Here is a 72,089-nt window from a genome sequence, read left to right as displayed (position 1 = left end):
TTGATTTATGTTAGCACTTCCTGCTGATTGTAGCCATCATGTTAAACTGTATTTTGATAGCCCAGAGATTTCTCACAAGCTTTCATGCTCAAACAATTCTGAGCATTTGAGGCATGCAGTTTTTATAGTTATAACTGTTACCAGATAGCTAAACCAGCTCCATTAACTCCTCTGTGCTGGCTAAGCAGTATTTTTGATGTTTGACACATCTGTCATATTCATTTCCAATGTGCGCCTCATAAACCTTATGAGTCTGTCTACTTCCCAAACGAATGAATGTTCCAAAAACATTTTGTGCTTTAGCTTCCCTCTATTATATTTTATGGGGAGGAACGGGATTGTAAACCATAACTTTGTCCAAATGGTTATGCTAATGCTAGCGTTAAATGTGCTGTTGAATAGCGTAAACGAAAAAAATGGATATCAGAAAGAGGCATGCCCCGATTTTTGGCAGACGCATTCACCCCTCCAGATGGCACAGTTTGGCATCTCCTGTTATAATGATGGGACGGCCTGGATTAAAGAGACAGTGCCAATTTACTATCCAGTGTGCTGTTGTCAGATTGATGTATACTGCATATATCTATCTGTCTGTCCATCCGTCTATCTATCTATCTATCTATCTATCTATCTATCTATCTATCTATCTATCTATCTATCTATCTATCTATCTATCTATCTATCTATCTATCTATCTATCTGTCTGTCTCTCTATCTATCTACCTACCTACCTGTCTGTCCATCCGTCAATCTATCTATCTATCTATCTATCTATCTATCTATCTATCTATCTATCTATCTATCTATCTATCTATCTATCTATCTATCTATCTATCTATCTATCTATCTATCTATCTATCTATCTATCTATCTATCTATCTATCTATCTATCTGTCTGTCTGTCTGTCTGTCTCTCTATCTATCTACCTACCTACCTGTCTGTCCATCCGTCTATCTATCTATCTATCTATCTATCTATCTATCTATCTATCTATCTATCTATCTATCTATCTATCTATCTATCTATCTATCTATCTATCTATCTATCTATCTATCTATCTATCTATCTATCTATCTATCAGTCCATCCATCCATCCATCTATCCATCCATCCGTCTATCCATCTATCCATCCATCGGTCCATCCATCCATATACATATTTGTATGTTTGGATTCTTTCTGGTTAATAATTGTGATGTGTTCAATACATATTTTACCCACTGTGTGCATATATATATATATATATATATATATATATATATATATATATATATATATATATATATATATATATATATATATATATATATATATATATATATATATATATATATATATATATATTAAACACATCACAGTTATTAACCCAAAGAATCCAAACATACAAATATGTATATGGATGGATGGACCGATGGATGGATAGATGGATAGATGGATAGACGGACGGATGGATGGACGGATGGATGGACTGATAGACAAATAGATGGATATATATATATATTATTTACAGTACCACTTTAATTTCCTTAAATCCCAAGCCAATCTATTACTTACTGGCAATGTGTGAAAAAATAATTGTGAAGCGATAATGAGGGTCAGGCCAGTTGTCTACAGCTCATCTAGCTCTGAATAAATATTGCCCAGGCCCACAGTATCTGTGCAAATTTGGTGAAACCAAAATCTAACAAGAATGTCCATCCAAAACCATTCTTAGGCTCAGGCCAGGGTTTGCATCCAATCACAACCAGAGCTGCTTTCTCCAAATGAGGATCACTGGAAACACAAGTGAATTCTCCCAGGAGTTCCCAATCTGTCACCATTTCTCCAGGGTGACCATCCGTAATTATCCAGTATAAAAAAAGAAAAACAACAATTCCTAAAACATATATATATATAAATACAATATAAATAAATAAATATTGCATCAATGGTCACTGGAGCAGAAAGGGGAAATGTTACAAGGCAATTTTATTTTTTTTTCACTGAAGCAGCTAAGTACTTAATACATTCTAATTACTTTCAGCACATTCTGAATTAAATATCATCTGAAACAGTCCAAACAGAACAGTCCTAAATCTACAATAAAAGGGCTTAAAACAAAAAAGTTTTAGGATCACATCAAAACTGAAATAAGCAATGGTTAGAAACTAATCAATCCAGTCTCTTTTGAATGGATCGTTGAATCATCAAATGCTTCATTCAGTCATTCAGGAGTGAAACACCAAGGGTTGCTCACAAAAGTTCTGCCATACATATGTTTGGACAAAAAAAAAGTATAAAATCAGTATCACTTTTCAGATAAATGTTGGTTGCATATTACTCCATAATAATGATTTATATAATTATGATATCATCATACATGATAAATATTACACACTCAACCATACACTGAAAAAAAAATCTGTAAAAAAAAACTGTAAAAAAATCACTGTGTTGTTGCCAGAATTTAACCGATATAAATATGGTAGGAATGTAAAAGAGATTTCTTAATGTTAAATTACCCTATTCCATACATTTGTTTGTCATAAACCAATGTTACAAGTACACAACATCATAAGACGTTAATATTAGGTTAGATTTAGGTCATGACGTCAGCCAGGTGACCAAAATTCAATGTCTAGCCAGCTTCCGAGGACAACGTTAATTTGACGTCCAATAATTATGTCAAATTACATTGATATTTAGTTGATTTTAGGTTGTGTTGGAAAGTGACCAGAATCCAACGTCTGATAGATGTCATAGTGGTAACGTCCACACAACGTCAAGGTGTAACATTATTAGACGCAGATATTTGGTTTGATTTTAGGTTTGATGTTGGACATTGACATTGCCTGACGTTGGGTTTTGACATCAACCTGATTTTCATTTCCAAAACAAAATCCAAAGTCCCCACGACAATGGGGTACAACGTCAATATAACGTCATGTTGACATCCTGTGCCTGCAGGGATAAAACTCTAATGTGGATAACTCAGACTAAAAACTGTGTCATGCAGGGAATTCTAGGAAGCTGAATTTACAGTTATTTACTGTATATATTAAGGAAACCTGTTAAACAGGTTACAGATTTTTACATTAGCATTTTTAACGTTGAAATCACAGACATTTTTAATCAAATACATTTCAACATTTGCATTACAAAACTAGCTTCAAATGGCTTTTCTGAAATGTTCAACTTTTAAAGTTTAACTGGTAAACTGGTCAAGATTTTTAACTTCAATGCAAAAAATATACAGTCAAAATTATTAGCCCCCCTGAATTATTAGACCCCCTGTTTATTTTTCCCATAATTTCTGTTTAACGGAGAGAAGATTTTTTTCAACACATTTTTAAACATAATAGTTAATAACTCATTTCTAATAACTGATTTATTTTATCTTTGCCATGATGACATTAAATAATATTTGACTAGATATTTTTCAAGACACTTCTACACAGCCTAAAGTGACATTTAAAGGCTTAACTAGGTTAATTAGGTTAATTAGGCAGGTTAGGGTATTAGGCAAGTTATTGTATAACGATGGTTTGTTCTGTAGACTATAGAAAAAAATATATAGCTTAAAGGGGCTAATTATATTAATAATAATATTGACCATAAACTGTTTTTTTTATTTAAAACTGCTTTTTTTCTAGCCAAAATAAAACAAATAACACTTTTTTTCTGAAGAAAAAATATTATCAGACATGCTGTGAAAATGTCCTTGCTCTGTTAAACATCATTTGAGGAATATTTAAAAAAGAAAAAAAATTCAAAGAGAGGCTAATAATTCTGACTTCAACTTTATATATGACAAAAACTAAACGTCAAATGTTGTTTTTATGTTGTTTTAATCCCCGAAACATTCCCGGAAATTCATCGGTCTCTGAAATCCAATTTAATGTTGTGAGTAGATGTTGGTGTGGCCAGTTGTGTGAGGGAGGAATTAAATTTCACACAGCGGACACAGGTGTTTGGAAACCGCATTGAATTATTCAGTAAAAAAAGAAGCATTGTTTATTCAGTACGCTTCTGTTCACCTTAAACAATTTTTATTAAATTCCCCCCAAAAAACACACAACCTGCAATAGATCAAAACAACAATGAAGCTAATATTGTTTTTCATGGCAATGCTGTTGAAGCATAATATCAGTTTACCGCTCTCGGCAAAGTATTCATTTCACGCTTATAACCTCGGTCTGTAGTCTTTTAATTGATTGGGCTTGATTAAACGGCTTGTTTCGATTGCAAGTTGCAAGCTGCTAGACAGTAAGCATCATTTCATAGCACACTCAATGAGTTCATGGAAAGGCCAACGGAAAAAGAATGAGACCCGGGTTTTGGTTGAAGAAAAGCTGTTTATCTTTTCCTTATTGTGAAATAATGCTCTCAGGAGAAATAGAGGCCTGCGAGCAAAAAAAAATAGCTTGTTCAAACAAATGATTAGTTTCTGCTGTTCATACATAGCTTTACATACAAAGTTTTCTTGCAAATAAGAGGGATTATTGGTGACATGCAGTATAGCATATTGATAGTTGCCTCTTTTTGAAATGATCATGAATGTAAGAAGGTACACCAACTGGATGATTCTGGTCAACAAGACTCTTCTTGGTCTGGCGCCTTTATGTTCCTTTCTTCATAGGTCCCTACGTTCAAATGAAATTTATCATTTGTCTGTTCCCCGGGTTCGAACTGAAATAGGAAAGCAAGCTTTAAGTCATCCTGGAACACTCTTCAGTCTGAACTGAAAGTGTCTGCAGCTCATCCCAATTCTATTCTTTATAACAAACAACAACAGTCCATTTCTCAATGTAAGTGTTTTAACTTATTGTAATGTGGTTTGGCTGAATAACCTAACAGTATTTTATTATTTTTATATTATTATAGGTTTTTTTTTTTTTTTTTTCATAAGTCGTGTGCTGCAGGCCTCTTGGCCAGGCCACCTTGGCCAGGTCAAATCTCGATTTAAATGGGTTTTTTACCTAGTTAAATATATTTAAAAAACATATAAATATATATATATATACACATACATATATATATATACACATATATATATATACATACATATATATATACATACATATATATACATACATATATATATACATATATATATATACATATATATATATACATATATATATACATATATATATATATATATATATACACATATATACATATATACACATATATACATATATATACATATATATATATATATATATATATACACACATATATACATATATATACACATATACATATATATATAAATATATACACATATACATATATATATAAATATATACACATATATATATACACATATATATATATATATATATATATATATATATATATATATATATATATACATACATACATACATACACATATATATATATATATATATACATATACAGTACATATATATACATATATATATATATACATATAAATCTAAGAAAATGTTTAAAAGTGAAAGATTGAAGCAGTGTACTGATGCTGTGACACGTTACCTGATAAATTCAAAAGACAGATGTCATGAGTCAGGTCTGATCTTATTAATTACCTCACTCTCAAGCTGCAGTCACACTAGAGTTTCTGCCTGCGAAATTCTGTCGTGCAGCGCTGCGAAAAGGGGCGGGATTAAACAAGGTGATTAGACATTAAAAAAGCAAGCGATTGCTCCATGTTTTAAATTTCTGTCCAGAGAGGTCATGTTTTGATCCTCGATTGGTCTCACGCAGTCAAGTGATGTGATTTCGCAGGTCAGAGTTCACCAAGCTTGAACTTTGCACCGCAGCGAACTGCGAAACTTAACGCATGACCCTGTGTTTCCGGTCTGACGCATTTGCGTGCGTATGAATGGAAGTCTATGGGAGGAAAAGCCCATTGTGACCACAGCTTTAGTATTGTTTTTGTCTCTCAGCTGTAGACCCTTTCCATTAACAAGCATTGCCTTAGCACCTGCCTCCAATTGTAGCTTATCAGCGTCTCTATTTATACCTATGTGTTCTCTGTTTCAGTGTCAGATTATTATACCATACAAGTTGTACATCACGTAGCTCTTACCTCCACTCTGCCCAACAATCTCCAACTCTCTAGTGCCTGTCAGTATCCTGTCCCCAGCCGGGGTTGTCCGCAATGGCCAGCTCTCCTCCTCTACTCCTTCACTGACCAGCCTTGCGGGTCCCCCTGTTCTCATCAGAACTTTAGTAAGTCTTACCAGTGCTGCCCACCGCCGAGGCTCAACGTGCGGCAGCCTGCCTGTGTTGAACTTTTGTCCCTAATAAACTGTCCTTATTTTGCCTGCACCTCTGGTATTCTCTCAGGTTCATTACAGAAGAGTCATTAAATCGAAATAAATTAATTAAATATCACATTTAACAACTATAGTGAGACGCGATCCAGCAGTACATCCCTAATAAACTGTCTGACGTGCACTGCTCTCTGGGGTTTTGTGTTCAAAGCAACTGCTGATTGCTGGAGCTCAGACGTGTGCATATGCTGCAGCATGACAGTGGTGTGGTGTGTGTGTGGTCACGTGATGTGCGTTTTCAGCGGTATAGTGTGGAAGGAGGGCTTTTCAGAAATGCTAGATGAAACGTCAGTGTGGACGTGGATCGTTTTCATTTTAAAATGCCATTTTTAGACGTATTAGTGTAAACTAAGGCCTAAGTGTGTATTTTTCGCGAGCGAGTTCCTGCTGCGATGGGGGTGTGCCGGAGGATCGCGATGCCAGCTCAGCATTGTGATGCCTATTGACCATTAGCGATGGATGATGGCATTGTCCATCGACCCAACCCTAGTTAGGACAACATGAAGGAATTGAGAACATTGATTGAACATAAAACAATTAAGTTGTCCCAAAAAACTGAAACTTCAAAGATTTGTGTTGTTTCAACTCATTTTAAATAAGTAGTTTGAACAAGTAGTGTACACTTCAAAAAATTATATGACAAATAGGTGTCAAAATTAATTGTTTCTTCGGTGCACCGTGATGCAGACGTGGACAATTCAGTATCGGTTCAGTATTAATCATAACCGGTTATTATGCACTGACGTCATTTATCTCATATGCACTATGTCGCTGTAGCTTACTATGGCGAGGAAGGCGAGCGCGAGTATTTACAACGCTCTAACTACTTAAAAACACAGAAACTGCACCATTTCACTGCGTGTGTGTTTGCTGGACAGTGTTTCACTGACACTCAGCAGAAGCCCCTATTTCATTGAGAAAATGAATGTACTCCATTTCTCTCTCTCTCTCTCACTGTGGCCCGTTTGACCTGCTGGCGTAACTTTTTCTCTTTTCTCGGCTGTTACAGCGATACTTCTACCAAGAGAACTTGGTGGACAAGGATCAGAAAGCGAGCGGGATATTTATATTTGTTTATATTATTTATATTATTTGCTGTTATTTGTAGTTTATATATCTGACTGTTTGTATTAAAGGACAAAATTGTATTACAAATAGTATATAAATATATTCATACATTTTAATACAAGAATTCTTGCGCTGTGAAGTAAAATATAAAAGAGTGTATGGAAAGCATCGTCAATGCACAGTGATGTGCATTGAATTGATATATCGAATTGAACCGAATCGATGGCATGATAATTGTAACCGAACCGAACCGTGAGACCAGTGTAGGTTCACAGCTGTAATGACAAATGTAATGACAACAAAAGTTTTGTTATGTTATTTAAACTTATTTTAATAAGTTAGTCATGATTTTTATGTTATACAAAGTTGAACTTCATATTTTGAGCCAGTTTATCATTTAAGAGGAAAATTTTAAAAGCATTAAGGCAGCACAATATTTTCTTTACAGCACAGCACAACACTGCAGACATTTTGCATTCAGTGCATATTGTGCAAAACCATTTAGTATGGCATTTCAACAATAAGTATACAAAGTGTATTGTGGGTTTGAAGGATCGTGTATCAAAGATACCTTTGTTACTATCGTTCACCAGTCCTTCCTGTTTTGGGTGGAACTGTGCTGTTTGTTCTCTGTGAACTTTTGAAGCAAAGGGAACAGGTCATTTTAATAAACTGTCTGTCTGTTTATAGAAAAACCAGCTTCCTTTATTTGATCTCATGAAGAGGAGATTTGCACCGGACTCGACTTCCCCATGATGCAGTTCTGCTCTTCTTATCAAACCACCATTAAACAGAAATAAAACACACTTCCCAGGTCAGTGACACTAAATTATGAGCTACAAGATGTCAAGAGTCAAAATTATTTTTATTTATTTTTTTTTTTTAAATATTTGCCAAATGATGTTTAACAGAGTGAGGAATTTTTTTTACAGTATGTCTGATAATATTTTTTCTTCTGGAGAGTCTCTTATTTGTTTTATTTTGGCTAGAATAAAAGCAGTTTTTCATTTTTTTTTAACATTTTAAGCTCAATATTATTAGCCAGTAACCTAGTTATGCCTTTAAATGTCACTTGAGGCTGAATACTAGTGTCTTGAAAAAAGGTCTAGTAAATATTTACTGTCATCAAGGCAAAGATAAAAGAAATCAGTTATTAGAACTTAGTTATTAAAACTATTATGTTGTAAATGAAAAAAATCTTCTCTCCATTAAACATAAATTAGTACATAAAAAATATAAAAAAAATATACAGGGTGGCTAATAATTCTGACTTCATCTATGTGTTTGTTCATCGTGTAAATTCTTCATGCATGCTTGCGCTCCACGTTCCCTGCATTAGTATGCATGCACATGATTGCTTTGCACTTTACGTGGGTGTATTTAATTGCATCTAGCGCCTATCAGAACAAACAAACCAATCTGATTGCATTTTCAGGGGTTACCGAAAACCATTTTTTAAAAACTTGAGATCTTTGAGGACATTGTCTTGGCTGTATTTCATTCTCATCAACACATCTGCCCAGTATCCTTCATTTTATACATGACATATTGTTTTCTTATTATTTTTTTGTATTCTCTGAATGCATTTCTTTTAAACGTCAAAGAACGATATTGTCATGTCACGGTGGCTCAGTGGTTAGCACTATTAAATTAATTTTCAGTATTTTTTGATTTTGGCTGGGATAGCAAAAAAAATTTATGAATTTAACTAAATTAAATTTAAATAAGGCCAATGCAGTGACGCAGGTAGGTAGTAGGTAGTGCTGTCACCTCACAGCAAGAAGGTCGCTGGTTCGAGCCTCGGCTGGGTCAGTTGCATGTTCTCCCTGCGTTCGTGTGGGTTTCCTCCGGATGCTTCGGTTTCCCCCACAGTCCAAAGACATGCTGTACAGCTGAATTGGGTAGGCTTAATTGTCCGTAGTGTATGAGTGTGAATGAGTGTGTATGGTTGTTTCCCAGAGATGGGTTGCGGCTGGAAGGGCATCCGCTGCATAAAATATATGCTGGATAAGTTGGCGGTTCATTCCGCTGTGGTGACCCCGGAATAATAAAGAGACACATGTACCGCATGTCTTTGGACTGTGGGGGAAACTCCACACAGAAACGCCAACTGACCCAGCCGACGAATGAATAAATTTAAATAAAATGCAATTATTATTTCTTTATATTTATTTATTTATAGGGCAGCATGGTGGCGCAGTGGGTAGCATGTTCGCCTCACAGCAAAGGTCGCTGGTTTGAGCCTCGGCTGGGTCAAAAAAACATAAATAAATAAATAAAATTATAATTTATTTATTTGTTTATTTTATTATATTAATTGGTTAGGTTAATATTATTAGCCCCTAATTACTTTTAATTATCTACAGAACAAACAATTGACCAATGACTTATTAAATTCTTAAGCATTTAGGCCCTGCCAGTTTAAGTTGAATACTAGTGACTTACAAAATAAGATTAGATAAAAAGTCTAAATAAATTAGTTATTAGAAATTAGTTATTATTAGTGTTGTTGCAATACTATTAATTCATCTTACGAGTCTAAACAAGCTGAAGTATCAGGATACCATGTAGTATTGTGATACTGTAATTCATAACTCAAATTATTAAAGAAAATGGTCAGAAATACTACACTTTACATGTTATAATAGGTCTTAAATTTAATTCATAAATCCCTTATTATTGAGAAAAGTGTTATTTGCACATCACTTCACCTAAAATGTATTCATTTTTTTTTTTATTTTGTAGATAACTGGCCAACAAAAAATACATTAAAATAAAGATACAAACTATACCAAATGAAACTTGTTACAAAACAATTTTTCCAACAAAATTAGGCTATATAAAGTGGTCAAAAATTGTTTCAATTGTTTCCTGTTGCTATTTTTGGTTTTTCATCTATTGTTTTTTTTTTCAGTCTAACCAGGTGACAACCCAAAGTAATTCCAAATGTCACTTTGAGTCGTTTTTTAAAGAGATTGTCGCGGTTGTTGTAGCTACTAAATCATACTAAGAGGAACAGAAATTAACAGATCTTTTTGAAGATGTTTGAAACATCAGAAAACATTAGAAAACTTGCAACCTTAAAGGGCTCCACAGACTATTTAAATAAAATGCTCTACTGTTGTACAAACATTTGAGCATTTTAGTGACTTTTCCACATCCAACATTATCTATTGTAGATAGACCATTAATGACGATACTACCGTTTACAAAGTACAGTGGCACCGGCAGTATTTTGGAGCTATAGTATCACAGTACTACCATAGTACCGGTAAACCATGCAACCCTATTATTTTTTTAAATGTGTTTTTTAATATTTTTAAAAATATATAAAATCTACATTTAAATGTAATTTTAATATTTAATTTTTGAATAAAATACAGACATGATTTCAGACATGTTTATATTAATTTTTAGACAACACACTAGCACTTTCTTTTAATTTCCTTTCTGAAAACACTTTTTCCTTAATTTCTGACAATTGTAGCAATAGAACAGAGATTAACATTTAGCTCCAACAGATAAATAAATCCAGGGAAACTGACAATTTCAAGCAGTTTTAAGTTGATGTCAAAGTTTTAAAATGTTTACTATTTTAATTATTGTTAACATTATCATTCAAGGGTTTGGTGTTATGTTCATAAAATATTATTTTATTTAATAAAAAAAGAGAGAAAAGAAAAGAAAAATGTGAAATATTTACAACTTAAATAACTATTTCAACCAATTCCACTTTAATTTTAAATGTCATTTTTCCCTCCTGTAATGGCATTTTCATATATTCATTTTATTCTATTTACAGCATTACTTATTACATCTTCAGTGTCACATAATCCTTCAGACTTTCAAATATCCTGATTTGATCCTTGAGAAGCAGTCTTATGATGTTCTCTCTATATTTGTCATTACATAAAATACTGACTATACTTTTTTGTGTTTAAAGGTCCTCTGTGGATTCTCGTGGGCAGCTGTGGCGGTTTTCTGTTCCTTTAATCACTAACTCACGAACAAAGCATCTTTTAAGCTAAACAGCCTTCAACGATGTCTACAAACAGACAAAACAAAGCCCTCTCTGTTCATGACTGATTAAAGAGACTGGTTAGGTGTATTCAGGTCGTATGTAGGCCCACTTTCTTGACCTCATAAAAGTAATTACAGCACCAACATCATTACTTTAATAGCTAAATATATCATTCTTGATTACTACCTTCTTCACTGGGAACAAAAGTCAACCAGTACAACCAGTCAGGAATACAAGTTTGAACTAGAAAACAAAACATAAGTGCAAAGGTTTAGTTTAGACCTCATAGGGGGGGCATGGGATATAATAATTAATAATTAAAAACTATTAATGTAAAAATGTAATGTCATGCATAACAGATTAAAAGATCTCAATTGCGACAAGTGCAACAGTATAATAGAGACCATAGAATAACAAGTACATGTAAACAGTATGAGCATGAGGCTTTTTGGGCCATGTTTTGGTTTAGTTTGACTGAACATTAGTAAATCATGAGCTTGGACTCCATTACAGATTTACAGATTTAGATTACAGATCCAAACAGATGTTTTGCTGTGGGAAATATTAACAGGATCTGCTCTTCCAATTTAGGGTAGAGTAAGGTAAACGTATGACTTAGGAGATTTTTTGAATATTAAAACTGATGTGATTTGGTGGCACAGTGGCTTAGTGGTTAGTACTGTCACCTCACAGCAAGAAGGTCGCTGGTTCAAGCAAGTTGCCATTTCTGTGTGGAGTTTGCGTGTTCTCCCCGTGTTGGCATGGATTTCCCTTCGGGTGGTCCGGTTTCCCCCACAGTCCAAAGACATGCTCTATAGGTGAATTGAATAAGCTAAACTGGCTGTAGTGTATGTGTGTGTATTAATGTGAGTGTGTATGGATGTTACTGAGTTGCTGCTGGAAGGGCATCCGCTGCATAAAACATTTGATGAATAAGTTGGCTGTTCATTCCGCTGTTGCAACACCTGATGAATAAAGGGACTAAGCCGAAAGAAAATGAATGAATAGTATGGGAATTGGGACATTGCATGGAAATAGAATAGCATTAAGTGTTTAACATTTAAATTTTTATGAAATCCTTTGTATTATTGTCAATACTTTAGAAGTACCAATTCATACAATTAACTAGGCTTATTATGTCTGCCTGTTATTATGATATTGGCTGTTTATTTGTATTTATATAAAGTCCATATTCTGCATGATCTAATCCTACCCAATACCTAAACCCAACTACTGAAATATCTATTAATAAGCAGCAAATTAAGAGTTTATGAAGGCAAAAGTCATAGGTAATAGTGAGAATTGGTAGGTTTAGCTTAAAATAAAGTGTGACTTAAAATTGTATCTATTTTTCGAAATGATCTATAATCAAATGTCTTCACAGTTGTTGCGTAAAATAATAGAAATATAGCATGTTTTCAGACATGTTTAAATTTATTTTTAGACGACACAATATAGCAGTGTTTTCATTTTAGTAGAGTTGAGAAAATTGTTATTGTTGAATGATTTTTCAATGTTTACAAAAATACTATTCAAAAGAGTTAATAAGGCTGATTTATACTTCTGCGTCAAGCACACGCATATGCTAAGGCGCAGCCTATGTGTGGCCTTCGGTGTTGTTGACGCACACCTCTCAAACTCTCAAACTTGCACCTCGCAAGCTCTGTGATTGGTCGGCTTGGTAGCGTTGACGAGAGTGGGCGGGACCGAGAGCCGCGCGAGCCCGATGGAGCGATTGTTTACAAGTGTGGAGTCCCATGAAGGAGCTCCGGATGGAAAGTTTTGTTTTGTGTTTACCCAAAACAATCTCACGGCAATTCGTAACTTTTTGATTCAGTGGCTAATTTGTACAAATTCGTACAATCTAATTCGTACAATTTAGTACGATTTGCTCATCCCCCAATAACGGTTGGGTTTAGGGGTGGGGTTAGGTGCCACGCCTCCTTTTTAAAATCGTACAATTTCGTACGACTGAACTCGTACGAATTCGTACGAATTAGCCACTAAACTGACAAAACGTAAAATACTTACGTTTTCTCGTGAGATCAGGCTGGTTTACCTTATGGTTAAAGTTGTTGCATGTCCGCCGGTTCCTGCCTTAAAATGAGCGAGTTTGAACTACTTGTACATTAGGAAGCGTTCAGAAAAAACAAAACACCAGCGAAGAAACTCAACACAGAGGAACATAAACACCTCATTGCTAACTAGCATTTTGGAAGTGTTAATGCAGAGCAACAGAAACCGCTCGCAGTAGGTATAAATGCATAAATGCACAGCTTTTACCGTTTCCCGCATGTGCCGTGGGTCACGCCGATCACTTGACGCAGAAGTATAAATCAGGCTTTAATAAAGCAGAATTTGAAGGAATAACCATTATTTTCTATGATCATTTATTTTTATATTTAATATTCCGACACGTTTTTATTTCTAAATTTCTCTGTCTAAATTTAACATTAGCCTACAAGTTTGAAATGACGTGACTGTAAACAGCATGGGCATCGTTAGGCCTATATTTACTATATACTACAGCCCCCCCTATATTTCTGCTCAGCCCCACTAAAACTTTTTCAATTAGCTCATAAACTGTAGACCAAATTATCATCTCGGTCCCCTTCAAATTCAATATAAGGATGGCAGCAGAATTCGGCTCCTCCCCGACTTTCGTTTTTCATTTGATCAGCAAACCACAGCTGTGCAGAGCGAGAGAACAGGGTGTGTGTTTATCGATAAATTGTTATAAAACATGTTTATTTGCCATTCTTTGCTATGGATACACTTGTACCCCAATGTCAGATAGGAGCAATCAGGTTTCCAATCTACCGTTTCCTCAGTGCTCACCTCATAATCACTGCTGTTTCCTCCAGGGAAAATGTAACTCTTTACGAACATTTTACTATTTTTTTTTCAAAAGGAACTACCATTATAAAACACATTACAGTGCTTGTGGCATTCTCTATTCCACAGTCAAGCACAAAAAAAAGTATTAAACACAGTGACAGAACCACTTATTCAATTCAATTCAATTCACCTTTATTTGTATAGCGCTTATACAATGTAGATTGTGTCAAAGCAGCTTCACATAAAAGGTCACAGTAAATAGGAACAGTGTAGTTCAGTTTGTAGTGTTTAAATTCAGTTCAGTTCAGTTTAGCTCAGTTCAGTGTGGTTTAATAATCACTACTGAGAGTCCAAACACTGAAGAGCAAATCCAACGATGCGCAGCTCTACAGATCCCGAACCATGCAAGCCAGTGGCAACAGCGGAGAGGGAAAAAAAACTTCACTAAAGGCGGAAGTGAAGAAAAAAAACCTTGAGAGAAACCAGGCTCAGTTGGGCACGACCATTTTAATTTCTCCGCTGGCCAAACGTCTTGTGCAGAGCTGCAGTCTCAGTGGCAAAGGCCGGAAGCTGGCCTCAGCGAAGACTCGTCTGTCTCTGGAGCGTCACAGGAATCAGTCTCATGTTCTCCACTCCTCCATGACCACCACAGTAGCTGCTCAGGATACGACCTGGTCCAGGATATGGAAACCTTGGGATCATCTCGTCGTCTCGACTTAGTGAATGTACTCATTTTAACTGTCAGAGTCACTGACAGAGATAGAAACATCATGTGATGTCTGGTATTAAAAACATTTCCTATTTTAATATTATGATTCTGTTTGTGAAATATGTGACTTAGCCTGTTGGTTAAAAATATAGATTTTTTTTATATATATGCTGTTTAATTAGAAAAGTGGCAGTTTTATTTATTAAGTACATGAAAACAAAAATTGATTTAATACTTAAACATATAAAGTGGCTTTTACTACAGTAAACAGGTTTGTTGAGACTATTTGGCTCATTCAGAACTCAAATGACTATGCACGTCTATACAATACAGTGGAATACAGCTAGTTTAGTATACAACCCTACCAATAATAGTCAAACATTTTAAGTGTATTATTAATATTACATTATTAGTTATAAATATATATATATATATTTATTTATTTTATTTATTTATATATATATATTTTTAATGTATTTATAATTGTTTTTCTCATATGGAGCTGAGCCCCCCTAAAATGAAAATCCTAAAATCGCCCCTGGTGAACAGAATTTTTTATTACTTTAAATAACCCTACTAGTGGCGCGGAAACGATTTTTAACCTGTGTTGCTGTAAAATAAAAAATTTTAAAATAAATAAATTAAGCCACAATCTAAAAAATAACAGATTTTATGTTTGCTTTTCTCAATGTTTACAAAAAAACTATTCAAACCAGTCAATAAAGCAGAATTCGGTAGAATAACCCTTATTTTAAATGACAACTTCATTTATTCATTTATTTTCCTTCGGCTTAGTCACTCTTTCATCAGGGGTCACCACAGCGGAATGAACTGCCAACTTATCCAGCATATGTTTTACACAGCAAATGCCATTCCAGCTGCAACCCATCACTGGGGAAACACCCATGCACACTCATTCACACACATACACTACAGCCAATTTAGCTTATTCAGTTCACCTATAGTGCATGTGTTTGGACTGTGGGGGAAACCAGAGCACCCGAAGGAAACACACGTCAACATGGGGAGAATATGCAAACTGAAACACCAACTGACCCAGCTGGGACTCGAACCAGCAACCTTCTTGCTGTGAGCCAGCGTGTCGCCTCAATGACAACTTACTTTTATATTGAATATTCGGATTAATTTTATTTAAAAATTTCTATATAGCCTACAGGTTTGAAGTGACGGGACTGAACATAATTGTTATTGCTTTTAATAACCCTACTGGTTGCCTGGAAACAGTTGTATAATCTGCCTTGCTGAAAAATTTTAATAAAATGAGCCACGACGTAAAATCTTCACACATTGGCAGGCGCTAAGTCAGAAGCGCTAGCATTAGCGCAGACATACACCTGTGTCTAATGGATCAAATTAGCAGATTGTCACAAATCTTTCCCCACCTCGCTAGCATACATCTCGCACGCTCTGCAATTTCCGCTACATTTGGGAAGCCGCTTAATTAAAGATCATTATGACATGCTAACGCTAGGAACAAATCCTGTGATGAAAAACTACGACAATTCCGGAGTGAGCACGATGCTCCTAATTTCCCGCTTAATTGCTGCAAATGTCAAACAGCGATTTGGGCAATTATGAGGTACATTTCGAACAAAAGCAAACAGGGTGGAGGTAATACCGCTAATAACAGGAATTGGCTTGGTGAGGTTGTGATGAACCTAAATTGAGGGGATTGTGGAGCTGAGGGAACAGCTGGCTGGCGTGAAAGCTCGCTGCTTTAATATGACTGTATGGCACTGTTCATTTATCACAATGAAAAACACTGTTGGAGAGTGCACACCGCGTTCAGTGAGGATGCGCTATGCTAATACATGCTTCAGCTTTTTGGAGCCAGCTGGACGCTTAACACTGTCTTGCTAGCTTAATCCATTTACCAGTCCTCACAGAGATGCACTAATGTTGACTTTTCTTCTAATGGCTCTTTTGAACTGTTCGGATGGCTAATTTAGTTCCAGAAAGAAAGTGTAAATTATTAAATTGAGATTTTTCGTGTACAAGCAAATCATTCTCTTATTTCCAGTTTTTGATCATTTAAAATGCAGATGTGAAAATGTTCCATGAAACAGCCATATTGACAGTCAGATTAGTGGTCTGTCAGTGCGATTGTTCATCTTCTCGCGCTTATGATGGGTCAGGCATAATCAAGGCAATTATAGGACGGATCAGTGATCACCGTCAAAACAATTAAGCTTCGATAAAAGAATCAAATCTGTGAAGAACAAAAAGATCCGCTTGAGCTCTGAATCACACTGTATTGAAGATTGTGCTGATCATTTATTTATCTATCTATATGCTCTTCAGTCCATCCATCCATCCATCTATCTATCCTTCAGTCTATCTATCTATCTATCTATCTATCTATCTATCTATCTATCTATCTATCTATCTATCTGTCTATCTGTCTATCTATCTCTCTGTCTGTCTGTCTGTCTGTCTGTCTGTCTATCTATCTATCTATCTATCTATCTATCTATCTATCTATCTATCTATCTATCTATCTATCTATCTATCTATCTATCTATCTATCTATCTGTCTATCTATCTCTCTGTCTGTCTGTCTGTCTGTCTGTCTGTCTATCTATCTATCTATCTATCTATCTATCTATCTATCTATTCTTCTGCACATCCATCAGCCCATCCATCAGTCCATCCATCCATCCATCCATCCATCCATCATCCATCCATCTATCCATATTTCCTTCAGCTTATCTATCATTTTATTTATCAAAATATCTGTCCACCCATCCATCCATTTATCAATCTATCTATCCATCTATCTATTCGTCAGTCCATCCATCCATCCATCCGTCCGTCCGTCCATCTATCCATCCATCCATCCATCCATCCATCCATCCATCCATCCATCCATCCATCCATCCATCCATCCATCCATCCATCTATCTATCTATCTATCTATCTATCTATCTATCTATCTATCTATCCTTACATCCATCCATCCATCCATTCATCTATCCATATATCCTTCAGCCCATCTATCAATCCATTTATCCATCTATCTGTCCACCCATCCATCCCTCCATCTATCAAATTATCCATCCCTCTATCCATTCTTCCGTCCATCCATCCATCCTTTCATTCATCCATCCATTTTTCAGGCCATCCATCCATCCATCCATCCATCTATCTATCTATCTATCTATCTATCTATCTATCTATCTATCTATCTATCTATCTATCTATCTATCTATCTATCTATCTATCTATCTATCTATCTATCTATCTATCTATCTATGCTTCCATCCATCCATCCATCCACCTATCCATCCATCCATATATCCTTCAGCCAATCTATCAATCCATTTATCCATCTATCCGTCCACCCATCCATCCCTCCATCTATCAATTTATCCATCCATCTATCCATTCCTCCGTCCATCCATTCATACATCCTTCCTCCATCCATCCATCTTTCAGTCCATCCATCCATTTATCCATCCATCTATCTATCTAGCAGACATTGGCACCCTTAGTACAGTAGGTACAAAAATTGTTTTTTTGACATGTTGAAAGATGTTGGTTGTTGGTACCCACTGACTTCCATATGGGGGGAAATGCTATGGAAGTCGAAAATGCATTCCTTAAAATATCTTCCTTTGTGTTCAGCAGAGGAAAGAACCTCAAACAGGTTTGGGACAAGTTACAGATGAGTAAATGATGACAAGATTTTCGGTTTTGGGTGAACTAACCCTTTAATGTTCATAATGCTATCTGACAGCAATACTTGTCATGTTATTTAGTGGCTAATTTGAATGAATTTGTACGATCTCATTCATACATTTTAGTGCGATTTGCTCACCCCCCAATGATGGTTGGGTTTAGGGGTGGTGTTTGGTGCCATGCCTCCTTTTAAAACTTCATTTCATATGACTGAACATATGTCAAAACAGAAAATAGCTATAGATCATTTGACAAAACAAAACAAAAAATTAGTTACATTTCCTTGTGAGATCGGGCTGTGTCACCCTCTGCTGGTGATCAGGTTTTAGCAGAGCCCTGAGTCTCATCATATTACTCCGTTCACGTCCTGTTTTTCTTAGGGCTGCCTATGAACCCTGCAACACTTTCTCTGAGAGGAGTTTAACAGTCTTCAGCCATTCTCTGTCTGACCTCAGAGTCATAGGTGGTCAAAGAAAAACAACAATAACAAAAGCAAACAGAAACACTGGCTGAGCAGAATATTCTTTCGTTACACTCTATGTTTTCCAATTCATGAATTAAACAATAGTTACTGGGTTATTTTTTACAAGGAATTTTAGTGTTTTTGCTTATACACTGTAAAAAGCGATTAGTTGCTTTACTTAAAGGCATAGTTCACCCCAAAAAATAATTCTGCCATTATTTACTCACCCTTTACTTGTTTAAAACATATTTGAGTTTCTTACTTCTGTTGACCACTTAAGAAAATAATTTGAAGAATGATGTTTTTACTCATTGACTTCCATGGTCTTTTTTTTTAATGAAAGTTAATGGGTACCATAACCCAACATTTAAAAAAATATCTTCTTTTCTGCTCAACTGAGAAAAGAAACTCAACGTTTAAAAGCACATGATGCAGAGTAAATGGTGAGGTAATTTTATTTTTAGTTGAGTTGACATAAAAACGACAAGTTGACTTTACACTGTTAAAAAATCCTGGGTTCCACAAAAACCCCAACACAAATCTATTAAGTTAGCTTAATTGTTTTTACAAATGTAAGTTGACTGAACATAAGCCAATTACAACATAGCCTCATTCTGAAAATGTAGCCCTATATATACATTACTGGAGATCGTGAAGTATGTAGCCAGAAGTACGTAAGGCTGCACTTCATTTTTTAAATGAACACTAAGGGGCGGTATGACGCCGTTCCTTTATGCGCTTCCCCGCTGACCGCTTACCTCTGTATGGATGGCTTTCCCGCTGTTTCAAGTTTGTCCCGTTAGCTCGCCATTACGTCAGCGGACTTGAGATGGAGAGAGGAGATGATCATGACGGTGAAGAACGGTTCCAGAAAGCAGGTAAGACAAAAAGAGAACCTAAAAAATAAAATAAACAAGTAAATAACAGGGTGAGAACGTGGTAAAACATGGTAGAAATCAGACGTGGGCTTGTTTTTCTGAATTCCTTTTTAAATTTGTCGATTGGGTTTAGGAAAGTGGGTGGGCAGGTCAATCTGTGCATTTGAAAACACTATTGGTTGGGTTTAGGGAAGGACGAGTCGATCAGTTATTCAGTCAGTCGACAGCGGCCTCTGGTGGATTTACATGAGAACAGTAGGCGCGAATTGATATCTGAAAAAGCGTACACAGTGACCTCTCATAGATTCGTGAAAACAAAAACTCTGGGTCGTGGGGGCAGCAGACTTAGTAGAGAACCCCAGATTTCCCTCTCCCCAGACACTTCCTCTAGCTCCTCCGGGAGGATCCCGAGACGTTCCCAGGCCAGCCGAGAGACATAGTTCCTCCAGCGTTTCCTGGGTCTTCCCCGAGGCCTCCTCCCGGTGGGACATGCTTGGAACACCTCCCTAGGTAGGCATCCAGGAGGCATCCGAAACAGATGCCTGAGCCACCTCAGCTGACTTCTCTCAATGTGGAGGAGCAGCGAAACTCTACTCCGAGCTCCTAACGGGCATTTTTTACAGAGTAATTTTATTTAAATAACAAAGCATTTATAATTCAAATTATTATTATTATTTTAAAATAATGAAGTTCAAGCTGCAAGTATAAATAAATGAAAATATCTTACAGTGTGGGCGACATATAGGTGAATTGAATAAACTAAATTGGTCATAGTGTATGTGTGTGATTGACTGTGTATGGATGTTTCCCAATATTGAGTTGCAGCTGGAAGGGCATGCGTTGTGTAAAACATGGATAAGTTGGTGGTTCATTCCGCTGTGGTGACCCCTGATAAATAAAGGGACTAAGCCGAAGGAAAATGAATGAATGAATCTTACAGAATTCTCTCAATGAATTTTAAAGAAGTTTTATTGATGATGCTTAAACCCCAAAAAACGTGTTCACACACACAAATCCCTCAGCCTTCAGACACATCAAAAGAAAAGTTGTATTGACAGAGATTATGAGACCGACGTGCTCCTTTTTTGTTTCAACAGTCGGATCGCATCCCTGATCTAGGAGCCGCTGGCGTGACATGAACTCTAGCCTCAGTCTTTGAAGTGCTGCTTCAGAAATGACCCCAAATGTGCTGAGCGTTCAAAGCAATGGTATGGAAGATTTCACTTGACTTCTATAGTGAAAGGAAGAAACGTAGCATGAGGGTCTCGAGAGAAACCGGAAGGAAAGAGGGAAAGAAAAGCTTCAAAGAACCAGAGAGTTTTTATGAAAGGATAGAAGAAAATCGTAAGGCTGGCTTTTAGTGAATGTTGTTCAATTGACTCTAGATAAAAGAAGCTGAGAGCGGCTTTAACGTGCAGTTTATTTTTCAATTGTTGTGTTCAGATTAGTTTCACTGCTGCCAATTATGACGCATATTGAAAGCGTTTTGAGGTACATTAGGAAAACAAATTCATTCAGCTGGGATGAGCTTTGAGAGGAATTGATACAATTGCATGGATGTTGTGCGAAAGAAAATTAAGCCCAAGGACTGTTGCTTTACCATGTAGTGCATCTAGACATTTTGTAAAGATAATCATCAATATAAATGCATTAACTGTTGGCACTACTTTTTGAACAAAGAAGTACAAATAACATGTTGAATTTAAATGATTTGCAATCTTCAATGTTTTATTGCATAGATTTAAGCTAAAAAAAATCAAGTAAACCTTGAAATGGTCAAATAAAACAAATATTATGTGCATTTGAGATAAATAATAATAAATAAATAAAATAATAAAACAATAAATGTATTTTAGCTGCGTGATGGCTCAGTGGTTAGCACTGTCGCCTCACAGCAAAAAGGCCACTGGTTTGAGTCCCGGCTGGGTCAGTTGGCATTACTGTGTTGGGTTTGCATGATTTCCCAGTGTTTGCATGGTTTCCTAAGTGCTCCGGTTTCCCCGACAGTCCAAAGACATGCGCTGTAGGTGAATTGAATATGCTAAATTGTCCATAGTGTATGAGTGTGTGTGGATGTTTCCCAGTTATGGGTTGCTGCTGGAAGAGCATCCGCTGCGTAAAACATATGCTGGATAAGTTGGCAGTTCATTCCACTGTGGCGACCCCAAATTAATAAAGGGACTAAGCTGAAAAAAAATGAATGGAAGAATGGGTGTAAAAAAAAACATGCTGGATAAGTTGTCGGTTCATTCCGCTGTGGCAACACTTGATAAATAAAGGGACTAAGCTGAAGGAAAATGAATGATTGAATAAATGTATTTTATTTTATTACATTAAAATTTATTTCACAAAGCCTGTTTTAGCCTAAAATTTAGAAAAAGCTAAATATTTGAACAAATTATATTCCAAATTTAATGTTGATATCTTAAAAGAAAATAAGATTTGTTTTGGGTGCAGTACCAAACATGACCACCAAATTGATATCATTTCATTTCAATTGCTGACCATATAAAGGCGCCCCTATTTCTATATCGGAACCATATTTTTCATACAATATTTGTAAAGTAAACTTTAAATTCTGAGCAGTATTTGCAGTTTGGGGGTATTTGATTTGAATTTAACCTTATAAAATCTTTTTTTTAAACTGCAATGAGTCACCAGGATATTATAGTTGGTGCTGCATCACAAACTTAGAATCTTTCATTTTTTTAATAATATTTCATACATGCTCAGACTATTGTTTTCGCAAAACATCAATTAAAGTAGAGGTCTTTATTGTCCACACATGTGGAAATTCGTCTTTGGCCTCGCGAAATGTTATTAAACATCACCTAACATCACAAAACACAAACACAGAGCACCAACACAAAGCTTCCAGCATTGATTACCAAAACACAACCCTGGCTATAAAACCACAAACAGATTCACAGGGTCACAGAATAACATATAAACTACATTATGTCATATGTTCAATATAACAGCAGACGGTATAATAGATTTCTTGAAAATACTTGTTTTTGCTCTGGGTACTCTATATCGTCTAAGCTGTTCAAATTCATAATAAAGAGGGTGAGTGGAGTCCTGAACTACACTGAAAAAAGTGTTGCATGCAAAACTGTTGCAAACAATTTATTTGTGTTGAATTTAAACAAACAAATTCAATTGAGCAATGTTCAACTTAATTTGTTTGTTTAAATTCAGCCCAAATAAATTGTTTACAACCACTTAACGTAAAAAAAATTGAGTAAATCCAAGGAATCATCTTTGAATAATTTTTTTCTGTGTATCTGTCAGGGCTTTTCCATCTAGTCTGGATAGAATGATGAAGTTTCTAAACATTTTGTGTGTGTGTGTGTGGTGTGTGTGTGTGTGTGTGTGTGTGTGTGTGTGTGTGTGTGTGTGTGTGTGTGTGTGTGTGTGTGTGTGTGATTTTACATGTGGATTGCTGTAGCAAAGTAATGCGTTAAGACTTTGAGTATATTTTCACTAATTAATAAGTAACTGTTTTGGAAAGACATTTCCACTGATATATAGTTTGTCATGATATGAGTAGGATTTAATAGCAATATTAAGTAAACATGAGCGTTTACAGTTAAGGACTTTAACAGTTAAGTGGTTAAGATTTCTTTATTTTTTTTTTATTTAAGGCACCACAACAGCTATTACAATCAATACTGATATAATAAAAATATTTTATTTTAATAACTTGTATTTTTACATTACATTTATGATCATTTTTATAATATTTTTTCATTTATTTGCATATTTTCACAATTTTTCCTCCTTTTTTTTCCATATTCCTCTTTAATTTTTCATTTTGCCCCATTCAGTTTATTATATACATTGGCGATATCTTTACTCTGGAATTAAATATCTGATTTTGTTTTTCAGTTTTCCATCATTTTTGTGCTAAAGAAGTTACATTATGATTATCACTCTCACATTTAATAGAATAAATTAATAAAACTATTTTTTTTTCTAAATCCCTTAAATTGAGCTGCACTTGCATGACTTGTATGATGGTGAAAGTACCCAAATGGCAACAGAGGAAGCGATTTTCCTTAAAGGGACTTTAAATATAATCAAAGTATGTGTGCAAATCTCATTACACTCAAAGAGAAGGCAAAATAACTTCCTTTTAGGTTTGTTCTGCCTCGCGAAACAGTAGAAAGCAAGATAAAAGCAGCCTGGATGGGTTCATTCGGATCTATTATATGAAATAATCTCTTTATCATAAGCAAGAATAATTCTGGGCAGAAATAACCTTTCCTTCCGTCTCTGTTTGAAGTGTTTTTCCAAACCGCAGCAAAGACAAAGTAGCTCATTTTCTCAGGCAGAGAAAGTCAGTCTTGCCCTCTGTATCCCGTTCCCCAACAACAGATCAATTAGAATTGAGTTGCAGTAAGCGGGATGTATTGATCTATGATCATAATTTCCATAAATGCCATGAGTCCAGAGGCACAATTGATCCAGGCCAGACTCAAGCCATTTTGTCTATATATGAGCATTATTTGCATTAGAATGAGAGTCACCACGACTGTAGGCTGGCCAAACAGTCTGGCATTAAGATTGTGGGAACTTTTTAGTGCTTTAAAAATGTTTATGTATATATTCATTGAATGTATATATTCATAGAAATTGCGCTACATTTCATTAGTGCAAAACCTGTTGGAAGAATACCAAGAAACTGTTAATTCTGACTTTGGTTACAGCAGACAGAGGATCATTAGTGGTGTTTTTCCCCTCCTGCTGTTTTTACTGCACAACTCCCATTGAAAATGATCAATAACTCTTCAAATGCAATGATGTATTTTCAGCTTACATTATTGTAAGAGAATGCACTGAAATGTCAAGATCTTTTGGAAGTGAATGTTGTTGAAATGTCACCAGGGTGTTCAATAAAATTATAACTTTTCTTTTATTCTGCTGTTAGAGCTCATGAGCAATTTTGCCATATGGAAGAAAATATTTTTTTAAATCTAAAAAATAATATATATAATAATAATAAATGTTATAATATAATAATAATAATATAATAAATATGATAAAATTAATTCATATAATACATTTTATTTTAAAAAAATATGTATTTATTTATTTATTACTGTCAAAAACACCTCATATATATATATATATATATATATATATATATATATATATATATATATATATATATATATATATATATATATATATATATATAGGGCTGCACGGTGGGTAGCACGTTCGCCTCATAGCAAGAAGGTCACTGGTTCGAGTCCCAGCTGGGTCAGTTGGCATTTCTGTGTGGAGTTAGGGTGTTCTCCCCGTGTTGGCGTAAGCTTCCTCCGTGTGCTCTGGTTTTCCAAAGACATGCGGCACAGGTGAATTGGGTAAGCCAAATTGTCCATAGTGTGTGGGTGTGTATGGGTGTTCCCCAGTGATAAGTTGCAGCTGGAAGGGCATCCGCTGCATAAAACAGATGCTGGATAAGTTGATGGTTCATCCCGCTGTGGCGACCCCAGATTAATAAAGGGACTTTATTCATTGCAAACTGCATGAAACTGGTGGAAGTGAAAGGGTTTTCAGAGATGAATGTTTTAGATGGAAAATCAGCCATGACCACACACACACACACACACACACACACACACACACACACACACACACACATTATAAAAACATTATTATAAACACTCTTCACTCTTGTTGTGCTGATTAATATTAATCGCGACCCTGTTTCCACATCTACAAAGGAAATCAATAAATGTACAGTTTCGCACAGCGCTGGTGTGTGAAAACACAAACCCAAAAGGTCAGCAGCCAGTCACTCCACGGCCGGGAAGCTAAAATCTCACTTCAGAGGCTTCAGAGCAAACAGAACATTATTGTCAGAGATCCGTCTTTTTACAGCTCTGGAGGGAACTGTGGGATTGAACCTGAAAGGCATCTGTTTGACTTTAGCTACACAGTGCCACCTACAGATATAAAAATCTTTACACACACACACACATGTTTATTGTTAATTGTGGGGATATTTCATAGGTTTCCATTGTTTTTAAACAATAAAGACTGTATTTTTATTGCCCTACCCCAACCCTACCCCTTGCTGATTTACTTTCTGAAAAAATCTCATTCTGTATGAGTCTTTTGAAATCTCCTAGTAATACCTCCTACAATCACAGACACACACACACATTTTTAATGCTATCTTTGCGGGGACTTTCCATAGATATTATGATTTTTATACTGAACAGACTGTATATTCTGTTTCCATACCCCTAAACCAACCCTCACAGAAAACATTCTGCACTTTAACAGTTTCAAAATACTTAATTCTGTGTGATTTAAGAGTCAACTTGATTTGTCAAGCTTCTTTCATTCATTTTCTTTTCGGCTTAGTCCCTTTATTCATCAGGGGTCGCCACAGTGGAATGAACCGCCAACTTATCCAGCATATGTTTTACACAGCGGATGCCCATCCAGCTGCAACCCATCACTGGGGAACACCCATACACCCTCATTCACACACATACACTACGGACAATTTAGCCTACCCAATTCACCTGTACCGCATGTCTTTGGACTTGTGGGGGAAACCGGAGCACCCGGAGGAAATCTACGTGAACGCAGGGAGAACATGCATACTCCACACAGAAATGCTAACTGACCCAGCTGAGGCTCGAACCAGTGAGCTTCTTGCTGTTAAGCAACAGTGCTAACCATTGAGCCACCGTGTCACCCCCTGAATGGATTCAAAGATAGAAAAGAAATCAACTTTTTTTACAAGTTTTACAAGAACTACACTTTATAAGTGTATAATATAACCAAATAAGCGTATATTGTAAATACATCTACTAAAACCATCTTCTTTTAACCCAAATATTAAAAACATACTAATTCTAGTGTTGTCAGGACTGTAGAAGAAACAAAGCAGTGTTCTTCTGCAAGACAAATGCATTTTTTATTACCTCTAGAGGGGCAAACGTTGCATAGCTTTAACGTTAGGAATTTGTTTAAATCACCAACCCCTAAGACAACAATACTGATGTTTGATAAAAAGCCCTAATTATTTGTGAGCTCTGCGCCTAGTTAACAACTATTTTCCCTAGTCTCTGGCTAATGTGACACAGACAAACTGCCCTCCTCTGTCCCCTGCTGTGGAGTTCAGTGGGGATAAAGAACCGAACGCTCGAGCTCATTAACCAGACTGTTTATATGGCATCGCCCTCTGAGTTTTACACAGTGTCACATGCTACAAATTACAATACAACACAGTAGCTATATGTTTCCATCCAACGATCAAATTATGTGCAAAACTAAAATATCACATAAAACATTTGCGAATAAAGCAGAGCTTCCATCCAATGAGTCAAAGAGAACAAAATCATCACTTCCTGATAAACTGGCGCCAAATATCATTCATTCATTCAGTTTCCTTCGAATTAGTCTCTACTTCAGAGGTCGCCACAGTGGAATGAACTATTCCAGCATATGTTTAATGCAGCAGATGCCCTTCCAGCCACAACCCAGTACTGGGAAACACCCATACACTCTCGCATTCACACAGACTCATTCAGTGCGGCCAATTTTGACAACCCTTGCTCATTCAGAAAATGTACAGTACCTCTATATACATTTCCCAACTTGGGATGTCTGCAACCTCCACACAGAAATGCCAGCTGGCCCAGCCAGGACTCGAACCAGTGACCTTCTTGCTGTGAGGCGACAGTGCTAACCACTGAGCCACCGTGCTGCCCGGCGCCAAATATCAAAAAGAAAAATGTATTAGCTGCGTTAGGAGAAGCCAATGCGTGCAGTTTTTTGTATATAATAAATTACTTGGCCTCAGAAGACAAAATTCAATGAGTGTGCAGTAGTATTTAAAGAGACAAGCCCGCTCTTTGGGATCTCAGATGCTCAAAACAGTTGTGGAGCTAATAAAATTCAACCATTTTCATTATGGACGTTGGCTGAGGGATTTTAAAATGACCAAAACTGTATTTCAGATGTTTTACAATAGGGTCAGTCCTCTGGTTTGTCCTTTAATTGGGCCTATTTTCATTATCACATGATCTATTAAAACAAAGTCACATTACTTTTTTGATGCGCATGTTGGAATTTATTTGGTAAATGTTTTTTCATCATAGTTTATGCACAATTTTTGTTATAGGATAAAAGTTTATTCTATGGCTGCACAATCCCAATTTTACCTCTTAGTCCATTTCCTTACCTTTCTTCAGGTGTAAAATAATAGAATTGGGATTGGGCCTATATTATCTCAGCATGGATATCGCAATGTGTGCATTCACAATAGTCACATCGCACATCTGCAATGGGATTGTTATTGTTAATCAGCAATGAAGAATGTACAGTGCTGACATCTTACATTACAAATGATTATTCAATAATAGGGGGAGGACAAAATAGCTATAAGCATGAGGTGGCGATTTTCGTAAAGGGGGATCGAACATATTAATGTAGCAATTCTAAGAAATATATGTGCTGTTAGTAAAAGAAATACATCTTATAACTTTTGGATGGCGTTTCTGTGTGGAGTTTGCATGTTCTCCCTGTGTTTGTGTGGGTTTCCCTACGGGTGCTCCGTTTTCCCTCACAGTCCAAAGACATGCGGTACAGGTGAATTGGGTAGGCTAAATTGTCCATAGTGTATGTGTGTGCGAATGAGTGTGTATGGGTTTCCCAGTGATGGGTTGCGACTGGAAGGGCATCCGCTGCGTAAAACATATGCTGGATGGGTTGGCGGTTCATTCCGTTGTGGTGACCCCAGATTAAAAAAGGGACTAAGCCAAAAAGAAAATGAATAAATGAACTTTTGGATGCATTTTTTCCTCTTCATTTACAAATATCATGATATATTGTGGATGGTTTTCTTGTGATCTAATTGCTGATGTCGTGATCTATCATTATCAGGGGTAAGATACCATGATAATATTGTATCATATTACTGTACCTGAATGACTGACTGCTTATTTTACTTTTTATCTTATTTATCTATTCTTGCAATTTCTTTGACTCACTCCTCTACAAGATTATTCCAATCAATCAAAGTCAATAATTTAATTCCAACTAGAGTTTCAAGTCGAAATTGTATTTCAAGAGTTCACACTTAGCTGATGATTAATTATAAGCTTGTTTGGCATGCTGTCCCGGGAGAGAGCCCTGAGCTCATAAGATCCTCGAGCCCGGGGCTCCCTCCCATTGCAAGGCGAGAAGGGAGTTTGAGCTCAGGTAGATCTCGAGAACTCCCCCACTGTAATAATCAATGAACAGCCAGTGATTGCTCTTGAGAGATAACCATTTACTAGGAGCATGTCTATAGTGCCGGTTTGGATTAGTCAATTAACTTATGTTGCATGTTTTTTGGACGGTGGGAGGAAACCGGGGAACCCGGGGGAAACCCACGTGAGCACGGGGAGAAAATGCAAACTCCGCACAGAAATGTCTGCTGGTTTGGTAAAGCCTAGAACCAGAGACATTCTTGCTGTGAGGCAACAGTGCTAAGCATTGGGCCACCGTGTCACCCATCTAGGAAGAAGGAGGAGTAGGGGTGGATGGGGGGATTCTTCAAAACGAAGATAGCGGTGGTACGTAACCCAGGGTATTTGTAGTAGCTTAGGAGTCGTCTGATTGGTGCATTGAGAAATGGATAATGCGGATCCAGCCGCTAGCAATCATAAGCACGTGATCCTCTCGAAATTAGTTTATAACTAAACTTCACTTATATCGCAATATAAATCGCAGCAAAATAAAATATTGCATATTTTTTTCAATATTGTGCAGCCCAAGTTTATTCTACTCAGTTGAGCATGAAAGTTTTTTATGCACACTGTCATAACTTAAGCTTTTTTATGCGATAGTCCAACATAAAAATAGGTTGGAAACATAGCTGTTCCTCTGACCATCATTCGGACCTTGATAATGGTTGTGAATAAAAATCCAACCTTTCAAGCATCTCCAGTTTGTTTACAAACCCTGGTGTTGATTTATCAAAGAGGAAGCTATAATGAGATTTACCAAAGCAAATGCAGATAAACCAGAAAATATATCTTGTGCGTGTCCCGGGGGGTTCAATTACTGCAGAATGACACGATCAGACATGATGGATAACTGGCTACAGCTAAATGTGTTTGGAGTGCAACTTCACAAACAGTAATGCAGTGAAATGAGGGAATGCGTAATTGCTTTTGTGCATAAATGCGTCTCAATGTGCATGCGCAGGATGCACGTAGGACTGCTTTTTCGGATTCAGAATGACCAAATTACCGCCAGTCATTATTTCTTTCACTGTCACTGAGCATTAGCCCATTTCCCATCTCTACGGCATTACCTTGATTGAAAAATGGTAATGAAGACGCATAATGAAGAGAGCTAATATCCTGCGGTCAATAAGACAACCTAATAAAGGCGGTGGATGTCCATCTATGTGCCGTGGTACCAGACAGCTGAAGTTTATTATCGGAAAGATGACTGAATTACCTCCTCAAAACAAGGTAAAATGTCATTTGATGACAACAGTGACTTGAGTCTTAAAGGCTTGTTGTCTCTCAAAAGTTATTATGGATCATTGCTAGCTAGCAAGCATCACTATAGGGTTATGTTGTAATTGCATTTCATCATGTAAAGGGTAAAGGTTTTCTCTGGACCATTTTACATGAGTTTAGCCTATATTTTACTAATATGACCCAGACATCTATTGTTTTTTGGATCCAATTTACAATTTTATATCTTTAAAATATGAGGTCAAACTGAGGCAAATTATGGACGCTTTCAGATTGTTTTTACAAGGGCATTTTGGTTATGACATTAACACCAAGTCCTAACAACAAGCGACACACTACAAGATTCCAGCAACACGCACTTTATCTGTCTGCACCAAATGTGATGCAACTTGACACGGGCCTGTATATGATTCTGACGTAGTGTTGCCAGATTGGAAATGTCAAAGTATCGTACCAGAACTTCAAAATTATCGTATTTCTAAGAAAGTTATGGTACACGAGTCATACAGTACAGCTATTATCTAGGCAAATAGCGTTTTGACATAATGTGCAAATTACCATAATACGTTAAAAAAAATACCTCAGTGGGAAGGTTCAAACTCTGAGTCGCTGTCCTGCATGTGTTGCCAGATGTTAAGGGATTCATTTTGGGGTACAAATTGGATGCCGTCATGGACTGCATGGTGCTGGTTGGCTTGAAAGCAGTGCACCCTCCCGAATTTTAACACACTTTGAGGTGTGCACGAGCCCATACAGAGTTACTGTAATGAGCCGATATTGTGGCTTTGTTTTGATGAGATAAACTTTGAAAAAACACGTTCACATGACGCATTTGAATAGGGAAAAACGAGAACATCAAGGGCAAACTGCTTTTCAGCACTACTTTTTAAAATTTTATTAAACAATCTACCTCACCCTGATAATGACTGACTTAAGCACGGCCGCGCACGGCAGGAATTATAACTCACGAGAGAGAGCCATTCTCCACGTTGATTGGCTGAGAAAATGTAAGGTAAGATGAGATAGAAAACATGTCCAACTCCACGTTCACCTAACAGGCAGTAGACAAAAGATGCAGCTAGATCAAGAAGTATAGAAGCCCTAAGATTACAATGAAATTCATTTTAAATGCCATAAAATTCTGAAATTTTTGTACATTATAGGATTTTTTTCATTATTGATCTTACATCGTACAGAGGTCAAAATTATCGTACAAATACGATAATTATCATACGTCTGGCAACACTGTTCTGACGGTATAATAACCTTGTACAAAAATATCACATCTACGTTCTTATTAAATGTCAAAAAATTACTATTTTTTCCCATTTAACACATTACACTTTATTTTAAGAAATATTAAAAATATTTGATGTGGTGAACTTTTAATATGAATGGTCAGTTGCTGCTGGAGATACTGTTGCCGTCGAAAAAAGTCTGAAAACTCGTAAAAAAAAATGTATTTATGCGGTATATATATATATATATATATATATATATATATATATATATATATATATATATATATATATATATATATATACCGCATAAACGGTGTAACATAACATTTCAGCATTGTTAAAACTGCAGTAGCTAAACCTTGAAACCGGTATTGTCCCATGCCTAGGTGCGACAGACAGAAAAAAAAAGAAATACCAGACTTTCATTTCATTCAGCCACGGTTTTACCAACGAAATGGTAGGTAATATTCTAATTAATACATATTTATTTGTTTTAAAAGAACAGGCTGAGTGAATGTGTGGTTTGAGTGACTGGGTCACAATTCTGACTTTCATTTTAAAACCGTCAGCTATGTATTATTATTTTCAAGATGTGAAGTGAACTATCTGTTTCTGCTTTCAGTATATGGCAATAAACGTCACATATAATGATATTTAAACGCACATTGGTTGTATTTAACACTGAATAAAGCATGTGTAGCCTACCTGAGGTGGTAATTGATAGCGTTGAACATGCTGTTGTTTTGCCGCGACGTTGCAGAAAACAGAAACCGTTAATAAAATTTAAATTTCGCGCGTCACCGTGGCCAAAGCTTTGGATAAAAACTCGTAACACGGAAAACATACCTTTGATCGCGTGTAGTTATATGACATGGTGTCAGAAGGTGTTTTTACTATTATAACCTCACATTTGTCAAAAGATGAAGGGAAATTTGATTGCAAGAAGGTCGCTGATTCGAGTCCCGGCTGAGCCAGTTGCCATTTCTGTGTGGAGTCTGCATGTTCTCCCTGTGTTCGCGTGGGTTTCCTCCAGGTGCTCCTGTTTCCCCCACAGCAGTGGTGTAGTCCTTGCTATACTCACGTATACTCAGTATGCCTACTTTTTTCCACGAGCTGTTTGGGTATTACGACTTTTGAGGATCATACACTTGGTATACTCACTTGTTTTGGTGATTAAACGGCCCTAATTTGTGTATTCGCGTCTCTAAGGGTACACCAAATGTTTTTAACTCACATCTTCATTTGTTGCAGTTGGTGCATTTTTGTTTAACTTGCGCCATTGCGTATTAAAAATTTGTTCCTATTATAACTTATATTATGATAGTGAAATATGTAAATTAGCCTTTAAGTTTTTAATATGTTTATATTTATGCTATTATGAATTTTAAAAAAAGTGGCAGTTTTATTTAATACCTGGATAAAAATGTACTTGAGTATAGGCTAGTGTTTATATATATATATATATATATATATATATATATATATATATATATATATATATATATATATATATATATATATATATATATATATATTGGCTCATATACATTTAAATACAGCTCAATATACTCCGGGTCTGCTGGGGTCACTATTACCTAACCATAAATAATTGAATTGGGATTAATATTAATACATTTGTTTAAATATTTGTCCTTTTTAAATGAATAGTTCACCCAAAACAATGAAAATTGTCATTATTTACTCAATCTTTACTTGTTCCAAACCGGTTTGTCTTTTTTATTCTGTTGAACACAAAAAAAGATATTTCGAAGAAAGCTGGAAACCTGTTACCATTGACTTTTTTTGGAAGTCAATAGTTACAGTTAACTGATGTTTAGTATATATATATATATATATATATATATATATATATATATATATATATATATATATATATATATATATATATATATATATATAGCTAATGAATCAAAGAAACATTGACATTCGTTGTTTCTTTGCCTACTTTTAAAATTTGGATTGGGTGGGTAATAGTACACCACCTTTTTTTTAGGACTACACCCCTGCCCCACAGTCCAAAGGCATACATTATAGGTGCATTGAATAAATTGGCCATAGTGTAGGCTATGTGTGTGAATGTGAGAGTGTATGGGTGTTTCCCAGTACTGCTGTGTAAAACATATGCTGAAAAGTAGGTGGTTCATTTCGCTGAAGGAAAATGAATGAATGAACATTGGCCTAATGTCAACTTAAAAATGCCTCAATAGCTAGCTAATCATACCATCCAATTCATTAGGAAACAACAAACACTCCTCAAAAAACGACACTAAAGCCCCTGCCATCTGTTTAAGACTGCTTCAACAGTAAATTACAACAGGAATGCATCAGTAAGGTGAGTTCTAAAATGGTTAAAACTGTTTTCATTAAAAATCAAGTTAGAGATGTGCTGTTAAAGTTTCTGTTTTATTATTTTCAGATGTGAATTTTTAATTGTATTGGACTGTGCACAGTGCTGTAGGTCTGTACAGAAAGATGCATCTGCGTGTGGAATATCCTGTGGAGACAACATGTGATGCATGTCTTCAATAACAGTACATTTCTAATCTGCTGGAAAAGGCTGCTGATGGTTTGTGAATCAAAGCTCCTCTGTTATTACTCCATCTGTTTCCTCTGGATATGGCTGCCATTGTGTTTCTTGATTGTAACACTCTTTTTTTCTTATTCACAGTATACTCACGTTATTAATTAATTAATTTTATTTTTGCGTTTATTTATTTATTTATTTATTTATTTTTGCCTGTGTTTTTAACACAATAATATAGATTTTTAACATCTCAATTGCTGCATTGTGACCTTTTGATCAGCTGATTTTTTTGTTGTTGTTTTTCATGCAAAATACATTTTTAGTTTTTTTTGTTATTCTGTTTTATTGAAAAGCAAAAGAGAAAAAATGATTAAAAACAAACAAAAAATGTAAATGAAAAAGTAAATTCTTCTATGATTATGTGTGATAGCTAAATAATTGTGAAATAAATTTATTTTGGGGTTTTTTAAATAACAAACTTTAGAAAACAAGCTATTACTTTTGCTATTTTTTTATTTAACTTGGTGACACAGTGGCACAGTGGGTAGCACTATCGTCTCGCAGCAAGAAGGTCGGCTGGGTCAGTTGGCATTTCTGTGTGGAGTTTGCATGTTCTCCCCGTGTCCGCATGGGTTTCCCCCAGGTTCCCCGATTTCCTCCCACCATCCAAATATGCTCTATATTATAGATAAATATAAGCCTAAACCTTTTTTCTAATGTCTTACTTTTTAGGAAGTTCACCTTAGCTTCAGCAGTGTGGGAGTTTTGAGATCGACCTGAGCTCAATCTCCCCTCGCCCTGCGAAAGGGGGGAAGCCCTGGGGCCTGAGGATCCCTTGAGCTCAGGGCTCTCTCCCGGGACAGCATGCCAAACAAGCCATGTATAAATCATGAGTTAAGTGTGAATTCTTGAAACTAAATTGGCCGTAGTGTATGTGTGTATATCCTGGTCCTACAGATTGGGGGTTGAGCATTGGGCTAACATCTCAGCTTATAAAAACTAGATGTTACCAAACAACAATATGGTGCGGCTAAATATCAACTTCAAAATGGCCCTGGAAGTAAGTAAGTATATTTAACTTATATTTTATTTACCCCCCAAAAAAATTGTATATATATATATATATATATATATATATATATATATATATATATATATATATATATATATATATAGACGGAAATATATTTTTTAATTAATAAAAATGAGGGGAAAATGGCATGATATCTCCAGACCTTTAGGATATTCTGATATTCCTGTACCAAAATCTGAACTTTTTTAGCATTCAAATATTTCTCATTAAATATCTCCAAAAGCTGATATCCATATATCCATATTCTTACTGTATGTCAGCAATTGCCTAACTGCCTTTTTCAATTTCTTCCCAGAGATATTTATTGTTTCAGTTTCTCCCAATCTAAGAAGAAACACCTGAGATAAATTTAATACCTGATTGAAAAAAAAACTCCAGTATTGCAAACAGCAACCAATAGAAAAAAAAGCTGATGTTGAGCAGCTCCTCATTCCTACACAATGCGAAACAGTGTCCAGATCCTCTCATCTGGAGCTAAAATCCAGCCGCACCTCCGAAATATCTGAAGAGCTCAGAGGAGCCTGTGATCATGTGACTCTCGGAGCGCTCAGGCTCTGAAACAACAAAGCGCGGGTTAAACACAGACGAGCGTGAGCAGCAGGCTTCGGATCAGCCAACAGACACGTAAAGCCACCCGCTTCTCTTCTCAGGGTAAAACATTTGTCATCCGCATCCACTCAGAGCCAAGCTTTTGGCAAGACTCTTTATCGTTCCTCAGCACACAGCTGCCACACAAAGAAAACACACCACTGAAAACATCACGGAGCTCGCAGGCCTGTAAGATATAACAATCGCTAAATGACATTTATTTAATATCTCAATTGTTCAGAGTAAACAGATATGAGATTACACGGAGGTCTTTTTTATGCAAAGTGATGGAAAACTCATTGTTTTGTTATTTTTACTGAGGAAAAATGGAATTAAACATGGTGTTTTCATAGCAGATAATTAAAAATGTAAACAAATGAAGTCAATGGTGTTAAATGATGCAACGACTATTTGAAATTGTTCATAGTTGTTAAGGTGGAAAAACACAAGTGCTCAACGTCATTCAGCATTAGCTAGTTTTTGACCTGTCGTATACCAAGATGTTCAACTGATTTTTGCAAAAGGATTCACGTCATGTTTGAAGATATTGTGCGTGCGTGCATTGTGTATATATATATATGTATATGTATATATATGTATATATGTATATGTATATATATGTGTATATATATATATATATATATATATATATATATATATATATATATATATATATGTATGTGTATATGTGTATATATATATATATATATATATGTATGTGTATATGTGTATATATATATATATATATATATGTATATGTGTGTATATATATATATATATATATATATATATATATATATATATATATATATATATATATATATATATATATATATATATGTATATGTGTGTATATATATATATATATATATATATATATGTATATGTGTGTATATATATATATATATATATATATATATATGTATATGTGTGTATATATATAATATATATATATATATATATATATATATATATATATATATATATATATATATGTATATGTGTATATATATATATGTGTATATATATATATATATATATATATATATATATATATATATATATGTATATGTGTATATATATATATATATATATATATATATATATATATATATATATATATATATATATATATATATATATATATATATATGTATGTATATGTGTATATATATGTATGTATATGTGTATATATATATATATATATATATATATATATATATATATATATATATATATATATATATATATATATATATGTTGCATATATACTACAGGGTGGTTGAAAAGTATAAAAAAATTGGTAATAAAATCCATTTTTTCAAACTTGTTGTTGTATTTTTCCATATTATTGTTGTATGCTGGCATCCTGCACAGAATATGTCACATGGGTGGGTGAAAAGTATTCAAACTTGGGAATAAAGTCTTCAAATATGAATTCTCATTGTCTTTTTTTATTTAGAGGCTGTTTTCATCATGACTCTAGTTATAATTCAAGTTCTATAGCCATTAAACATTATCTAGTTACTTTTCACCCACCCTGTAGAGGATATAGAAATATAAATGGCACCTGAGGACTTTTCAGTTGTGTCAAAATGGGCAAAATGTTCCCTCACGGCCAGCTGGTACCTCAGAACATCAATCTCAGACACTGAAAGTAGTGCACATTGTGAATTGTTCACATGATGCTGACTAGAATATTTCAAAAGTGGTGTTTAAATGGCCAAAAACATAGGGCTACAGTACAGCAAATCACCAGCAGTTACAACAGTGGTGACCAGGGCAATGTGTCACAGCACACAGTAGAGGTCTGCATTCCCGTGGCTGTACTGCGGGAGCCGCAGGACCCGACCAGATTTCTTGTGGCATGGGAATAAATTTCCAAATAAAACAAAAAATTTATTAATTCCGAAAAATTTGTCCCACACAGACCTCCAGCACACAGTTCATCACAGACTTCTGTGTGGAACCAGCATGCTTGTGAATTTCTGTTAATGGCTCGGCCTCCAAATTCACCTGACATGAACCCAATCAAATAATAGTGGTTTTGAAATTCATTCATTTTCTTTTCGGCTTAGTCCCTTTATTAATCAGGGGTAGCCACAGCGGAATGAACCGCCAACTTATCCAGCATATGTTTTAAACAGCGGATGCCCTTCCAGCTGCAACCCAGCACTGGGAAACACCCGTACACTCCTGCATTCAACACATACACTATGGCCAATTTAGCTAATTCAATTCACCTATAGTGCATGTCTTTGGACTGTGGGGAAAACCGGAGCACCCGGTGAAAACTCACGCCAACACAGGGAGAACATGCGAACTCCACACAGAAATGTCAACTGACCCAGTTGGGGCTCAAACCAGCGACCTGCTTGATGTGAGGTGATCATGCTACCCGCTGCGCCACTGTGACGCCCTGGTTTTGACATAATGTCCATCATTTTTACATAGTAATTTAATTTTTAGCTAATAATATTAAATGCACAGTTGACCAAAAAATAGCTGTTCCAAACCTCTCTGATAACCAAAAAGAAAACATTCCTAGTCATCAAACAGCTGCTGGTCCCCATCGACTTTTTTCCAAACTCTTCAGATAAGTCAAGGCATCAGCAACTGTTTGATTCAAAATATGTAATGTTATGTTCAACAAAATAAACAACCTTCCCGTGTTCAGGTGGGTTCCCTATGGGTGCTCAACGCAATCTCATGGCAATTCGTAACTTTTTGATTTAGTGGCTAATTCGTACGAATTTGTACAATCTAATTCATACAATTTAGTACGATTTGCTTATCCGCCAATGACGGTTGGGTTTAGGGGTGGGGTTAGATGCCACGCCTCCTTTTTAAAATCGTACAATTTCGTACGACTGAACTCGTACGAATTAGCCACTAAACCGTCAAAACGTAAAATACTTACGTTTTCTCGTGAGATCAGGGTGGGGTGCTCCGGTTTCCCTACAGTCAAGACATGTGGTACAGGTGAACTGAATAAGCTAAATTGTCCATAGTTTATGTGTGTGAATGAGTGTGTATGGATGTTTCCCATTACTGTGTTGCAGCTGGAAGGGCATCCGCTGTGTAAAACATATGCTGGATAAGTTGGCGGTGCATTCCACTGTGGCAACCCCTGATGAATAAAGGGCCTAAGCTGAAGGAAAAGGAATAAATGAATTAAAATAAATAACAACTTGACAATATAATGACTGAAACAAATATTTTTGTTGATCTTTAATATGTGCGGTCTCTGAATAGCATACTCTCCTGCATTCACCCAAAATTGCAAATGAAAATAAACAGGCACCAACAAACAAAAAATCCAAAGATAATTGAAAATACAAATAAAAAGGAAAACAGAAAACATTCATAAAAATTTTTTGTTGTATATGGTTGTATATGTAAATTTTGTTGTTAGTATGAATTCAGCCAACCTGAAAGTTCAGCTGCTGAACGAACCTAGTCCTTTCCTCCGCTGCCCTCTAGCGGTGTTCTTTGGTGTGTGTCCCGGCGCTGGGGCTCATTTCTCCCGGCTCATAATGAGCAGCTGCTGCCTGTCTGTGTCTGCGGGGAGCGCGGAGGTCACGGATACGTGCTTCCTGCGGCCCCAGCAGATGGCCCTTGCTTTCTGGCACCGGAGCCGCAGACGCCACCGGTCCCATTCACATCCCCTGGGTCAAATTAGAGGCCATTAATGGAGCGTAATAGGGTTGATCGGCAGCTCCAGCTGATCTGAGACCTGTCCTTGCACTGTTTGCTCTCTTGTCGCAGTGTTTTGCACAGCATGTCGTAAAATTGTTTGACAGACAACACAACACCAACCGATAAACATGCTTTGTGAGGGACTCAGCTGTGTGTTTGGTGGAATACAGGAAACAAGTGAGGAAGACTTTTGCAGCATTTGAATATACAGATAATATGTAGGTTTTGTCTTGATTACCTCTTAATCAGCATATATGTGAATAGACCATAAAACCAATCTAATGTTGCAAGGGTAATTGGTATCACTTATTTTGATGGTCCCTTTAACATTTTGTTGAATTTAAGTTACATTACATCTACATGCCAACTAATTCTCATTAGATTACAAGCAGACGGTTGGGGTTAGTGTAAGTTTACATGTACTTGCAAAGTTTCTTAAAGGGGAGTTACCAACCTGTCACACCAGCCTGATCTCACGAGAAAACGTAAGTATTTTACGTTTTGACAGTTTAGTGGCTAATTCGTACGAATTCGTACGAGTTCAATTGTACGATTTTAAAACGAAGGCATGGCACCTAACCCCACCCCTAAACCCAACCGTCATTGGCGGATGAGCAAATCGTAGTAAATTGTATGAATTAGATCATAAGAATTCATACGAATTAGCCACTAAATCAAAAAGTTATGAATTGCCGTGAGATTGTGTTGGTCACACGGGTTCAACCACGCTTACCGGTGCCAAAAAAAGACCAGTTACAATAGCAAACATGTCGTGTTGTGTGGTAGGATGCCAAGATCGAAAGTCCTAAAATAGAAAACTTAAATTTTACCGTACACCACACTGCTTTTAATGCCAACTGCAGACGTCTTTGGCTAACAGCCATCAGAAGAGCTGAATGGAGTGAGGACCTAATAAAAAATGCTGGACTCTGCAGTTCTCATTTTATATCAGGTAAGTTCCCACTATGCTGAATCATACACATTACTCGTTTTTGATTGCAGCAATGATTTCAGCAAAAACAGTTCAATATGGTGAATTAAACTGCGGACACTGAATGCTTAGAATGAAATGTAAAAATGTACGTTCACATACCCTGCCGTACAGGTGCAGTTCACTGTCAGAATGCTGTTGTTTTGCTTGTTGATGATTACCCAGGCCTTAGTTCCTTCTTCTTGGCTTGGCAGAACCTCGGTTTTTAGCACTACAAAGTTTTGAATCAGGTAATCGTGAAACATTATTTCTTGCACACGACCACACAGAACAAAATTGTCAGCATCCAAAGACTTGTGGGCCTTTAACTTCTCTCTTGTAAAATCACTTGGAGTTTCAATGAGATAGTTGTATATTTGGGGCTGGATGCTTGGCCATTTCATCTTCCATTGAGAGGGTGCTTTCGCAAATAGACCTGTCAGATGAACGGCGCTCACTTTAACGTTAATTTTACAGAATAACTGTGCTTATCACTGGGATGACAAGCTGTTATAATACGCTGAAAGCATTATGTAAATAATATATAATATGTAATCAATATAACTTATCTCTAATACAACAACAAACTCTGGACCCCATCGGATGTCATTCCCTCTGTGTAAATGCTAGCGTTCCCGGTTTTTTTCTGCAACCTCGCTGCGCACACATCCTGAATGTTTACAAACTGGTAATTCGTCAGTTAAATGTCTTTAGCAGCCGCTTGGGGTCGGCTCTGAATATCAGAATAATATAATAAGTATAAATTAACCTTAACAGAGCGGGGTCACAAGACTCCACACACGGTAAGGAAAGTAATTGAAAAAATTGACCTTGAAAAATGTGTTTATTATAGGTTCTGAATGTTGATTTCGATTACTTTTTGATTAACCAGCCAACCCAGCCCTACTACGGTTTGTCATTTGCCTGCACAAATTTCTGCCAAACTTATTTGACTTAAAAACAAATGTCAAATATTAATATAAATATGAATGCTGATATGAAATATATTATTTCCCAGAGATGGGTTGCGGCAGGAAGGGCATCCACTGTGTAAAACATATGCTGGATAAGTTGGCGGTTCATTCCGCTGTGGTGATGTCAGATTAATAAAGGGACTAAAGCTACGGTCACACTGAGCTTTGTGTGTGCGAAATTATGTCCTACGGCGCTGCGAAAAGGGGCGGGATTAAACAAGCTTATTAGACATTAAAAAAGCGAGCGATTGCTCCATGTTTTAAATTTCTGCCCAGAGGGGTTGTGTTTTGATCCTCGATTGGTCTCATGCAGTCAAGTGATGCGATTTCGCAGGTCAGAGTTCACCAAGCTTGAACTTTGCACTGCAGCAACATGCGAAACTTGACGCATGACCCCGCGTTTCCGGTCTGACGTATTCGTGTGCGTATGAATGGAAGTCTATGGGAGGAAAAGTCAAGTGTGACCGCAGCTTAAGACGATAAGAAAATGAATGAATGAATGAAATATATAAGCCTCATTTCTCATATCTTAATGCAAGTATATTACTATAATTCCTAAACATCATGTTATTTAATATGACACACTTAGTAGAAATTTTAGATAAGTTTATTATAAGTATAAATATATTCCATTTTTTTATCAAATTAATCCAAAATTATATGTATTTTTTATTATTTTAAGTTCAAACCTTTTGTACTACAATATATTCAGCTTTATATGCAACATTATTTAATAGGCTTCATTTCTTTTATGCATCTCATGAGAGCAAACTAAAAGCATCAACGTTATGAACAAGTCTGTGTAGCTTGATTGGACGAATGTTGATAGTCATGGGCTGGAGACCCATTTAAAAAAGGGTGGAGTCCAATTTGAACGCGACCATTCCAGCCAATCAGCATTAAAGACTGATACTCAGAAGTTATATCCGTCAGAATTCAGTAGAACATGCTGAGACATCAACAATGGGGAGAACTTTGCTTATTGGTTTTATTTTTGTAGTGTTATATGGACTGTCTTATGCAAATTCATTATTTCCAAGAGAACGAGGCCTTCATTTAGACCGACGGTTAAACCAAAATAGCGTCTTCAGACATCCAGGACATTCACAGTCTGATCAAAGACTTGTAGGCTTTGTACCAAACATTGTTCAAAACCGTATTGAATTCAAACAGCCTGAAGTTGCATGGAGACCTTCTTCAGCATTGGTAGGATCATCAGTGCAACAACAACCTCAAAGAACCAATTATGTACAGATGCCAGTTCATGTTGGCAAGCCTTTTCAAAGTCAAGAGCTAGTAATACAACCTCAGCAGTGGTTGGAGAGTTTTTCAGAAAACCAAAAGGTCATTCCAGGTCCAAATCTCTATCCGGTTTTGACGGAGGAGGTGGTTATGGAGCCAGTGTTTCAACCTGAAGTGCCAGTGCCAGCCAACTCTGTGGAGGCTCGATGCGAAGAGGCTTCTGTCAAAATCCATGTCCAGCAAAACTTCTTTGGAAGCGGTCAGCTGATTGAACCCTCAGATCTGACGCTGGGTGGATGTCCTTTTGTTGGGTTTGATGATCGTGTTAGGATAATTGCCTTTGAATCTGCGCTTGAAGGATGTGGGAGCTTGCTAACGGTACTGTATGTCTGTTTGCATTGGTTTTCTAGCTGTTTACTTCGGTTTAGTTGAACCTGTTGTTTGGGAGTTAATAGGGATTTAGATGAGATGTTGTTGGTGTACAAACCTCAAAACAAAAACAAAAAAAAATGGTTAAGTTTAATTTAAAATCCAGTTAATTTATTCATGCGTTTCTGCTTTTTAGTTCTTTTCAGTTTATACATACTTTTTAATATTTTACCAATTTATATTTGTATTATTTATTGTATTTTGTACTCGCTTATTATTTTATTCATTTTAATATTCAATTTGTTTAATGTATTTGTTATATTTTACTTATTAATTTTTATTTAACTTAATTATTAATATTTGTATTCATATTTATATTTTTTCATTAGTTTAATTTTATTAATTATATATTTAGTTAAATTGTATTCATTATCTAATTTTGTTAGATTTTATTTACTTTAATTTAATAATTCATTTTCTTATTCATTATTTAATTTTTAGATTTATATTACTTGTATTTTTATTCTTTTTTCAATTATTATTTAATTTAAGTTTATATTTAATTACAATTTATTTTGCTTGAGTTTTATTTATATTTTAATTTATATTATTCATTTTTTATTTTATTCACTAATTTTATCTAATTTATTTACTTGAATTATATTTATATTTTGTTCATTATTTTATTTATAAATTGTTTATTTTGTTTATCTTACCTGAATTTTATTTAAAAAAATTCATTTTAATTTAATATATAATTTTGTTATATTTAATTTGATTTATATTTATTTGATTTATTATTCATTTTAATTTAATTTTCTCAAATTTATTGTTTTTACTTGAATTTTTTTTAATTTTTTCAATTTTAATTTAATTAATTTATATTTATTTTTACTTTTATTCAATTATTTTATTTATTTTGTTTCTTTAATTTATTTGTTTTATATTAAATTTTATTTTCTTTACTTGCGCATTTATTCATTTTAATTTATTATACTTTATTTTTAGTTTTGTTTAATGTATTAAATTTATTTTACTGTATTACCTCTTAATTGTGGGCTTTTTTTTTTTTCCCTTTCTCTCCCCCACAGATGACTGATGATTCACTCGTTTACGCTTTTGCATTAGTGTATTCACCTTCACCTGTCCCTAACACACCAGTTGACAGGACCAATGAAGCTACGGTTCCAATTTATTGCATCTACCCAAGGTAAAGCTGTGTAAAATGTAGCAATACAACAACCAGGCTTTAACTAGTGCCCCATTAAAATTAAAATCAAGTATTAGATTTGATCTATAATTAAGTGGTGTTTTGGCATGAAACTGTTATAGTGGATCTCCATAATATAATACTTTTGAAAATGTTTTGAAAATATAAGCTTAATATTGCGTTGCATGTTATCGACTACAATGCATAATATTACGAGAATATTGAGAGCTCTGTAGCGTTTTTCCAACCCTGCTTCAACACATTCACCTGTAGTTTCAATCAAACCTGAAGGACTGAATTTAGTTTGATCAGGTGTTAATTTGGGATTAAAGCTAAACCAAGTACAGCTGCAGCCCTTCAGGAACTGAACTCCATAAGTTTAACATGCATGCTCCAAGTAAGAGGTTCTGAAGACACTGTCAGACTCACCTGGGCTAGCTCTTAGACACCAAGCTCTTACTAGGTTTTTCTAGAAACACCCTTGCAGGTTTAAGGCAAGCTGAAGTTGAAATGTGCAGAACACCACATGAGTTTCAGGATTGAGTTTGAGAACCCCTATTCTGTTAACATGATCCAAAGAAAGCATGATGGCATGTTATTTTTACTTAAATTAATTGAAATTAATAAAATAAAAATGAATAAAATGAATTGAATTATTTTATTTATATTTTGTTTATTATATTTATTTTTACTTAAGATTTATTTATTATTTTTATTTTGTTTTATTATTTAATTTACTTTTATTTATATATTTACTTATTTTATTTGTTCATTTTATTTAATTTTAATATTTAATTATTTTTTTAATTAATTTATTATTTTTACTTTAATATATCCGTGCTATTAATTTTTATTTAATTATTATTTTATTCGTTTAATTTATATTATATTCATTTGTTACTTGAATTCATCTGTTTCCTTATTTTTATTTCAATTTATATTATATATACTCATTTTATTTTACTTTTTATTTCTATTTTATTCATTTCTATTTTAATTGATCATTTTATTTATTATTTTTAATTTAACTATTTAATTTATTAAACTTTATTTGTTCGATTTATTTATTTGTAATTTAATTTTACATTTAATTTATTTATTTTATTCATTTAGTTTAATTTATTTTTTAATAAAGTGTTGAAGTGTCCAAATACATTGTCTTTTAACTTCCAGGAAACACAACGTCAGCAGTAACGCGCTGCTTCCCAATTGGACCCCTTATTCAGCAGTTGGAGCTGGTGAAGAGCATCTGCAGTTCTCCCTCAGACTCATGACTGGTATGATGACTTGGCATTGAAAATCCTGTTCTTATGCTCTTAATGAGTTCACTCAATTAACTTAATACTTGCCTGCAGGCCATCCAAGGTGAAAATAACACTTTTTAGAAGAACTTTTAATTGGATGTGGGGGATTTGTTGTGTGTGTTATTCTGAAACTGTCATTCTTGGGGATTCATAAAGCAAGTCATTGATAGTTCACGCAAAACTGAAAGTTCTGTACTATTTACTTGTTTCAAGTGTCTTTGACTTTCTTTTGAATGCACAGATGAAGTAGAAATCTAGAAACCTGTAATCATTTCCTTTCATAGTATGAAAGACAAATACTATGCAAGTCAATGGTTACAGATTTTCAGCTTTCAAAATATCATCTTTTGTTTAGCAGAACGAAGTTTTGCGAGCCAAATTCCTTCAGAGACAAGACCTTTTATCAACATTTACATTTTCAATAAGTGACAGGAAGAGTGGGATGCATTGGAAAATAATAAACTATGAAATTCAATCTGAAAACCCAAACCGTTTTAAGACATTAAGACCATATTTGATCAAGTGATTTTTACCAGATGTCGTACTGGACATACAAGGATAGCCCATGTCTTTTATTTATTTTATTTTTTTTGTTTGTTTAAAGATGAAGACCCCACTCAATGTTTGTACTGCACCACTCCCCTTACAATAAAACACATTTTATTGGACCGTCCTGCTTTTTAATTAATTCCAGAAGACTTTTTTGTGAAATGAACTCTCTTAAGGACATTTTTAACCGTGACGCCAGAAATTTTAGAATTTTTATCCTGCGTTAAAACTAAAGATCTTATTTAATTTATGAATTCCTTTGTTGTTTTTGTTTATTTATTGAAAAATTCTTGCCATGACAATAGTCTTGGTTTCTGACATGGCATTAAATAAAAAAACAAATAATTACGTTACAGGTCTTAAGCAATGAATAGTTGGTATAAAAAAAAAAACCATTAGTGGTCACAAACCTGCTTTGAATCGGTGTATAAATAAGAAATGGGGTGAATGTAGAAAACAAATTATGACGTGAATTCATTTGTATTTAAAATAAATTAACACTTTGAAAATAACTTGATCAGGTTGTACATACGAGATGTAGAATCAGTCACTCAACACTTGCTCTTATTTATTGAAATGGGAAGAAAAACCTATTTGTGTTTTTTTTGTTTTTTTTTGTGAACATTTTGATGCATGTTTTAATGGAATGTGTATTTTTAAATGATTAGAGCATTTTTATTCAGGAAATGTATTAAGGGAGCACTTTAAAAGTGTCTTCTGGAGAAATATTTATCATTAATCAAACTGAAAGGTTGTATAGGACTTCAATGATTTTTTTTTTTTTTTTTTTTTTGTATTTCTTTGTACAATGAAGGTTTAAGAAATCAGTAAGATTGCATGCTCTATTGTACATTTTAGTATAGGTTTTATCATGAATCTAGCTAATGCTGTTGATGTGGCATTTAAATAAATATTAAATATAATTGATTTAAAATAAATTAAATTAAAACAAGTTAAATTGAAATGTTTAAATAAATTGAAATAAAATAAATTTAAATTAAAAATTAAGTTCAATTTAAGTTTAAATTAATTAAATAAATTATTAAATTAAATAAGTTTAAATAAAATAAATTAAATAAAATTTAAATGAAATTAATAAATTAAATAAGCTAAAACAAATTACAATAAATTAAATTGTTAAAATTAATTAAATAAAATTTAAATGAATAGAATTTAAATCAAATAAAATTTAAATAAATTAACTGAAATTAAAATAAATTTAAATTAAGTAAACTTTACTGATAGCTATTGACTTCTGTTTTATGAACGGTCAACATCTGGTTCTTGGTCTTAAACTTTAAATGGCCTCAATGTGAGAACATGTAACATCCATGTAAGCCTCTGTGCTGAACTTTCAGATTTATCTAATTTTTTTTTTTTTTAGATGACTGGCAGTACGAACGTCCCTCTAACACCTTCTTTATGGGAGATCTGATAAACGTGGAAGCCTCCATCATCCGTGCCAATCACGCTCCTCTTCGTGTGTTTGTTGAAAGCTGCGTAGCTTCTTTGGGTCCCATTGGTGAAGCCAATATAGCCTACATGTTTATCCAAAACCATGGGTGAGCAACCACTCTAGGACAATTAGTAGTTTTATGCCATTGTGTGTAGTGTTAAATGGATCAATCTTAAAACCAACAACCTATTAAATGATGCCAGACGACTTAATTTGGATCCACCTAATGTTGGTGTCTTTTGATCTTTAGGTGCATGGTGGATGCCAGAATGACCCATTCCAGATCCAGATTCATGTCCAGGATACAAGACGACAAGTTACGTTTTCAGATAGAGTCCTTTAGATTTCAGCAAGATTCCAGTGGGTTGGTGAGTCTCTTGCTTTTTGGGTTTGTTTACACTTGATCCAGATTAGCCGTTAATCTGAATCCTCTTCCTCCCAGATCTACATCACTTGTCATTTGAAAGCTACTACAACATTCAGTCCTGTTGATATGATGCATAAAGCCTGCTCCTTTGCTACAGAAACGCAGAGGTAAGTGTTAATGTTGGATCAGTTTAGGGTATTTCCATGTTTATTACGATAGAGATGGATATCTTGATGGATTGATATCAGGATGGATGGATTGATAGACAGACAGTTATGATGGATGGATGGATAGACTGATAGACAGATAGGGTGGAGGGATTGTTTTCTGGATGGATGGACTGATGGATGGATATCAAGATGGATTGGATGGATAGACAGACAGACCGTTACGATGGATGGATCGACAGATGGATAGATGGATAGATGGATAGATGGATAGATGGATAGATGGATAGATGGATAGATGGATAGATGGATAGATGGATAGATGGATAGGATGGATTGGATGGATGGATGGATGGATGGATGGATGGATAGATATCAAGATTGATAGATGGAAATGATTGAATATCTATCTATTTTATGCATAGTTGGATTGCTGCAGACGGAGACAATCAGGTGTGTGGCTGCTGCGAGTCCACCTGTACATTCAGGAAGGCCAGAAGTCTGGATACTCGAGGTATTGTTGCGCTTCTAAATCTGCAGAAATACTTGTATGGTATGATTGATTAATGTGCAACTTTTTAATTTGCTATTTATTTGATTTATTTTTTTAGACTCCATGTTCGAAGATGATGCTGCAATTGGACCGATTGTCATCAATAAAGTAATTGGAGACCACTCTTTACCACAAACCGGAGAGTCTTCTGAGATGTCGTCAAAAGATGCTGGTGACTGACTTTTGTTTGTAATGGAGCCATTATACATCCATCATATGATGTAGATGGTTTTATATTTATTTATAAAGGCAAATTTAAATATTTTGCTGGCTCTAACAGCTACTACTAATACTAGCACTACTAGCAGTAGGATCAACACTAGCAGTACTACCAGCACTACCTCTAGCAATAGCACTACTACTAGCAGTAGTGGTAGTACGAACAGTTCTAGGACTACTCCTAGCACTACAGTTAGTAGTGGCAATACAACTAGCAGTACTACCCTACTGAAAAAAAAAACAGCTTAAACCAGCCTTGGCTGGTTTTAGCTGGTTGACCAGCCTGGTTTTAGAGGGATTTTGGCCTGGTTAAAGCTGGACATAGCTGGTTTTGGCTGGGCTCCCAGCCTGGCTAGGCTGGTCAAGCTGAGCTAAGACCAGGCTGGAAATGGCTGGAAACCAGCCTGAAAGTGGCCAAAACCCCTCTAAAACTGGCCTGGTTGACCAGCTAAAACCAGCCTAGACTGGTTTAAGCGGGTTTTTTTTCAGTAGGTTAGCACTACCTCTAGCAGTACTAGCACAAGCAATACTACTAAAACTATCACTACTACTAGCAGTGGCACTAGTACTAGCACTAGCAGCAGTAGTACTAGGGCTAGCACTACCTCCTACCAATAGCACTAGCACTACTACAGTAGCACTAGGACTACTGCTAGCAGTGGCACTACAACTAGCGATACTAGCAGTAGCACTACTACTACTACTACAACTAGTAGTAGCACTAGCAGTACAAGGACAAGCACTACTAGCACTAATACAAGCAGTGGCACTACAACTCGCAGTAGCACTAGCACTACCTCTAGCAGTAGCACTAGAACTACTACTTGCAGTGGCACAACTAGTGGTACTACTAGGACTAGCACTACCTCTAGCAATAGCACTACTGCTACTAGCAGTAGCTCTACTAGCACTACTATTAGCAGTAAGAATTGCTGTAGTACTTGGACTAGCAGTACTACTACCAGTGGCACGACAACTAGCAGTACTACTAGGACTCACACTACCTCCTAGCAGTAGTATTACTAGGACTAGCACTACCTCTAGCATTAACACCTACTACTAGCAGTAGCTCTACAGACATCCCAAGTCTACCGGTAGTTCCGGGAGTTTCCTGCAAATGCATAGAGACTCCCGGATACCCGCAAATGAATGATGATGATCTCCCGGAAATCGCGCATCTCCCGCCTTGTCCTTGAATATGTCGCACAACGCATCCCTCCCAGCTCTTCAGGTACCCCCATCCCCCACCGCTGTTCAGGTACACTGCACTTATATGCCCCTCCACTCTTCAGATACATCGCCGTGCACCATAACCCCACCCCCGGTCTACAGGCACCCACTCTCCTGCAAATCATCTGTCTCTCCCAGAAATGGCTTTTCCCAACTTGGGATGTCTGGCTCTACCAGTCCTACTAGCAGTACTAGGACTAGCACTACTACTAACATTAGCGCTTTCTCTATTACTAGCACTACTACTAGCAATGGCACTGCAACTAGCGAAAGTACTAGCCAGGGGTGACTTAGGATTTTCATTTTAGTGGGGCTCAGCTCCATATGAGGACAAAAATGTATATTGTATTTTATAAGTAATTTAATAATACACTTAATGTTTGACTAATATGTTAGGGTTGTACCCTACTTGTGGTTCCCAAAATACATTCATGATGACCCTATTTTCAATTTCTGAATTTTGTAGTTTTCGTTGATGACAATGGTGTAATTTCAGTTTTGCATTTTGAAGTCCACATTTAATATCTGTGTTTTCAGGCACTCTGCTCTTAACTGCTATAAATGAACAGCGGTAATTCAAAATGTTGTATAAAGCACCCTCAGTCGGTTAAGAGTCCTAAAGCTTTTTTGGATGGGTGTAAATGCAGTGACACATGACATTTGTGCAGTATTCATGTCTTAACTGCTATATTCCTGCTCTTTCTCTGTCTCTAGAGTCCTCCATGGGGTTGGCGCTCATCACTGGTTTGGTTGCAGTTGGGATTTTGTGCATCATTATCCTCGGAGCTTTGTTTTACCAAAGGCGGCAGAAACGCCAAGCACTGACTTGCGAATGACAATAAAAGCAAGTTTTGTGCAACGGCTGTGTTGGTTTTCCTTGGTCTGGTGTTGCGTGAGCTTAGTCTGTCAAAGCCCATTAGGTTCTTGTTTCTGTTCAGGGAATCCCATCTGTAGGAAATGACCCGATAACTTTTAAAAGGGCTGATGCTGCACCGTTTACCTGGCTGGAGAAAGGCTGTTACCATTTTTTTTTTTTTTTTATATTTGAAAGGAAAACGTTTTCACAATGAAACTTATACAAATTTGAAGTGAAACGAAAGCAGAAGTGTAAGAGCATTGTGACGAGTGCAACGCAGGCTCATTGTGAAAACGAATCCCCACACACATTTCTGGAGAGCGCAAATTATGTACGCACTGCTACATATAGCTGCATTTCAACTTTAAAACAAATGCTACTGGGTGGTATGATGCTGCTGACAGCTTCGTTTCTTGTGATACCAGCTAATGTCTTATCTCCATGTGGATTGCTCTTTCTGCTTTTACCTGTTGCTCACCATGTCTGTGGATTTGAGACTCAGACAGGAGTTGACTGTCACTGGGTTAAAGTCCGGCGAAGTACGGTTCCAGAAAGCAGGTAAAATGGTCAACAGCGGCCTCTGGTGGATTTACGTTAAAACATCAGGCGCGAACAGCACTCAAGAGAAATTTGAGATCTGAAAGTGTACACTGCAGCCTCTGGATTTTCTAAAACAACTGCAAGTATTATACCTCCTGGGACTAATTTTACAATATCCAGGTGTGTGTGTGTGTGTGTGTGTGTGTGTGTGTGTGTGTGTAGGGATATATCTCAATAAGACGGGGTTGTAACGGTTTGGTTAATAGTACAGTAATTAATTTGTTCAAATGCAATATAAGAACTTTCATGATGTTACAAGAACAATTTATAGTTGGTAAATTTGTTGTGACTTCTATTCAAATACACTTTAAAACCTTGTTTCAGCAAACTTATGGGGTACAACTGAATTCAATGTTATTAGTGGTTTTATTTGTTTGTAGTTTTATAAATGGCTATTAATCTTTTGCTAAAAGAGTAATGGCGGTTTAATGAAGCCTTTATTTATACAAATACTTTATTTGATATACTGTAAAGGTTTCATAAATTAAGGCTTTTAATCATCAATTATAATAAATCATTTTTATTATTTTTTTTAACCATTTTGGGTCCATTTGTGTATTCGTTTACAGACATTAATTGCTATAAATCCTCTAAAAAAAAATATATATATATATATATTTTTGTCTTTAAATCTATTGTGAATTATCAAATCTCATCCTTTCTGCAGTGCTCTACCTATATGTATATTTCCATATCTTATATTTCTATATTCTCCTGAGACCCGAAGACATTTTTTTATTAATTTCTTGTCTGTGATTTCCTACATCCTTTGGGCTCAAATTCTACAATTTAGAGTTTTTATATTTTGTTTTTTAATTTTACTGCATGTCCACTGTAGTGAACCATCTTAGTTCAAAACGACTGCCACTTAGATAACAAAACTGTACAGGATATAGCTGTAAAGGGATATTAATCCAATATCAATGTAACACAACAAAAGCTGTTTTTCCCTTTTGTTTTGAAATTCCTGAAAAAATTTTTGTCTGAAAGAGTCGAACTAAAAACAAAACAAAAAAAAGTGGTGTTAATCCAAAACAAATTTAACAAAAGTAATTTAAAACTGATTGTCATTCTCTGATTGTCAGACTCTAAATCGGTCTCCCTCAGCTATTTTATAAAGAATTATCTCTGCTTCAGTTTTGCCCCCTACAACATGCAGTCATTAATTACATTAATATGGTCCTGGTGTCCACTATAGTGGACATTTAAAAAAAAAAAAGTTAACTGCTTTGAAAGCTAAATGTATTGTTCCTGACACTTTAATAAACAAATATATATGTAATAATAATAGAAAAAAATATTTAAAAAGCAAAATTTTACATTCATCCCTCCTTCCCATAAAATGTGCCTTTTTGTATGTCAGCCATTTTGGATGCAGTATAAGAAGTGGTTCCTAGCATGCCAGCCAATCAAATGACATGTCACTAGAAAGCCCAGGATGTCACCTGAACAGTACAACAGGACTTGACAAGGTAGCTTAAAATTCAAAGAAAATTCTTGACGCAATGTCCACTACAGAGGACATTAAGTTAAGCAGAGGACAGAAGTTAATGGGTGGGGTCTCAGGAGGATATGTCTCTATATATTTCTATATCGCTCTATATATTTCTAAATATTACTATATCTCTCTGTATTTCTATATCTCTATATATTTCTATATCTTTCTATATATCTCTCTCTATTTCTCTATATATTTCTATTTTGCTCTCAATGTTTCTATATCTTTCTATATCTCTCTCCATTTCTCTCTCTATTTCTATATTGTGTTATATATTTCTATAGCTTTCTATATGTCGCTCTCTATTTCAGGGGTGCTCAACCCTGTTCCTGGAGATCTACCTTCCTACATAGTTCAGCTCCAACCCTGATCAAACACACCTGAACAGCATTTGATAATAACAGACAGGTGTGTTTGATAAGAGTTTTTTTATAAGAGTATCTTTCTCTATATGTCTGTATATTGCTATATCTATATATTTCTATATCTCTCTATATATCCCTATCTCTCTCTCGCTTTCCCTAAATCTCTAAATACCTCTGTAAATCTATATTTTTCTATACCTTTCTGTATTTCTATAGCTCTCTATTTCTCTATGTCTTTCTATACATCTCTATCTCTACTGTATTTCTGTACATATTTAGTTTTTTTTAGCAATAACATGCACTTTAAAAGCATCCATTTATTCTGTTTGACTGCAGTACTACTGAATCAAACCTGTGTACTTTTATTTCTGTTCTGCAGTCAGAATAATATAGAATCTCTTGCATAAAATTGGCTTCCATATTTTGGTGAGCTGAGGTTTATGGTGTGTGTCTTGTGTTTGGTTAAGTGGACTGTGTCTGTGCACATGCTCGTGGGAACAGGAAGACAAATAGACGTAATTAAAATGGCCATAAAAGCCATAGAAGAGTTTATTAATATGAAGTGGGCCACAGAAGCATAATGGTGTGTTTGCAGCAGATGATGTGCTGTTATATTCCTGTGTTTTACAAACGCGTCCATTGACTCGTAGTGACCCAGTAACCAATAATAAACCACATGTTTTATGGTGCAGCTGTTTACTGCTCTCCAAATGACCAAAACCAGAGAGAGGGGGGAATCATTACTATACAAGACAGTTAAGATGAATTAGCAAATGTGCTGGTGAAATAAAATCGTATGTCTTTGTCTTTAAACAATATAAGATGACATCAGACCTTACACCATGTAAAAAGAAACATAAATCCGCTGACATTTGCGTTTGCAAATGGTAAGTTAAAATGATGAAGCAAACCACATATTGCATAGCCAAATATTCTACTTATGCAAACCAACAAACAATATAACATTCAAATATAAAATGTAAAAACCTAAAATATAGCAGAGTTATAGAGTTAGAGTTATATAGAGTTAAAAAAAAAAAAAAAATATATATATATATATATATATATATATATATATATATATATATATATATATATATATATATATATATATATATATATACATATACGAGGTGGTAAACCGACGAGTTGGAAACTCCCGGGAAGAAGGTTTGTTTCATATGCAGCCATTGTTTATTTTGCTAGCACACATTGTTTTTCTTTAGGTTAACGTTTAATCCATCCATAATCCACTGTGAAATAAATTTTCAATCTGACAATTTTCAGCCACAGTATTCTTAACCATGCCCCTCCTACCCTAAATTCGCTATGAGGGAACGATGCGCAACAAGAAAGCCCCGCCCCCTACTCAATATTTAGTTTTTGTTTGAAGCTTGGAACCATAGATATACACACTAGTTATCGCATACGGACCCTGAGCATGCGTCAATACCGCCGCCATATTTGTACAGTGCTCCCAGGATAAGTCATTAAACCGCACTTAGTCAAGCCAATCTGAAGATGTTGGATTTTTGCGCTGGGTGTTGTAACAAGCAAACAAACAAAACAAGGCATAAAGGCAGAACATTTCATAGATAAGATTTCCTTTTTTTTCGGTAAGTTACAACTATTGTGCTCAACAAGTAAAGTCAAAGTCAGCTTTATTGTCAATTCAACCACATGTACAGGACATATAGAGAATCGAAATTACGTTACTTTCAGACCGTAGGTGCCTAACATATAATATTAATACAAAAAGTAGAGTTTTAAGAAAGAATTGACAATAAATACAATTATATTTAAAATGTAATCTAAAAATATACATAAAATGTAGTCTAAAGAATAAAAAAAATAATAATACAAATTTGTAAACAATACAATACACTGACTTTAAGGGCATATAGATATAGACATATAGAGGTAACGTTATTGATGATAACACAGTCACTTACTGCACTGACCATACGGCAAAGTTGCACCAACTCACACTAAATACTAGGGTTATGCTAGTTTTGTTGAATAAAATTAGCAAACAATGTAAATGAAATGTGACAACAAGACATTGTGGTGCCAGAAACTTGTATTATTGTCGGCTATAAGTGGATGTTTTTTGAAGTAACTTAAAATGGGGCCTGAAACCATAACTGTGCCTGCGCCAGTGTTATAATGGAGATTCATTCAGAAACGAATCGCTCCCTCTGTTAGAATTAGAAGTGAAAACGGCAGACGGGTGTGTTTCAGGACATCCCTGTAGAAAAAACAGCATATGCTGGTATGTTTTTATGCTGGTCTTGCTGGTTTCAATGCTGGTCTTACTGCTTCAATGCTGGTTTTGCTTGTCTTAATGCTGGTCTTGCTGGTTCCAATGCTGGTCTCAATGCTGCATTGAAATCAGCATTGACTAGCATTGAAGTAAGCAAGACCAGCATTGAAACCAGCGATACCACCATTGAAACCAGCAAGACCAGCACTGAAACCAGCATACCATTTTCCATTCTAAATTATTGAATATTACAAATGTTATACCATTTATATCAGAAAGGTGCATATGCACATTGAGATGCAGAGATATTGATGGTTCATGCATTGCGATACCAGCATTGAAACCAGCAATACCAGCATTTAAACCAGCAAGACCAGCACTGAAACCAGCATACCAGCATCAAAACATACCTTACTAGCATATATTGTTTTTTTTCAGCAGGGGGATTAGGCCAAACTTAACAGGGAGGGAGGATAATACATTTGAATGCACACAAACACATGCTCTTTGCCCGCGCGGTCACATATCCATCAATGTAGAAAAGTGATGTACAATTATAATTTTTAGAATTTAAAAAAACATTTGCATATTGAACACCGTGAAACTCCCGATCATAGATATATGTATGTATGTGAATATATCTCTGGCTCTGGATGGCCAGACATCTACTGCACCTTGGTCCCAGTTTCATTTCAAAGGAGCGCTACCCTGTAACGGCGGCTCTATTGACGCTTTCCTTTCACTAGACAACAATAGCGTAGGCGACATCTAATGTAAATATCCATGGTTAGAACACGGAAGTACGTCAACATACTGAAAATAAAAGCAACTTCCAGTTCACATGGATTTTAATGATATAAATATTAAGACACTAAGCGCACAATTTTCCCCTTGATCAACCATACCTCATCATCACCTCAGAATCCGGCATTAGCCACTAAAATGACCTCTGTGTTCCTTCGTTTTACAGACACATGATTTCCTGAAGCCGCTGCAGTGAAGTCATCATATTAATAGCGGAGGTCAGTGAAGCTCAGACTCAGGTCCATTACACAGAATAAAAGCAACTTAATAGTTTCCTGAGTGTCTGGAAGTTGGGCTGCAGCACGAAGGTAATTAAATCTCCTCCTCCATTATAAACGGTTGATTGTTGATGGGGTCTTCATTAAGGGGGTAATTATGAGCTCTGACAGACTCGTCTCATTCTCTGACAGCAGACCCTTTTTATCTTTATATGGGATGGTTTACCTTTCTCATTTAATTACAAGTATTTGAAGATTAGTAAACAATACCTGTGCAGTTTAACTGACAATAACTTATTATTATTCATGTATTCTATAGTCTTTAGTATGAGTATGATTTATTATTTAACTACTTTATTACATGACTAATATGAATAGGTTAAATATTTTATGTTATTAGAAAATATCAATATTATCCTGAGAATCATCACGCTTTTATGATTGTTGTTCTCATAGCAATCTGTCTAACTCTTCTGTGCATTGTTTTATTTTTAGATGTGAGCAAATAGTAACTGAATAAAGTTGCTCGAATTGTTCATTACTAATCTAGCAAGGAATTACACCATTTTCAACTGTATTTAAAATTCTGTTAATATTAAATATTCAAATATTTATTTATATTTATTCAAATAAACAATTCACTTATGTCTATTATTACTATTATTATGTCACTTACAATTTAGCACAGAAATAGATTAAAGATGTTATTAGAAAATTCATTCATTCATTCATTTTCCTTCAGGTCCCACTTTATATTAAAGGACACATAGGTTACCCCTTTTTTCCATATTTAATATAAGTCTTTTGTGTCCCCAGACTGTGTCAGTCAAGTTCCAGCTCAAAACACCCATCAGATTATTTATTATAGCTGTTTGAAGTGTCTGTCTTAAAGCTGGGAAAAAGTTGTTGCTTTTTTTTTTGTACTGGCCCTTTATATTGGTGTCAGACAGACTGGTCTAAGTATTTTAGAAACTATTGATCTATCAGGATATTCATGCACGATCAGGTTAACCATGCTTGGAAAAAAGGAAGAAATCCAGCTAGAGAGTGGCAGTTCTGTGGGTGAAAACTAAGAATGCAATTGCACAATTGCCTGGTGTAAGCTGAGCATGTATGAAAATGTATGTACTCTTCCTTCTATGCTAATGAAGGACGATTGAGACATTTCAAGCATGGGATGGGTCCTCCTGGTGTGGCAGAGTTCATCACAGCTCTAATACACATCTCTGCCATTTGCTCTTAACAGAAACCATGTGCTTTTCACCACACACAATTCATCTGCTTGTGATCTGCCTTCATATATTCGATTGAATTAATTTTTTATTTGTCTAGTGCTTTTACAATGTAGATTGTGTCAGAGCAGCTTCACATAGAAGATTATAGTGACTTGAAACAGTGTCAGTTCACTTTTCAGAGTTTCAGTTCAGTTCAGTGTGGTTTAATATTCACTGCTGAGAGTCCAAACACTGAAGAGCAAATCCATCGATGCGCAGCTCCACAAATCCAGAACCATGCAAGCCAGTGGTGACAGTGGCGAGGAAAAAACTTCACCAATTGGCGAAAGTGAAGGATAAAACCTTGAGAGAAACCAGGCCCAGTTGGGCACGCCATTTCTCCTACGGCCAAACGTCTTGTGCAGAGCTGCAGTCTAGGTGCCAGAGGCTGGAGAACACTGGATGTCCATTGTTAAGAAGCTGCAGGTGGGAGTGGTCCCTTTAGGATCAACGCGAAGACTCGTCTGTCATTTTGGTCTTACAGGGATCAGTCTCATGCTCTCCACTCCTCCATGACCACCACAGCAGCTGCTCAGGATACGGCCTGGTCCAGGATAATATATAAAATATAAATGTGTCAAGTTTGTTGGCGTTTGACAGCTTATGACTTCAGCATTGTAGTGATTAAATCAACAGAGACTTTGATGTATTTCAATATACTATCTATTTACTATTGTTGAGTCATGGCCTGAGGAGAGTATGTTAATGTACTTCTCCTTCATCTTATCTCCTCAACTTTGCTCTCATGTTCAGCTGGTTTTGGGGGTTGGTATTACACTCATGTTTGACAATGCTTTGCTCGGGGTATAAGTAGGAAAAACAACTGTTGATCGGGGAGAATGGCTTTCACTCTGCATCTCCCGCGCACCGGTATGTAGCCTCATATGCTAAAAAAGGCAGTTCACTGTCTGTTACACAGCAAGTTCATATGTTACAGCTATACAGTATGTTAGTTTCATTCTGCTGAGTCATATTCTACTGTCTGTATATTTAAACATGTAACTTAAAAACAACTTTGCCTGTGTTAAGGCGTTGAGATTATTTCTCTTTATCAATGATGATAACAACTTTAATGGAGTCAGATTAATTAAAATGGAGTCAGATAAATAATTGATTTAAACACGCCATCCTTTCACTGCTTTTTGTTTTCAATTATCAAGCTTTAAGCCTTAAACTGGTGGTATGATGAATCTTGCATTGTTGAAACACTCGGATGGATGGCTCAGAATTTGGTGTAAAAGACATGAATGTTTATGATATTTATAATGTTTCTGACTTGTTTTATTTTGATATCGTTTTGTATAACCTCCTGTTCTTCCTGCTATACTTGTGTCTTTTTAGTGTAAAGCGCTTTGAGAATTAACTTTTAAAGGCGTTATATACCACATAAATTATTATTTTTAATTATTATTATAAAAGTATGGATGAAGCATGAGTTCACCAAAAAATGCCCCCTCCCCCCATACCCCCCCCCCCCCCCCCCCCCCAAAAAAAGAAAATTGTGTTGTTTCAGCTCATTTTAAATAGGTAATTTGTATAAACCTTTATTTTTTTCAGTGCATTTACCAGATCTCAATTTAATAGAGCAGCTTTTGTTTGAACTGTAAATGGGAGATTCTCATTGTGGATGTGTAGCGACAAACCTGAAGCAACTATAAGATATAAACCAAAATCTGTGAGGAAATGTTTACAGCACCTTGTTGAATCTAGGCAAGTCAACCTGCTACAAGCAAAATGCACCCACTAAACTGAGCATTTGGAGTGTAATTATGCATACTGTTTCACACACCTGAAAAAAATACTTGGTAGTGTGCAGGGTGCGAATTACAGAGAGGGTTTGGGGGGATTGACCTCCCTAATTAACGCTTGATCCCCCCTGAAGGAGATCAAAACAAGATGTATGGGGGACAGCTCTTTAATAGCAAGAAATAGCTTTCTCTGATCTGTATCTTAAATATGAATAATTAAAAATGTATAATATAAATAAAAATTTGATTACCCCTATAAAGCTGTATACCGTTGTGAATGAATTATCGCACCAATCAATGTTCAGTATCAGTATTTATAAAACACGTTTCTCTTAAAATAGGTGTTTATATCTGCACGTATCCTAAAAAAGAAACATTAGACATCATTTGTATAGTTTACCCTGCTGAAAAATCCAGCTTAAACCAGCCTAGGCTGGTTAGCTGGTTTTAGCTGGTCGACCAGCTATTTCCAGCCTGGTCTTAGCTGGGCAGGCTGGGAGATGACCAGCTTAAACCAGCTTGACCAGCCTAGCCAGGCTGAGAGCCCAGCTATGTCCAGCTTAAACAAGGCTGGTCAAGCTAGTTTTAGCTGGTAATTTTCCAGCCTGACCAGCTAAGACCAAGCTGCAAATGGCTGGAAACCAGCCTGGAAATGGCCAAAACCCCTCTAAAACCATTGACCTACGGTAACCTCTAAAATAATTGCTAAATATCCCTCAAAACACTGGAAATGTATACATGTTATTAACAAATTAGGTGTAATTTAAATACATTCATAAATTTGATTCACTGAAGCCTGTATTACCAAACTGCTACCGAAAAAAGTTGATCACCCCCCGATCGTCAATGTATAATTCGCACACAGGTAGTGTTGACAATGGGCGGCGTTTCCTGCACAGTGAACATGCTCTGTATAATGGTGCCCTCTCCTGGTAAGTCAATATGTAGCAATTACTAATTTAGCCATTAAAATAACCGGTAAACTTTAAGACCATGGGGTTCACTCTGTTTTGGTGTTTGTAACCCACCATAGAGGTTGTAACTAAGTCCCTTTCAAAAGGATACTTGGTTGTAGTGTTGCAGTACAGGTTTTACAACTAACGTTAGTAAAAAAAATATTATATTACCCCAGGGGGTGCCCAGTGGTTCTTGGAGAGGTTCAAATAACCAAATATCATTTTCCCATTTGAATCATAGATCGCGTTTTGCTCAATTTACATAAAATTAACAAGGTTAGATAGATTACATAGAATCCAAATCTCTTGTAGCCGCTATAAAATACTCTAGATAATCGTAACGATCTCTGATTGGACCAACCGCACGTGCGCTCAGAAAAGTAACGCTGCCCACGTGAGTCACCGTGACGTTTCAACTTTAAAATACAAAGCACTAGGACCATGAAGAATTTTGTCGTACCCCGGTGTTATTGTATAAGTCATGGATGATGGAGTTGAGTTGTACGGCGTGAGTTTATGGCTGCAAGGGCATACAGCAAACACAGACGTTTTGAATGTTTTATGAACGCTGGAATAATCATAATTCATCTGAAGGGATAGTTATTGAAGGACGCACTCGAAAGGCTTGAAGGTGACGCTGGAAACAGGTTAGTTCATAGTCGCACTGGCCTCACATTATGAACACGGTGTCAATATTATGGTTACTACATTGATATATTTAATAAATGACACGTGTAAAGATGTGAATGTCATTTATTTTTTCTGTCAATTGTTGGCTTGAGACATCTGCACAGTATTTAACACGTTACAGTGCGTATACTGTCATTAATGCTCGAACATTAGTAAGTCACAACTTTCTTGTAAAGACTTTGATAATAATATTATATTATTATATCATATTATAAATTATATGATACACGAGGCACCATGGTCAAGCAAAATAAAAACACAACACAGCCACCGTACTTTTAGTATTAGTATTATGAAGTGTTAAATGGAACATATTACAGTATGTGAGTTATTAAAATAAACGACCGCCTCATAAATATCAGCAGCATAGTTTTTTGACGTAAAATTACATTTAAATATACATATAACTACTTATATTAAATTTAAAAAAATGCAATATATCTTAAAATAAAGCTAAGCACGTACATGATATTTATGATATTTTGTACATGTATCATACGAATACTGTGGTATTACTTGATTTTCCTTGGAATATATAATATAATGTTAAAATGTTATTTTATTTTTAGATAATAATAAACAGAAATCATAACAAAGCCAAAATGTATTACTTTATTGGTACAGCAACAGTACTTTTTTGTATTTACAATGAAAGTACTGTGTTTTTAGCATGTACCTTCGTAATACTTATTTTCTAAAATGCTCATTTCTGTTTTATTCTGTGTGCTTGCTTTGTAAAATATACACTATAAAATATGCTGGGTTCCACACAATCGATTTGTGTTGGGACAACATGAAAGAATTAAGTTATTAGTTTTAATAACTTTATGTGGATTGAACATAAAACAATTAAGTTGTCCCTAGGGCTGGGCCGATATTAACAATATTATATAAAATCGTGATAATTTGTCAATAACAATGATAAGCTCTGGATGTTTTTACTCTATACTGATCTAAGAGCCAGTCACACAGCAGAAATTTAGCAGTATGTAGTGCTGTCGCTTCACAGCAAGAAGGTTGCTGGTTCGAGCCTCGGCTGGGTCAATTGGCGTTTCTGTGTAGAGTTTGCATGTTCTCCCTGCGTTCGCGTGGGTTTCCTCCAGGTGCTCCGGTTTCCCCAACAGTCCAAAGACATGTGGTACAGGTGAATTGGGTAGGCTAAATTGTCCGTAGTGTATGAGTGTGAATGGGTGTGTATGGATGTTTCCCAAAGATGGGTTGCAGCTGGAAGGGCATCCGCTGTGTAAAACATATGCTGGATAAGTTGGCGGTTCATTCCGCTGTGGCGATGCCAGATTAATAAAGGGCCTAAGCCGAAAAGAAAATGAATGAATGAAAAATTAAAAACGGCTTTTATTCTAGCCAAAATAAAACAATATTAAACTTTTTCCAGAAGAAAAAAATATTGTCGGAAAAATTCCTTGCTCTGATAAACATCATTTGGGAAATATTTGAAAAAGAAAAGAGGGCTAATAAATTGACTTTAACTGTAATATTTTCCAGATACTCTTTGTGTGGATCCCCTATCATCATCATCATCATTATGGTGGAAATGAAGAGTTACTGTGAAGCTGGCATCTCCATGCAGCAGGTCTGGGTGGAGGGCGGCCTGACTCTGTGTTTCTACTTCACCCTGGTCCCCTCTGTCCTCCTCACCCTCCTCTTCCTCTTCGGCACACTGCTGTGTATTTGGTACAGCCGCTATGGCACAGATATGGAGCCTAAATTCGTCCCCCGCTCTGGATTGTACCGGCTGCAGGTGGGCCTGTCGGTGCTGCTGGTCTTGCAGGCTCTGGGCTGGATGGTGTTTCGGCTGAGCTGGAACGCAGAGCTCCCAGGATATGTGGTTTTGTACGGATGCCTCTCCATGCTGGGCTGGATGTGGGCTGTAGTTCTGCTACGTCTGGAGAGAAGGAAGGTTCTGGTGCAGGACAGAACCAGAGGACACAGCACTGTACTGCTTCTTTACTGGGCTGTAGCTTTCGCAGCTGATAATCTGGCGTTTGTGTCGTGGATGAGCACTCAGTGGTGGTGGAGTCTGGAGACGTCTGAGCAACAGGTACGTTTGTGAAGCCTTTATGGACCATTTTCACATTTCTGCGTTTTTCCCAGTCATCTTTGGGTAAACTTAGAGTGCAGTGAATGGGAGTACAACAAATAATTTTTTACAATGCTATTGGCTGAAGTAATCAAGGAAAAACTCCACGATGGTGTTATCAAGACTTTCAGAAAAATGAAAAAAATAGCGTGAGACTGATAACGGGACAGAAGAGAGAATACTGTCAAATTTACTGTCCTGTCCCATAGACACTGCATTAGAAACACCTCGCATAGTCATTATATTTTTATAATTTCATGCAAAAATTGTATGAAACGTATAGCAGAGAAAATAACTATTGAACATGTCACAATTTTTCTTTGAAAACATATTTCCAAAGGTGCTGTTAACTTGAAATTTGTTGGATGTCGGATGCACGATTTTGGATGTTGGTAACAACTAAAGAAATCCATATATGCAAAGAAAACAAATCTAATTACTTTACAAATCAAGTTATGCGTAATAAAATGAAACGGCACAGGGAAAAAGTATTGAACACATGAAGAAAGGGAGGTGTTGAAAGACATGGGTAGCCCAGACAGCAGCTGAAATCTCTCAGTAGTTCTTCAGCAACCCTCTGCCCTTCCTCATTGTAAATTAATATTAGCTGCTTCAGTTCAACATCTACAATAACAGGATGATGAAGATGAAACCAGGATGAACATTTGAGCTAGACAATGATCCAAAACAGAGCCAAGGAAACTCTTAAATGCTTTCAGAGAAAGAAAATCAAGCTGTAGAATGGCCAAGCTAATCACCTGACTTGAATCCAATAGAAAATACAAAATAAAGCTCAGATTTGATGGACAAGACCCATAGAAACATCCAGATTTCTACACTCTGTTGAAGTCTGTGAAAAACTCACACCTGAGCAATGCATGTGACCTCATTCTCCATATGAGAGGCGTCTTTAAGCTGCCATCACCAATAAAGCCTTTTATATAAAGTATTAAATACGTTTCAGTAGTTCAGTACTTTCTCCTTGTGTCATTTCATTGTTATTACACAGAACTAATTGTTCAGATTTGCTTGTTTTGTTTTATTTTTAGGCTTGTATTGTGTGTGTTTTTTTTTTTTTTTTAAATCAAAATCTGGTTCAATTTCATGTCAACAGCTGCTTTGGTATTATTTCCAGGAAAAACATGACGTGTTTAATACTTATTTCCCACACTGTGTATGAATACATATAAATGTATGTTTAAAAAAATAAAAATAAACAAATTAAAATATATATATATATATATATATATATATATTAAAGACTTCATTAACAAACCAACCTATATAGTTTCATTGCCTGAATATTATATATTATTTAATTCTACAAAAAGGAAACATTTGTTTTCTGCTGGGTATTTGCGTTTTTATTTTTTATTTTCAATGGATAAAAAAAACATTATTATTATTATTATTAATAATAATAATAATAATAATAATAATAATAATAATAATATGACAGTTAATTCCCTATTGAGCTGCAGTTTCTTGCCTGTAGGTATGTATGTGTGTATATACATAACCTTTGGGACAGATGCATTTTTTCATGTAGTATTAGAAAAGCTGCACACACACCATGACTCGGCATTATGGTAATTTTTAAAAGGATTGTTTGTTTATAATATATATCGCTGATACAGTAGTTTTGCAATGCTGAATGATTCTGCAATTCTGTCAAGTTTTACTGTCATTAAAACAATATTGTTGAATCACTGCCTGTCCTTGTAGTAGGCAGTAGCATGAGTAAATATTGCTGGTCATGGTTGGATTTAGCTGCATTCCTTGCTGCCCACATTGGCCACACCCCGACTGTTTGAACCTGACCAATCAGATAACAGTTTTTTCTGACACTTCATGACATGGCAGTTTTACTCTACTCATTCAGGTCTTGCTAGTTGAATATATTTTATAATGGAAGCCAACAATTTTGCCAGATCTAATATAAATATAAATTAGCCAAAAATAATTAACGTGAATAATGGAGCATTTTTACAACAATATGAGAAAAATAATTGAATTCTCTGGATTTAGTTTGGAGTTATGTGTTTGAGTAAAACACAAATATAACTTTATTTTAATCTGTAAATTGCTGCAATAAAATATCAAAAATCTGTTTTTTATTTTATTTACTTAAATCCTATTAAATGGATTTGATTGCAATTTATTAAGTGTATCTGCATGGGGTGTTTTATCAATAATAATAATAATAATAATAATAATAATAATAATAATAATATATTTTTAACATGGTTAAATTCAAATATTATATTATAAAACTTAATTAAATAAAAAATTGTATTTAGAATTACAATAATTACAATATTTATATAATAATGCATTAAAGGTTTAATTACTTTTACAAAGGATAAATCCTAATTATATTTTATTTCATTTTGTATATAATACGGTTTTATATAAATAAATAAATAAATAGTAAAATAACCCAATTTCTCTGGATTTACTGGTCCATTATGTATGGGTTTGAGTAAATGGTTGATATTTGTTTTATTCTATAAAGTTCTGATAAAATTTGTTCAAAATTTCAATTATAAATAATATTGTTTAGAGCTTTTTTGTGGATTTAATTTGTTGTGACTGAAATTCGGGCTTAGTACATCGTTTAGTGGTTTCTTAGTGAAGTTGGTAGGTAGGTGAATATACTTGCAAAGCCACAGACCACACAAGTTTATCAACAAAAGGGTTTCTTTGGCCTGAAAGTATCACCCGAAGACAAAGGCACCGTCGTTAAGACCCTGCCCCTAGCATTTGCATGACATTGGCACAGCCAGTGCTCAGGAACCAAGAGATTTCAAGTTTCTAGTGGTTAGTGCGTCGACATATAGCACCCAGGTGCTTACGGCGACCCGAGTTCGATTCCGGGCTCGAGGTCCTTTGCCGATCCTGCCCGTCTCTTTGATCCCCATACTTGTCTGAAAGTCTCCACTGTCCTGTCAATAAAGGTGAAAACCCCTATAACCCCTAACAACAACAAAAAACTAAGAATATAACTTGCAGTTATATATAGATTATTGTTAATTTGGAACTTGATTACATAAATTTATATCCCCACACCCTCTTGTAATTTTTATTTTATTTTTTTCAAATAAAAACTATTATGTTTAGAAATGTGTTGAAAAAATCTCTCCATTAAACAGAAATTGGGGGAGAAATATACAGGGGGGCTAATAATTCAGGGGGGCTAATAATTCTGACATCAACTATATATAAAATCTTATGACTTTATCTCTGCAGATGGAGTTTGCGTTCTGGCTGGTGAGATACTTCGGCTCAGGTTTGCTGTTCCTGTTAGGCCTCAAAGCTCCAGGTTTGCCCCGCCGGCCGTACATGCTTCTGGTCAATGAAGACGAGCGAGACGTGGAGCACGGAGCAGTACGACATTAGATTCACTCTCAAAACTGCACTACTGTTATATCTTAATCTTGAGTTATTATTGAGTTATTATTGAGTTGTTATTCTATCTTATTTCTTGCATCTTTTCAGCCACTGTTGGGTAATTCTGATGAGGATCAGTCTACATGGAAAGACTTTGGCAAGAAGGTGCGTTTGTTGGTACCGTACATGTGGCCTAAAGGAAGTGTTCTGCTCCAGCTGCTGGTTCTGATGTGCCTCGGGATGCTGGGAATCGAGCGTGCCATCAATGTGTTTGTGCCCATCTACTACAAAAACATAGGTACGGATAAAGAGGGATTAGCTTGGTCTCAAATGGCATCCTTGCTCCATTTTTCACAGTCTGCACAGAGTCTATACCAATTTGGGCTGTGCAACACATTCTGAAATTAAATGTGCTACAACTTTTAAATATGAGTAGGTGTAAATAATTAGGTATATGTTAAAAATATTATTTATTTGAGTTGTATTTGACACATATATATGCTTTATATAAAACATTTCTAAAACGTTTTGGTTGTTTTATTGTTGTCAATTTTTGGTTATTTCAAAAATTGAAAATGACAATTGGTCAGAATTACAAATATTTTCACTTGTTGTGATCAATAATCAGGTTTATTCCACCAACTAATGATTACTTCACTCATTTTAGGTAAAAAATAAAATAAAATTGGTATTGTTTAGTCTAAAAATTACTAAAAACATGTCTAAAAATGGGCAACTTTTTGTTATTTTACACCCAACAATATGGTGACGCATTTCTGCCACACACATTATTTTTCTACTCAATAATGTCATGATGATAAGTTTTTTTTCTCATTAAAACTAAATAATTTCTTACAATAAATAGATGTTATTTCTTTAAAACAACATATTTTCTAATAATAATGAGGCGTTGTGTTATAGCAAGTGGTAATAATGCGGTAGATCTATTTGATACTTTCATCTGTTTAGTCTCAGGTGTTTAAGATGCTGACGTAGTGCTCGCATGCTAATAATGATCCATGCAGTGAATATAACTCAATGTTTATAAAATATTGCTGTGGTTTAAGCTGCGGAGAAATTAAAAACAAACTAGTTAATTTAAGTGTGCTAGATTTAAACTGATTCCTTTACTATTCCAAAATGATCATGACATGTATAAAATATTGTGCTTTAACAAGAAAAATAATTATATTATTATTTTCAATGAATAATTTTTTACAATACAACATTCCATACAGAAAATCTATTTTTATTTGCTTTGTAAAAATACATTTATTTATTTATTTATTTATTTATTTATTTATTTATTTGTTTATTTATTTATGTAATGATCAAAGTAAAATAAACAGGTAATAATGGATATTTTTCTGATCTAATAAATGTTCTGATCTATAAAAACTATCAAGGTGCAAACATTTAGACATTATGAATGAATGAAAACCTGGACAGATATTCTGACTCTTATTGGCTATTTTCATCTCATCTCTAGTCCCGTCATTAGTATTTATTTTCAACTCTAGGTTCTCCTTCTAGCCAATAGCAGAACAGCACCTACAGGGTGGGTGGGAATAAAGGTTTTCAGCATATATGAGCACACCCCAATTTGAAAATGAATATTTTTGTCAATTTCTCAGTGAATATGGGTAATATATTGGTGCATTTGAACTAAACTGATTTATTAAACAGATATATTTATTAAAATAATAGTTTAGTCACCAAACATATTTAGAAATGGAAAGATAATACAATTAAATTCAAGCAAAATATTGCAAAAAAAGTACAAACTACAACATTTCAACAAAATTGCAGATATTTTTTTGTTTCTCTTGATTTTCCCCTAACATATAAATTTGAGCTACTAATTTTTGAACCATTATTGTAAGTTATTTTGTTACATTATGTCCAGATTTGGCTTTACTACTGACTGATCTAATGTACATGCACAAATATAATATTATAAAGCTTCCTATAGAAAATATTAATTTAAATGAGAGATTTGTGGGGGGTGTACTCATATATGCTGAGCTCTGTACATCAAAAATTATAATAATCTTTAACATGATAATTTCATAGTGAACCAGCTGACAGACGGGAGCTCCTGGAAGACTCTGGCGATGACAGTGTGTGTTTACTGTCTCCTGAAGTTCCTGCAGGGAGGTGGAGCTGGTGAGGAAAACATCTTAAAGTTTATTCATATCTAAAAAAGCTTGATATGCATTTTAATTACAGTCTTGTGTCCATCTGTCTCTGTGTGCAGGCGCGTCCGGGTTTGTGAGTAACTTGCGCTCGTTCCTGTGGATTCGCGTGCAGCAGTACACTAACCGTGTGGTGCAGGTGCGTCTCTTTGCTCATCTGCACGCTCTGTCTCTGCGATGGCATCTGGGCCGCCGGACAGGAGACGTCTTGAGGAGCATCGACAGAGGAACATCCTCCATCAACAGCCTGCTCAGGTCAGAGACGACAACTGTTTCAATTAGATATTACTATCGCATCTTTATAACACAGACTGGTTGATGATGTCCTTATATAGGTTGGTACTTAAGGTTGATAATGATTCACCCTCCTGTGAATTTTTTTTTCTTTTTCAAATATTTCCCAAATGATGTTTAACAGAGCTAGGAATTTTTCACAGTATTTCCTATAATATTTTTTCTTCTGGAGAAAGCCTTGTTTGTTTTATTTTGGCTAGAATAAAAGCATTTTTTTATTTCTTTTAAACAATTTTAAGGTCAATATTATGAGCCCCCTTAAACTATATATATTTTTTTTCAATTTGTCTACAGAACAAACCATCATTATACAATGACTTGCCTAATAACCCTAACCTGCCTAGTTAACCTAGTTTTAAATGCCACTTTAAGCTGAATACTAGTATCTTGAAAGATATCAAGTCAAATATTATTTACTGTCATCATGACAAAGATAAAGGAAATCAGTTATTAGAAATGAGTTATTAAAACTGTTATGTTTAGAACTTCTTTCCATTAAACAGAAATTGGGGAAAAAATACAGGGGGGTAATAATTCAGGAGGGCCAATAATTCTGACTTGTGTCTTGAGCTGTTTGTTTGTACCTGCAAATATACCTTAGGTCAATTTAACTAATGTATTTATTATAGATAAAATTTAGAGTAAAAAAAAGGTCAAAGTGTGAAATGGTATTACAGATTAACATTTATTTTTGTGTTTTTTTTTAAAGCTGAATTTGCAGCATCTCGACTCTTTCATTGTCATATGATCATTCAGAAATCATTATAATATGCTGAGATTTGCTGTTCTATTGTAATCACTTATTATCACTTTCTATGTATGTGTGTATATATGTATATATATATATATATATATATATATATGTATGTGTGTGTGTGTGTGTGTGTATATATATATGTGTGTGTGTGTGTGTGTGTGTGTATATATATATATGTGTGTGTATAAATATATATATGTATATGTGTGTGTATATATATATATATATATGTATATGTGTATATATATATATATATATATATATATGTATATATATGTATATGTATATGTATATATATATATGTATATGTATATATGTGTATATATATATATATATATATATATATATATATATGTATATGTGTGTGTGTGTATATATACATGTATATGTGTATATAATGCAGCTTTAAAAAACAAGAAAAAATTTGGATTTTAACTACATGCAGTTAATATAAAAACTGTTATTTTACAGTTCTGCTGTATTTTTTTATATTTTTGAAAATTAAATGAAAATTAAATGCAGTTATGGTGAGTTAGTCTTCTTTTAAAACTTCTTTAAAAATTGTACTGATCTCAAACTTTTGACCAGTAATGTAGGTCTGTGTGCAATTTTAGTCTTGGATGCTTTAGTATCAATGTATATAAGATAGTTATGTATATAAACTATAGACTAAATATAACAGTCTGTGTGTTTCCCTGAAATTATGTTTATTTATTTATTTTTTTCCCAACAGCTACATCGTGTTCAGCATCTTCCCAACCATCGCTGACATTGTCATCGCCATCGTCTATTTCATATCCAATTTCAATGCCTGGTTCGGCCTTATCGTCTTTGTATGCATGGCTCTCTACCTCAGTGAGTACTAAACAATGGTCATTTCCAAGTCTGTATATATGCATAATGTGTGTATATATATCAACATAGCCTTTAAAAGTTGGACAGTGTTCATTGTTTACTGAAAATATTGCACTTTTTCCTTGCCTCCTTTTCATTTGGGATTGGGTTAAATATTAAAAGTAAAACCTCTATACTGAGAACAATGATGGAAACTTGAGATCTTGAACTATGTGATTAGAAGAATAACTATGTAGAGGGACTTATTGTAATTTACTCAAAGGGATGGTGTCCAGAGGTTTGTTTCAACATTTTTAACTCCTAAATTTCAAGTTAAACCTGTAGGCCTTGACTAGCTGGTTGGAGGTTTGAGTAATGCTGACTGTTTAAGATTTAACAATAGCATTCTGTGCTTTATATACTATATATGCTGCATTGCCTATTGTATTTTTGGTGCTGTCAAGTGTATTTTATTGTTAAAGGAGAACTATTATGCTTCTTTTTACAAGATATATGATAAGTCTCTGATCTCCCTAGAATGTGTATGTGAAGTTTCAGCTAAAAATAACCCACAAATATTGTTTTATAACTCTTTGAAACTGCTCCTTTTAGGCTTTGATACTAATTGTGCTGTTTTGGTGACTGTCGCTTTAAATTCAAATGAGATTGTGCTATATTCAAAAGAGGGCAGAGCTACAAATGCCTGTGTGTCAGCATAGTGACAGATTCAAAAACAAGACTACATGTCTTGCGCTAATGAGGGAGAGATTGTAACTAATGGGCGGGGCTTTCTCCCGTGATGATACGTATAACGGGAGAATGTCAAGTGTTTCTGCAGACTGTTTTAATGAAATGTGATTATAAAAAACAAAATTAATAAATCTTTGCCATCAGGCTGGTTATATTCACAGACTGTTGCCACACAACTGTGTTTAAACCCTTTATAAAATTGATTTTTGGATAATAGGGCCCCTTTAACTGAAACTATATAT

The 72,089-nt window shown here is 35.3% G+C and overlaps 2 protein-coding genes across 3 annotated transcripts in view; both read left to right on the top strand.

Annotated features, from left to right (window-relative positions):
* The first annotated feature begins 42,596 nt into the window (after positions 1–42,596).
* Positions 42,597–51,093, top strand: LOC130220590 (zona pellucida sperm-binding protein 3-like). The gene is made up of 9 exons (XM_056452820.1): positions 42,597–43,211; positions 44,294–44,412; positions 45,586–45,689; positions 47,650–47,827; positions 47,972–48,089; positions 48,164–48,255; positions 48,681–48,769; positions 48,867–48,980; positions 50,972–51,093. The coding sequence occupies exons 1-9, from the start codon at positions 42,846–42,848 to the stop codon at positions 51,091–51,093; spliced, it is 1,302 nt and encodes a 433-aa protein (XP_056308795.1). The 5' UTR covers positions 42,597–42,845.
* An 11,942-nt stretch (positions 51,094–63,035) lies between these two features.
* The window catches only part of abcb6a (ATP-binding cassette, sub-family B (MDR/TAP), member 6a), a 22,436-nt gene continuing 13,382 nt past the window's right edge, over positions 63,036–72,089 (top strand). For both annotated transcript variants that reach the window (XM_056463098.1, XM_056463089.1), the window contains exons 1-6: positions 63,036–63,588; positions 66,877–67,014; positions 67,126–67,315; positions 69,091–69,183; positions 69,275–69,467; positions 70,997–71,118. In XM_056463098.1, coding sequence (XP_056319073.1) covers positions 63,073–63,588; positions 66,877–67,014; positions 67,126–67,315; positions 69,091–69,183; positions 69,275–69,467; positions 70,997–71,118 — 1,252 coding nt within the window. In that variant the 5' untranslated portion in view covers positions 63,036–63,072. The remainder of the gene's footprint in view (positions 63,589–66,876; positions 67,015–67,125; positions 67,316–69,090; positions 69,184–69,274; positions 69,468–70,996; positions 71,119–72,089) is intronic.

Source organism: Danio aesculapii, chromosome 1 (assembly GCF_903798145.1).
Source record: "Danio aesculapii chromosome 1, fDanAes4.1, whole genome shotgun sequence".
NCBI classification, from domain to species: domain Eukaryota; kingdom Metazoa; phylum Chordata; class Actinopteri; order Cypriniformes; family Danionidae; genus Danio; species Danio aesculapii.
Note: the sequence above shows the minus strand (reverse complement) of the source record. Positions and strands in the feature narration are given on the sequence as shown.

Coding starts and splice junctions, on each gene's coding strand:
- LOC130220590 (XM_056452820.1), top strand. CDS start 42,846: ATGCCAGTTCATGTTGGCAAGCCTTTTCAAAGTCAAGAGCTAGTAATA. Junction 45,690..47,649: donor CTCCCTCAGACTCATGACTG/GTATGATGACTT, acceptor TTTTTTTTTTAG/ATGACTGGCAGTACGAACGT. Junction 48,090..48,163: donor AGCAAGATTCCAGTGGGTTG/GTGAGTCTCTTG, acceptor TCTTCCTCCCAG/ATCTACATCACTTGTCATTT.